This window comes from Oncorhynchus tshawytscha, linkage group LG13, assembly GCF_018296145.1.
Source record: "Oncorhynchus tshawytscha isolate Ot180627B linkage group LG13, Otsh_v2.0, whole genome shotgun sequence".
In the NCBI taxonomy this organism is placed as follows: domain Eukaryota; kingdom Metazoa; phylum Chordata; class Actinopteri; order Salmoniformes; family Salmonidae; genus Oncorhynchus; species Oncorhynchus tshawytscha.
In genome coordinates this window covers 73,322,123-73,386,674 of record NC_056441.1, presented here as the reverse complement: position 1 = coordinate 73,386,674, position 64,552 = coordinate 73,322,123, and the positions used below count along the sequence as shown (strand labels likewise).

General features: G+C 42.5%; 3 protein-coding genes and 1 pseudogene across 3 annotated transcripts; 2 read left to right on the top strand and 2 right to left on the bottom strand.

Moving 5' to 3' along the window:
- Positions 1-9,189: 9,189 nt before the first annotated feature.
- On the bottom strand, positions 9,190-10,787 carry LOC121839004 (E3 ubiquitin-protein ligase RNF186-like). Its single transcript, XM_042295001.1, has one exon. The coding sequence runs from the start codon at positions 10,435-10,437 to the stop codon at positions 9,691-9,693; it is 747 nt and encodes a 248-aa protein (XP_042150935.1). The 5' UTR covers positions 10,438-10,787; the 3' UTR covers positions 9,190-9,690.
- A 15,126-nt stretch (positions 10,788-25,913) lies between these two features.
- LOC112247395 lies at positions 25,914-29,672 on the top strand (annotated as a pseudogene).
- Positions 29,673-31,179: 1,507 nt separating this feature from the next.
- On the bottom strand, positions 31,180-46,432 carry LOC112247386 (phenylalanine--tRNA ligase beta subunit-like). Its single transcript, XM_042296332.1, is given in 17 exon segments — positions 31,180-31,831; positions 34,377-34,529; positions 34,744-34,861; positions 35,071-35,118; positions 35,120-35,164; positions 35,293-35,373; positions 35,482-35,689; positions 38,162-38,223; positions 39,298-39,349; positions 39,533-39,681; positions 39,787-39,894; positions 40,017-40,167; positions 40,623-40,738; positions 41,160-41,232; positions 41,368-41,525; positions 41,631-41,686; positions 46,326-46,432. Coding segments are annotated over 17 exon segments (1,788 nt in total). The 5' UTR covers positions 46,384-46,432; the 3' UTR covers positions 31,180-31,679.
- A 3,274-nt stretch (positions 46,433-49,706) lies between these two features.
- On the top strand, positions 49,707-54,017 carry LOC112247390 (2-acylglycerol O-acyltransferase 1-like). Its single transcript, XM_042296331.1, is given in 7 exon segments — positions 49,707-50,036; positions 50,178-50,356; positions 51,187-51,391; positions 51,707-51,824; positions 51,826-51,867; positions 52,461-52,660; positions 53,332-54,017. Coding segments are annotated over 7 exon segments (996 nt in total). The 5' UTR covers positions 49,707-49,939; the 3' UTR covers positions 53,487-54,017.
- Positions 54,018-64,552: the final 10,535 nt, after the last annotated feature.

The window sequence follows — 64,552 nt, the reverse complement described above, 5'->3', positions numbered from 1 at the left end:
TGACAGATGTGACATCAACTCAGGTCATAAGTTCGATTACATTTACAGATGCGTGTAGTTTTTAAATGTTGCAGTTTTGATTAGTCACTCAACATACAACAGTGTTTAATTGAAGGTATTTTTTCGTATGGCCCATGCATCCATTTGTTCTCACTCTATGGCCTGAAGATAACTCAAATGCTGCAAAAGTTAGTGCACCTCGAGGAATTTATTGTCGCTTTTAGATTGCGCACTACCAATAGGAGAGCCGCCTGACCGGGACTCGCGCCCCAGCAGGGTACGACGCCAGGAGAGCGGTAAAGAACGTCTGCTCTGCTGACAGACGTAACTATTGTGTTGTTGGGCATTTATTTTTAGTTGCCTTGCAAGTTTTAAAGACACTTAGTATTCCTATAGGCAATCTCACAAGGAAGGGCATTGCAGTCCCTCTCTTTCTCTCTCTTTCTTTCTTCCTCAATTCAATTCAAAGGGCTTTATTGGCATAGAAAACATATGTTTACATTGCCAAAACAAGTGAAATATAACAAACAAAAGTGAACTAAACAGTAAAAAATGTACAGTAAACATTACAATCACAAGAGCTTCAAAGGAATAGACATTTAATAAAATGTCATTATGTCTATGTCTAGCATTATAATGATATACAAATAGTACAAAAGGGAAAATAAATAAACATAAATATGGGGTGTATTTACAATGGTGTATACAGAGAGTTCTTCACTGGTTGCCCTTTTCTTGTGGTAACAGGTCACAACTCTTGCTGCTGTGATGGCCCACTGTGGTATTTCACCCAATAGATTTGGGAGTTTATTAAAATTGGATATGTTTTCAAATTCTTTGTGGGTCTGTGTAATCTGAGGGAAATATGTGTCTCTAATAAGGTCATACATTTGGCAGGAGGTTAGGAAGTGTAGCTGAGTTTTCACCTCATTTTGTGGGCAGTGTGCACATAGCCTGTTTTCTTTTGAATGTTTGGCTGCAGTGCAGGGCATCGTAGAAGAAGTGAAAGCAGCCATGCTCTTTAGAGCTTCCTTATCAATCAAAGGAGCAGAGGTTCATTCCCCACCTTTGAATTCAGACAAAACCCCACTTCCCTCCACTGTCCATTTAAAGGAGCTCATTTTTACATAGATTTGATTTATTTAGTCCCAACAGTATATAGAGTAATGATCCAATGACTTTTGAAGGGTAAAGGTATTTGGATGATTTTGTAGTAAACTGTTTTTTTTTTTTTGCCATATATTAATCCCATGGCCTTGTTTTATTTTTGGCTGATATTTTCAAATTCAATATGTAACATACACATACCATTTTAAACCCTGCATACACTACATGACCATAAGTATGTGGACACCTGTGCAAGCCAGTCAAGTTATTCCACACCAATTTCATGTTGAAACAGGAAAGGGCCTTCCTCAAACTGATGCCACAAAGTTGAAAACACAGAATTGTCTAGATTGTGATTGTATGCTGTAGCGTTAAGATTTCCCTTCACTGGAACTAAGGGGCCTAGCCTGAACCATGAAAAACAGCCCCAGACCATTATTCCTCCTCCACCAAACGATACAGTTGACACTATGCATTCAGGCAGGTAGCATTGTCCACCAAACCCAGATTCCTCCGTCGGATGACAGATGGTGAAGTGTGAATCATCGCTCTGGAGCAATTGAACGCATTTCTACTGCTTCAGAGTCCAATGGCGGCGAGCTTAACACCACTCCAGCCGACGCTTGGCATTGCGCATAGTGAACTTAGGCTTGTGTGTGGCTGCTCGGCCATGGAAACCTATTTCATTAAGCTTCCAACAAAATGCTTTTGTGCTGACGTTGCTTCCAGAGGCAGTTTTGAACTTTGTAGTGAGTGTTGCAGCTAAGGACAGACAATTTTTACACGTTAAGCGCTTCAGCACTCACCGGTTCCATTCTGTGAGCTTATGTGGTCTACCACTTTTGGGCTGAGCCGTTGTTGCTCCTAGACGTTTCCACTTCACAATAACAGCACTTACAGTTGCCCGGGGAGGTTCTAGCAGGGTAGAAATTTGACGAACTGACATGTCGGAAAGGTGGCATCCTATGACGGTGCCACGTTGAAAGTCACTGAGCTCTTCAGCAAGACCATTCCACTGCCAATGTCTTACTGTGGAGATTGCATGGCTGTGTGCTACATTTTATACACCTGTCAGCTATGGGTGTGGCTGACATAGCTGAATCCACTTATTTGAAGGGGTGTCCACATACTTTTCTATATATACAGAACAAAAATAGAAATGCAACATGGAACAAGATTTTACTGAGTTACAGTTCATATCAGGAAATCAGTGAATTGAAATAAATTAATTTGGCCCTAATCTATGGATTTTACATGACTTGGCAGGGGCGCAGCCACGAGTGGGCCTGGGGAGCCAGGCCCAGCCACTCAGAAGGAGTTTTTCCCCACAAAAGGGCTTTATTACAGTACTGCCACATTCTCTAAAACAACGTTGGAGGAAGCTTATGGTAGAGAAATGAACATTAAATTCTCTGGCAACAGCTCTGGTGGACATTCCTGCAGTCAGCATGGCAACTGCACACTCCCTCAAAACTTCTGTGGCATTGTGTTGTGACAAACTGCACATTTTAAAGTGGCCTTTATTGTCCCAGCACAAGGTGCACCTGTGTAATGACCAAGCTTCTTGATATGCCACACCTGTCAGGTGGATGGATTATCTTGGCAATGGAGGAATGCTCACTAATAGGGATATTATCAAATTTGTGCACTAAATTTGAGAGAAATAAGCTTTTGTGCATATGGAAAATTTCTGGGCTTTTTTTATTTCAGCTCATGAAACATGGGACTAACACTCTACATGTTGTGTTTATATTTTTGTTCAGTGTATATACTGTAAATACTCTCGTCATCGATTTGGTTAATAATGTAGGCCTATAATTGATTGTTTTGTAAGCATTTGATTTTCTTTGTGTGTCTTCCCAAATACCACGCATTTTCACCCCATTTGACATGTTATTCTCTCCATAAAGTGGTGCTTGCGCGTGGGGCGCATATGTCATGCACAGAAGCACAGAGGTCGTTACCCATCCAGGTGCCGAGGTGCACTATAACTGTATTATCTCGCCCATCGTGGCAACAGCTGAACTTCTGACGCGGGACCTGAGGGCATATGCACATGTACAGGCTAAATGGACTTTTATTAGGGCCTCCGTGATATCCTACATTACATAATACCAATAACACAGACATGCCTATGCTTTCTGCTAGCGCCAGTAGTCTTGCTAATAGCAACTACAGAATAGGTTTGACCAAATTGATGTTGAAGACATGCTACTCCCTCACCATTTCGTTTTTTCTAATGACAAAATGTTATTCTGAAATGTATGCCATTGTAATGGTATTTGAACGAATTCACACTCCACATTACGCACCTTAAGACAACAGCAACTAGTTGGAAGGATCAGACGCACCTGATGTTCGCAGTCTTTTGTCTTTACCTCCACCTCTCCAACCCCGTGAGGTCACCTACGAGAAAAGAGAGCACAGCAGAGAGATCGAACGTATCAGACTTCTCTTATTTACGCAGAAAATATGTATCCCACTGGCTTTAGATTTAGTCAATTAACATTAGCCTATTTTGTACCTTTGAAAATACAACTTAAATGTTGTCTTTCTGTTAGAACGCGCGTGGACAATAGTTGCGCGCGGTAGAGAAAATGCGTTGGGAAAACGAGGGTCTTTTCACGTGTTAAGGAGCAGATTATTGTCATTCGTTGAACCATTAGGAGGAAGCCAATTCAATAAAAGTAATGTTATTTTTGTCAATTCCCTTGACATTTAAATAGCCTATTTGAACACGGGAAATTGTGAAATAGTGTTGGAAAAAATATATATTTATAGTCATTGATGTACTGCTTTTATATTTCCCTAAAAAGCCTATTTATTTAATCTACCATTTTTACAGATTAATTCGATGGGATGAAAATGTATATTGCCACATGACAATATGACGTTTCTGGTGAGAACATACTTGTAAAGAATATAATTCTAACATTGATGATGATGTCGTTTATGGACGGCTTTGACGGGCTGCATAAAGTTATTTTATTATGACAATTTTCCTAAATCTAAATATTTTAGTTTAAGAACATCAAACGTCATATTACCATAACCCCAGACACTTACCTTTTAGTGAAAGGACACGATTTTTTACTTTACACCTAATAGTGTCATCCCTCTTGGATATTCTGGAAAAACATTCATCTTAAATTTACTAACGTGACGATTTCAGGGGTCATTGTACTTATTGAAACTGGATATTGTACCCTAAAAAAACGAATGGAACGAAGAAAAACAGAGAGCGATGATGCATACCTCCGCCTTCTTGAAAGCAACACAGAATCGCCGTGTCTAATCCATTACCGGGGATGAAATTCAGTCATTCAGTCAGAAATGTCGCTTGATGAGAAGTATATTAGTTGTAGATTAGTTACAGAGTTAGAGTCAAATCTATAAACACTTATTTGTCCAATATTTTTTTAAATGAATGCTATAGATCAATAATCGAATTAAGTAATGCATGTAGGCTAACTAGAAGACTAACCTCCGAGATGGCTATAAAACAAAGTTCTATAAAAATATGCCTAACTATGTCTCTAAATGTTTTAGTGTTTATCATGATATAAATGTTTAAATTAAATATAAAGTAACACCATATTATGAGTTATCACATAATTGGTTTGCAATGCTGCTAAATGTTGGAATTTGGGGATGTTGTAATTATGTTCAACCAAAGGCTATATTGATAGCTATTTATGGTTCTGTGTTCAACCATTGAACGCACAAGGATCATGTTCGAATGATTAAATGAGTGAAAACATGTTTGCCCTGACAAGTGGAGATATGGGAAAGCAAATTATGTTTAATCAAACAGAAAAATGTGAGCCATGAATGAATAGTTGGTTAGTAAGAGAGGGAGGGGGCTTTAGCAATGACACAACTTTTGAGATGTTATCACCGCATCCTGTAACACAGGGCTGTCAAACTTCTGGATCAGGGCCGCATACACTACCAGATTTTCATCCTTGCATAAAGGCCTAGACAATTCAATTGCCCTTAGAAAATTATGGAAAATATAACAATAATGGAAGGAAAACAAGGGAAGGGGAGAATGAATAAAGCTCAGTTAACTCCCTCCCTGATCCTCCAGGTCTCTCTCTCCTTAACCAGGAGGTGGTGGTAGAGGTGCCCTCCAGGTGAACCTATCCCTTCCTCCCCTTCCCCAGCCAGAGCTCACCATGGCTCCTCGGCCCACGAGACCTGCCTTAAGGCGAATCTCTCAGCAGTGCACCCAAACTCTCTCTCCCCCCTCCTTCCTTGGGGGAACAAGGGGTCATAGAATGGGGCTGGGCTCAGCCTCAGAACCAAAGCAACCCAATACCTGACTTGCTTATGTGGAAAGGCCTTTCTCATCTGTCTACCTACCATCCAACCCAAGCGGAATAGAAGGTTACTCAAACCACAGTTGTTACAAGCCATGTGGATTGCCTGTTGGTGGAAGATATGACATAATGTGTAATGAACCTGCAGCTGTATTTTTCTCATCCTGGGCAGAGAGGGGGTTGACCCTGATAACCCTAATCGTGACGTTTTTCCAACCGCAAAGGAAGTTTCTGTTTCAACAGGAACACAGATATGGCAAGTCGACTGATGTAAAAAGGGCTCTATAAATACATTTGATTGATTGAAGTCCTTATGCATTGTTCACATACAGATGACTTTAGAGTATACACCTGGGCCCGGAGAGGGGTGAAGAGAGGATTTTTTAGTGTTAATTTACTCTGCAGACAATTAAACTCAAGAAGACAGTAGTGTCAAAAACAGTAGTGTCAAAAAAAAGGTGCTATCTATAACCTACAAGATTTATTCGGCTGTCCCCATAGGAGAATCCTTTGAAGAACCCTTTTGGGTTCCATGTAGAACCATTTCCAAAGAGGGTTCTACATGAAACCAATGACTGCAACCCAATATGGTTCTAAATGGAAGCAAAAAGGGTTCTCCTATGAGTCCATCCGAAAAACCCTTTTGGAACCTTTTTTCTAGTCTAGTAGTCTACGTTGTATCTATCACCAGAAGGTGTCTGTTAGTCCAGACAGACAGGTTGCCTCTGACAATGTAACCAATGTTCCAGCATGCTGTTGCCCTAGGTCTGGGATTTCCGAGACTAGGCGTCTGTGGGCAGTGAGTTACTGCTCTCTTCTGCCAAGGACTATTCTATGGCTTGTTGCATCCTTGATAATTCAAACGTCAACAATTGACTGGCAGTTCTTAAAGGGATAGTTTTACTTTGCCACCATGGCCTTTTTGCCTTTACCTCCCTTCTCACCTCATTTGCTCACATTGTATATAGGCACTTGTTTATACTGTATTATTGACTGTATGTTTGTTTTACTCCATGTGTAACTCTGGATTTTGGCAATGAGGCCTGTTATCTATTTCCCCAGAGATGAACATGTGGATACCATTTTTAAAAATCCCAAAGTATCCCTTTAAGTATTGTCTACTGACATGCCCATCATCAATATATCTCATTTCAAAGTTTTAAGAGAAAGAATCATTGCACATAAACATTGTAATGTTTTCTTTATTGTAACTGTGTTAAACAGCACATACATAACATTTATCTGTGCAAATACATTTTAGTACCTTAACAACAATGAACAAACTCAAAAACATCACCTTTTTATTAATCATTAATGAATACAATAAGTCAAAATACAGTATATATATATTACTTGTGTCAAATAAGAGGGTGAAAGTGCTTCTTCTAACGGTTATACTGACAGTCTGACAGGGGAGTGACAGAGGAGTGACACGGGAGTGACAGGTTGATTGAAGCAGGCATGGCCATCTTTAGAGGCCAGGTCCATAATCATATTTGATTGTGAGGTAATGTTAAAGTAAATGTGTTAGGGCAGTAAGTGCTTATATATAACTCTCTGTATATCCCAGCCTTCTCAAATGTACATATTTTTATGTGAATCCTTAAAAGCGTGTCTGTAAGATGAGGACCCAAGAGGCAGGAGACAACAGAGTATGTTCCACACAGAGCACATACAGTATAAAGTAAATACAGATTTAAATAGCTTCAGGGCTGTATATATCTAAGCCTTGTGGTTTTAAGTAGTGCTGTTGGGATTATTTATCCGTCTATGGTAGTTATGTGATTGATTTATATCATTGATTGGACAGAGAGTCCACTCATCATGATGTGCTGGTCTGAATCGGTCAGTCCCTGGTTATAGCGGAACCAGTGCAGCACGGTATACTTCCAAGGCCCTGATTTCAATACCCCTGGTTTACTGACTAATATTGACAAATCCAATCCTTCTCATTTTAGTCTCTTAGTTCAATAGGCAAGGCAAAAACTGTGCCATACTCACGGCAACTCTCTCCATCTGCCCCCTGATGATCACCGACCATACAGGCAACAGACTAGAGAAATCCATTTGCTTTGGAAGCCTGTCAAGCACATGGCAATTCAAGACGCAGTCCAGAGCTTTACTATATTTTCAGCCAGTAGTTTTGAAGGTGGTGCTCAGTAGCCAAAACGGTTCCCCGTTTTTTGTGCAGCCTACTACGTTATCCAACTGTGTACTACCTCATCCATTTTGTGTGATTATGTTATGAATTTTGCAATTTGAATGATATCATACAAATTTTGCAATTCATGTGATATGTTACAAATCCAATTTGTGTAATGTTACGAATTTCAACGCCTCATTAGAAAACTGAGGAAATGCCTCCTCCCTTCTTCAAGAAGCTTATCAATGATCTGAAGTGATTGATAACAAGACTGAAAGAAATATGGTGGAAAGGAACCTTACTTTCACCTTTCCTGTCTGTCAAAATGGTGGTGATGATCAGTTGACAGGCAGATGATAATGATCCGATGACACAGGCAGCAGAAAGGCCAGAGAAATGTACACAAGTGTACAGTAGGCCTACAACCGGTGAACTTTTGAAATAGGAATTGAGCAGGTACCTGTTCTCCAGACCTACTCTTGGTAACCTAAACACCATGTCAGTTTAAATACCGGTAATGACACCTCTCCCTATCTTCACATCACCGTCAAATCACTGTATAGCAGATACTGTACTATTGACATATCTTACGTTAGTGATTTCTCAATTACATACACTATGTATACAAAAGTATGTGGACAAATGAGTGGATTTGGCTATTTCAGCCACACCCGTTGCTGACAGGTGTATAAAATCGAGCACACAGCCATGCAATCTCCATAGACAAACATTGGCAGTAGAATGGCCTTACTGAACAGCTCAGTGACTTTTAACATGGCACTGTCATAGGATGCCACCTTTCCAACAAGTCAGTTAGTCAAATTTCTACCCTGCTAGAGCTGCCCCGGTCAACTGTAAGTGCTGTTATTGTGACGTAGAAGCATCTAGAAACAACAACGACTCATCTGCGAAGTGGTAGGACACACAAGCTCACAGAACGGGACCAGCGAATGCTGAAGCACTTAGCGTGTAAAAATCGTCTGTCCTTGGTTGCAACACTCACAACCGAGTTCCTAACGGCCTCTGGAAGCAAAGTCAGCACAATAACTGTTTGTCGGGAGCTTCATGAAATGGGTTTCCATGGCCGGGCAGCCGCACACAAGTCTAAGATCACAATGAGCAATGCCAAGCGTTGGCTGGAGTGGTGTAAAACCCGCCACCATTGAACTCTGAAGCAGTCGAAATGCATTCCCTGGATGATGAATCACGCTTCACCATTTGGCAATCCGACAGACGAATCTGGGTTTGGCGGATGCAGCATACAATGACATTCTACACGATTCTGTGTTTCCAATGTTGTGGCAGCAGTTTGTGGAAGGCCCTTTCCTGTTTCAGCATGACAATGCACCTGTGCACAAAATGAGGTCCATAGAAAAAATGGTTTGTCGAGATTGGTGTGGAAAAACTTGACTGGCCTGCACAGAGCCCTGACCTCAACCCCATCGAACAGCTTTGGGATGACTTGGAACGCCGACTGTGAGCCAGGCCTAATCACCCAACATCAGTTCCGACCTCAGTAATGCTCTTGTGGCTGAATGGAAGCAAGTCCCCGCAGCAATGTTCCAACATCGAGAAAGCCTTCCCAGTAGAGTGGAGGCAGTAAAGGGGGACCAACTCCATATTAATGCCCATGGTTTTGAAATGAGATGTTTGATGGGCAGGTGTCCATTTTTTTTATCATGTAGTGTATATTAGTGACTACTCAAGGACAGGTTTTGATAGTGAGAGGCATAGTGGGTAGTGTATACTTTTCAGGAAACTGCTATCAAACCCTGGTCCTCAACTCTGTGCATTCAACCAGTCTAGTCTGGGAGCAACAGGAAGTTAATCTAGGTCTCAGGCAAGGTTACCCATCATCATATGAGCCTACCATAGTTAGGCATACAAGTGCATTTATGCATTTATCAAATGGTAGGCTACTTACTGTAGGCTTACTGCTCAGTGAGCAGGTGAAGGCCTTTATATGGTGTTTGCTATATCCTACTGTTAAAAGGCCATTCTGGACAATGTATATTTCTAAAAAAGTAAAGGAAGGGAGGGACATTATGCTAGTATATAGCAGTATATACATAAATCACACACATCACATTATCAACATGATCATCTTCATCTTCATCATCAGGCGTTCCGCCTATTCGTTCCAGATGAGCGTCCTGTCTCGTGATCGGGTCTATATTTTAACCAGCAGATCAGCCACGTGACGACCACCGAGAACATGGCTAGGATGCTGGCCACCGACAGGCAGATGGGTCCCGCGGGCGAGGGCGGGCTGCTGTGACTGTGCACGAAGATCAGGCCCATGAAGAGCAGAACCAGCATGGACAGAAAGGAGAAGATCACGCACACACAGCCCGTAGTAAGGGCAACCCGCTTGCAGCTCTGACAGCTTCCATAACGCACCGAGTCCTGGGAAAGAGTAGTGGCAGTGGACAAGGTAGTGGAGGGGGTAGCTTGGCTCGTGGACGCCCCCGATGCCTCCTCGCGCCTGAGGGCGACGAGTGCGGGGTGCAACCGGGGAGGGTAGAGGGGCAAAGCATCCTGAGGCAGAGGATCAGAGTCAATGTACAAGGGGAAATCCTCCGTTACCTTGGTATTATTGGGTAGGTTTTGTATCCGATAGTCCGGTACGGGTGTCCTGTGGCGACATATAGGGCAGCTGATGCGCCATGGACGCTCCTCGCGGAGATGGAGAGTGTTCAGGCACTCCTCGCAAAATGTGTGCAAGCATTCTAAAATCTTGGGCGCGCGACGGTCAAGGTCGAAATAATTGTAACATATTTTGCATTCATACTCCTCGTACGGGAATGCTGTCTCCAGGCTGCTCGGGTGTTCTGCTCCACTGGATGCTGAATCTACCTCTGCCATGTCATCTTTCGCCGATCACATTCTCTACGAACACAAAGGAGCCGACAGGCAGATATGCTGATGACGGTGTTCGTCTATCCCCCGTTCATAAAAACGCCATCATCTCTCTGATGAATTGTATAGCCGACGTTGAAATTGTTGATATATTTGTATAATCCCCACGACGTCAAAAAATGAAAATCCAATTGTATCCCCTCATCATCAGTGTTCATATCCGCTGGTTAAAAATACATGGGTCTCATTTTACGCTTCGGGTGTGGAATCGGTGATGTAATGCTCGTGACGATGCGAGGGTTGGTTAATCCGCCGGAGTGATCTGTGCTCAACCCGCATTGAGAGGAGACAGTGAGGCGGCTATTGACACACAGTTCATGGTTATCTTTCCAATCGGTTGGTGGAAACCGCCCGGGTTGAAAGGAGAGGCCAATAGACACCGTTTTCAGTCCTCTCTGGGAGTCAGACCGAGAGGAGATGTAGAGATAACAAGGTCCGTTGCCATCATGCCAGACAGAAGACATGTGCCATAATTAAATCAAAACATCTCATGAGTTTACACGATAGACTCTGTCAAAAAGTCAAAGTTTCATATTGGTCCCCCTGTGACATGAACTGTGTTCATACTGTTTTGTTTGATATCCTCCTGAGGCCCAGCAATTAATTGTTGTCCTCTCTAGTGTACATCAGTTCTTGGTCCGTATCTCTGAGGCCATACAAGACACTGTATTCAGTCCTGCTTTTCAGTGATATCAGGTGTGGGTGTGTGACCTTGACAACTTGATCTTCCTGGTTCTAAACAAAAATGTCTTCCATCAAAATGAGCACATTTGAAAATAAGTGTGTGTAGCCTAATTATTATTTATAATTTTTATGAGTTTTATATTCAAACTGTTTCTAGTAGACCTAAGTAAATATCTCAGGAATAGTTTAGTGAGTTGTCAGGACTGTGTAAAACATTTTCACAGAAATATATTCTGTAGTGGACACCCGGATGCAGCAACTACGTTTTTCACCTACTGTAGGCTACCCATTGACTGTAATCAAAGGCAGTACAGTATGAAGATAAACTGATCACACTTGTAGGCAATATCGTGACAACGTTGGCTCGCAAAGCTCTTGCGTAGAAACAATTCGGCTGCATTCCAAAGACTCTCCACTCAGCCCTCAAATTAAGTGGACACTTCTGATGACGTGTCATGACGTCTGTTTACACTTGCAGGACAAGGGTCGAGGGAGGAAGGAATTCATTTTAAATGGACCGCCCTTGCCCGGAAAATTGTCATTCGTTCATCCCGCGACAATTGTGTTTTCATCCACCGGCAGCTTGTGGGTGCTTTATATGCACTACCGTCAATTATGTTAACTACTTATATTAACTATATAATTATTAATATACGCGTACTGTATGATAGCTAGCAAATTAATTACCTAACTAAAGCTAGCCTGCCTAGCTACTTCTGAAGGAAAATATTTTATTTCTACAATTTCCAAAAGCTAACCAAACAAAAACATCATTACTTTTACGAGAAGTGTTTGTGCATTCGTAGCACAATTTCTAATTTATTTACATTCGTTTTTACTTACACTTGTATGTTGACTCAATATTGACATTAACGTTTTGGCGGACTTTTCTTTGCAGACGTACAATCATCGCGAATTGAATTATGGGGCGTTTCAGGCCCTGAAGTGAACATAGTTGTACACTCGCAAACTCCATTAAAAACGAGGGCTGAGGGGCCTACGTTGCAAACCTCCCTTGCTTGGCTAATCATTTGAACCGACGACAAATATGGCCGCGGATATTTCCCCAAGGGCATCAAGCGAGGGTGAGTGGACAAAGGTCTTTCATGAGTTTGAAAGGCAGCCTTCATCAGTTCTAACGGTCGTCTCGCGCCAAACTGCGCATGTTTAGGTCGTCAAATCAAAGGTACTCTAATATAAAGTTGTTTTTGATGAAAATGAAAACGTGTCAGTTTGTCACTTTAACGACGTTAAAGTTAAACTACTTAAAACATTGGCTCGAATCTACGTTGTGCCTTTAAAGTTTGAGAAAATGAACAACTAATGAATAATTGTTTGCTTCTCATTGATTCTCAAACCCTGGCCAAGTCTGTTTGGTCGTATTTCACCATCGTTCCCTGAAGTCTCGCGATGTTGCGCCTCTGGGTTATAGAAACTGATGTAAAAATATTTAGTGTCCTAATGAAAACTAAAGGGGACAATTTTGCACTTAAAATAAAATAGAACATTTTTTTGTTTCTTGGTAACATGTTTTTTTCTCTCACCCAAACACTTATGTTATGTAAAAAATAAATAACGAATCCAATACTTTTTTTTAGGGTCTCAAAAGGATATAATATTCGGTTGGCCTATAACCTAAACGGACAAAGGCAATTTGCACCTTGCAGCACATCCAGTTTTGGGAATATTGTAGACTAAGCCTATTTGTCTTATTATTCTGTATGTCTAAAGTAGATACAGTTGAAGTCAGGAGTTTACTTACACCTTAGCCAAATATATTTAAACTCAGTTTGTCACAATTCCTGACATTTAATCAGAGTAAAAATTCCCTGTCTTAGGTCAGTTAGGATCACCACTTTATTTTAAGAATGTGAAATGTCAGAATAATAGAGAGAATTATTTATTTCAGCACATTCCCAGTGGATCAGAAGTTTACATACACTCAATTACTATTTGGTAGCATTGCCTTTAAATTGTTTAACTTGGGTCAAATGTTTCAGGTAGCCTTCCACAAGCTTCCCACAATAAGTTGGGTGAATTTTGGCCCATTCCTCCTGACAGAGCTGGTGTAACTGAGTCAGGTTTGTAGGCCTCCTTGCTCACACACGCTTTTTCAGTTCTGCCCACAAATGTTCTATGGGATTGAGGTCAGGGCTATGTGATGGCCACTCCAATACCTTGATTTTGTTGTCCTTAAGCCATTTTGTCACAACTTTGGAAGCATGCTTGGGGTCAAGCTTTAACATCCTGACTGATGTCTTGAGATGTTGCTTCAATATATCCACATCATTTTCCTCCTCATGATGCCATCTATTTTGTTAAGTGCACCAGTCCCTCCTGCAGCAAAGCACCCCCACAACATGATGCTGCCACCCCCGTGCTTCACGGTTGGGATGGTGTTCTTTGGCTTGCAAGCCTCCCCCTTTTCCTTCAAACATAACGATGGTCATTATGGCCAAACAGTTCTATTTTTGTTTCATCAGACCTGACGACATTTCTCCAAAAAGTACAATCTTTGTCCCCATTTGCAGTTGCAAACCATAGTCTCCTTCCTGAGCAGTATGACTATTGTTTGTACAGATGAACGTGGTACCTTCAGGCATTTGGATATTTGTTCCCAAGGATGAACCAGAACTTGTGGAGGTCTACAATTCCTTTTCTGAGGTCTTGGCTGATTTCTTTTGATTTTCCCATGATGTCAAGCAAAGAGGCACTGAGTCAAGGTAGGCCTTGAAATACATCCACAGGTACACCTCCAATTGACTCAAATGATGTCAATTAGCCCATCAGAAGCTTCTAAAGCCATGACATAATTTTCTGGAATGTTCCAAGCTGTTTAAAGGCACAGTCAATTTAGTGTATGTAAACTTTTGACCCTCTGGAATTGTGATACAGTGAATTATAAGTGAAATAATCTGTCTGTAAACAATTGTTGGAAAAATGACTTGTGTCATGCACAAAGTAGATGTCCTAACCGACTTGCCAAAACTATAGTGTGTTAACAATACATTTGTGGAGTGGTTGAAAAACGAGTTTTAATGACTCCAACCTAAGTGTATGTAAACCTCCGACTTAATGGATCTAATAAAATATATAGTTTAAGTCTTCATGTTCAATATCATTTATTGAATAAAGGCATGTATGCATAGCCTTAACCCCATTTGGCCTCATTAGGCTATATGTTTTAAAAAAAAAATATTAAAAGACTAAAACAAGTTAAGATTCACACCCACCCTGCATATAAACCTAGACTACATTGTCATCTCAGTTATAGGCCGATTAGCATAAACTATTAGAATACGTTACCAATCTTTTAAAAAGTCAATATAAGGGTGTGATGGCCCCTCCCTACTCTGTCTACTGGGTTTTGCTGTGCTTCCTGCAGGAGATTAGTGGGTGGAGTATGAGAGGTGGGCACAGCTGGGAAGGTCGTCAGTGCTGATTGGGCACACCTGTGAAAGCTCTGCAGTGGCATAAAGGCACTGTTTCCCCGTTCAGCAAGAGATTCCTCTCTCCATGCATACCTTTGGTTGTTTCGTTGTGTCTTTGGCAGTTGAGACCTAATTTACTGTCCTTTGTTGAGTGTTTACTTTATTTATGGAATTAATTCATATTGTTATTCCTTTACTCAGTGTGTGGTTTCCCATTGTTTGTTATAATCTTGTGCCAGGTTGTAACAAGGGTTTTAAAAACAGTGGCTGATCGTATCACCTAGTCTAAAGGTCAGGAGACCCATGGGGCGGCGCAACACTGGCCCAGTGTCGTCCGGGTTAAGGGAGGATTTGGCCAGCAGGGATGTCCTTGTCCCATCGCGCACTAGCGACTCCTGTGGTGGGCCGGGTGCAGTGCACGCTGACACAATCGCCAGGTGTACTGTGTTTCCTCCGACACATTGGTGCGGCTGGCTTCCGGGTTAAGTGGGCATTGTGTCAAGAAGCATTATGGCTTGGTTAGGTTGTGTTTCGGAGGACGCATGGCTCTTGAACTTCGCCTTTTCCGAGTCCGTAAGGGAGTTTCAGCGATGAGACAAGACTGTAACTCCCAATTGGATACCACGAAATTGGGGAGAAAAGGGGTAAATAAATACATGAATACGTCTGGCTTTGACAGCTCGGTGCTCCTGGCTTATCCCGCACCTGCACACCTCTGTGGGATGCTCAGGGTCGCTAACATACTCTGTCGGAGTCTGTACCTGCCAGTCTATTCTCATACACCTCATAGGCTACTGTATGAGAATAGACTGGCAGGCACAAACAAACTACCTAAATATCTGGTCTGGAGCTTGTGGCCAAGTTCCAGAGGGCATGGGGTCTGTTCCCCATCGCCGCCGCCAATCAGAACGGAAACTGGGCGCACCCTCTGTGAAGAGACCCTGCTCTGGGATGCGGACGCACCTGACACTTGCTTAACTGCGGTGCAGTAATGGGCACACTATTACCAATGAACAGGACTGCAACTCAAATTACAAACACAAGGAAACTCAATACAATGTTGTTGTAAGTGTAAACTTTCCTATGAGATTTGAATGAGTTATTGAGTTGGAGAAACAGAAGAAAGTAAGCTCCCACTGGGTTAAAACTGGTTGAATCGACGTTGTTTCCAAGTCATTTCAACCAAAACAGTCAATGTGATGATGTTGAATCAACTTGGAAAAAAGTGGATTGGCATAAAGTCATCAATGTAAGGCAAATTATGTATTCAAATGGGACATTACATAGCCTATGACAACTCAACCAAATGTGAATTGATGTCTGTGCCCAGTGGGCTATAGGCTACCTTCCCAGGGCAGGCATTAGGGTGCCTGGGCAGCCCTCCTTTCCCAACCAAATCAAATATTTAAATATTGGTCATTTATTTGGCTGAGATGTTCACCGACAGAAAGACACATCAATCTCAGATAAAGCATCCGAGTGAGCAAAACATCTCCCTTCTGTCTCAGTATGTGTAGCCCATGTTTCTGATGCTGTCCTATCAAAAAAAGTATGGCAACTCATACTCTTTTCGGCCAAACCACATCAGATACATGGACTACGACAGAATTCATCCATGTTTCTCAAATTTCTAACTTGTTCCAAAGTGTTTAAGGTTAAGTTTAGTCATTATCTCCAAAATCTTAAGGGTAAGCATTAACTCCGAAGGGTTAAGGTTTGGGATAGGCTTTACACCAACATTTCAAAACATTGGACATGCAACCTTTGGCTGAAACCTACTTGAAGATAATATGGCTCACTGTTGCCCCTAGTGGCCGGTTTCCACGTCATCTCCTGACATGGATGGACGTCCAATACTGACTTGTATCACGGGTGACCTGGCTGGGGCTACATCATGTGAGACAGATGGGTGCCGTTTCACTCTCTTGGATGCTTTCTCCAGTGAGATAATTTCAGCCATGGGAATTGAAGGAAAGTTGGCAGGTACACAGTGTACTGTTCAGATGCTGGAAATATTTTGGCCGAACGTGCAAAGGTAGCCTACATTTTGAATAAAGTTTAAATAGGTTTAAAGTAAATTGAAATACAACATTATATATTTACACCTGTCTATAGAGAAATGAATTAAATCATAAATACTTCACCAGAGAGCATGACTTAACTACAGAGAATTATCAGCTTCTTTAAAAAAAAATATAAATCAAAAATGCATAGGCTATTCCAATTTGGGCAGGGCGCGTGGCAGTAGGCCTGGCTGATTATCAAGTTGCGGCTGTCAGTGAAAAGCATCAAAAATACGTGTGAAGATAATGTGTCTTGAGTATAACTTAAAATGTTGAGACAAGTAGAAGGGGAGGGGTGCGTGGTGAAGATATAGGCGTGTCTCTCCAGAATGCCTTACCTGTCTACCACCAATTCTTGTGCATTCATTGTTTCATTGCATGAATTGTTTGCACTTGGATTGTTTATTTTGTTATAAATTCCTCATTTACATACAGTACCAGTCAAACGTTTGGACACACCTACTCATTCAAGGGTTTTTCTTTATTTGTACTATTTTCTACATTGTAGAAAAATAGTGAAGACATCAAAACTATGAAATAACACATGGAATCATGTTGTAACCAAAGTGTTAAACAAATAAAAATGTTTTTTTTTTTATATTTGAGATTCTTCAAAGTAGCCACCCTTTGCCTTGATGACAGCTTTGCACACTCTTGGCATTCTCTCAACCAGCTTCATAAGGAATGCATTTCCAACAGTCTTGAAGGAGTTCCACATATGCTGTGCACTTGTTGTCTGCTGTTCCTTCACTCTGCGGTCCAACTCATTCCAAACCATCTCAACTGGGTTGAGGTCAGATGATGCAGCACTCTATCACCCTCCTTGGTCAAATAGCCCTTACACAGCCTGGAGGTGTGTTTTGGGTCATTGTCCTCTTGAAAACAAATGGTAGTCACACTAAGCGCAAACTAGATGGGATGGTGTATTGCTGCAGAATTGTGTGGCAGCCATGCTGGTTAAGTGTGCCATGAATTCTAAATAAATCACTGACAGTGTCACTAGCAAAGCATCCCCGCACCATCACACCTCTTCCTCCATGTTTCATGGTGGGAACCACACATGCGGAGATCATCCGTTCCCCTACTCTGTGTCTCACAAAGACACAGGGGTTGGATACAAAAATCTTAAATTTGGACTCATCATACCAAAGGACAAATTTCCACCTGTCCAATGTCCATTGCTCGTCTTTCTTGGCCCAAGCAAGTTTCTTATTCTTATTGGTGTCCTTTAGTAGTGGTGTCTCTGCAGAAATTCAACCATGAAGGCCTGATTCATGCAGTCTCTTCTAAACAGTTGATGTTGAGATGTGTATGTTACTTGAAATCTGTGAAGCATTTATTTGGGCTGCAATCTGAGGTGCAGTTAATTGCCGATTTCTGAGGTTGGTAACTCTAATGAACTTATCCTCTGCAGCAGAGGTAACTCTGTGTCTTTCTTTCCTGTGGCGGTCCTCATGAGAGCCAGTTTCATCATAGCGCTTGAAGAAACTTTCGAAGTTCCTGAAATTTTCTGGATTGACTGACCATGTCTTAAAGTAATGATATACTGTCATTTCTCTTTGTTTATTTGAGCTGTTCTTGGCATAATATGTATTTTACAAAATCGGGCTATCTTCTGTATTTCACCCCTACCTTGTCACAACACAACTGATTGGCTCACATGCATTAAGAAGGAAAGAAATTCCAAAAATGTACTTTTAACAAGGCACACCTGTTAATTGAGATGCATTCCAGTTGACAACCTCACGAAGCTGGTTGAGAGAATGCCAAGAGTATGTAAAGCGGTCATCAAGGCAAAGGGTGGCTACTTTGAAGAATTTTTATTTATTTTATTTCACGTTTATTTAACCAGGTAGGCAAGTTGAGAACAGGTTCTCATTTACATTTGCGACCTGGCCAAGATAAAGTAAAGCAATTAGACACATACAACAACACAGAGTTACACATGGAGTAAAAAACATAGTCAATAATACAGTAAAAAAAACAAGTCTATATACAATGTGAGCAAGTGAGGTGAGATAAGGGAGGTAAAGGCAAAAGAAGGCCATGTTGGTGAAGTAAATACAATATAGCAAGTAAAACACTGGAATGGTTGATTTGCAGTGGAAGAATGTGCAAAGGAGAGATAAATAATGGGGTGCAAAGGACCAAATAAATAAAGTAGGGAAAGAGGTAGTTGTTGGGCTAAATTATAGATGGGCTATGTACAGGTGCAATAATCTGTGAGCTGCTCTGACATCTGGTGCTTAAAGCTAGTGAGTGAGAAGTGTTTCCAGTTTCAGAGATTTTTGTAGTTCGTTCCAGTCATTGGCAGCAGAATGCCATAGAATCTCCAAAATCTCCTAAATAAACAACCCAACATCCGTGTTTGTTAGGGTATTCAAATGGAACATTACATAGCCTATAACCTGACTTGAGCAGTTAGCCTATTGTTTAGTTTAGGCTACTTTAAACGTAGATACAACAGACATTCAGTACCAGCAGCCGTTCCAGCCTGATGAGGACTGTTGGTCTTTTGGCTGGCGCAGATGAGGATCATGTCACAACCAGTGGTGGGAAAAGTACCCAATTTTCATACTTGAGTAAAAGTAAAGATACATTAATAAAAAATGACTCAAGTGAAAGTCACCCAGTAAAGTCCTACTTGAGTAAAAGTATTTGGTTTTAAATATACTTAAGTATGAAAAGTAAAGCTAAAAGTATGAATCATTTCAAATTCCTTATATTAAGCAAACCAGACCGCACAATGTTCATTCTTTAAAAACATTTTTTGTTTTTACAGATAGCCAGGGGAACACTCCAACACTCAGACATAATTTACAAACAAAGCATTTGTGTTTAGTGAGTCCTCCAGATCAGAGGCAGTAGGGATGACCAAGGATTCTCTCTTTTAAGTGTGTGAATTACACCATTTTCCTGTCCTGCTAAGAATTCAAAATGTAATGAGTACTTTTGGGTGTCAGGGAAACTGTATGGGAAACTTTCTTTAGGAATGTAGTGGAGTAAAAGTTGTCCAAAATATAAATAGTAAAGTACAGATACCGCCCCAAAATACTGAAGTTTTTACTTAAGTACTTTACAACACTTGTCACAACTGGATCTGCCGCACATGGTTCTGTTTCTCTTTTCCTACCATCACACATTGGATGTCCTGATGGGGACTACCAGAAATGGCAGTGCTTAAAACATGTTTGGTCAAATTATTTTCCAAAAGACAAAATATTTTTTCTAAATTAAAATCAGAAGTAATTGCGTTTCATATCCATGTGACTCATGAGATAAAGACTTTGCAACTGACAAAGCTGTCCAAAGGCTGGAACTGATAACAATACTCCGTGGTCTATTATTTTCTACACGAGTAGAAAAGACCATATACAAATACTGTAGTTGATCTCACTAAATGTTCATTTGAGGCTACAAGTAGTTCTCCTGGTCAGGATATGGTTACAGAAGAGTGAAAACTATAGGAATGACAATGACCTGCAATGAGCCTCCTTTTTGTTATTATACTGTAGGCTACTGTGCTTTTACACTGTGAATGAGTGGCAAAATGTTTACTGTAATCAGTAACGTTTCCCTTATCTTCTAGTATCAGATATCGCAGATCTTATATTGTGGGAGGCAACCTGTCTGTGTAGAGCAGGGTTTTCCAACTGGCAGTCAGCAGTTTGGCCCTCGGGGGGGTTTCTGAGCAAAACAAATCAACAATTCTAATATTTAATTCTTGGACATAAAATACTGTAAAAACACCAGGAAATCAGCTCCAAGTGATTTTAATTTTGGAAATGTGTTCCCAAGTATCCCCACACATAATATAGAGGTACGTGATCGTATAGAAATAATAATAATAATTGATTGGATTTATACAGCGTTTTTCTACCAACTGAGGTACTCAAGCGCTTTACATAGTAAGGGGGAAACTCAACTCATCCACCATCAATGTGTAGCACCCACCTGGGTAATGCACGGTGACCATTTTTGTGCCAGAACGCTCACCACACATCAGCTATCAGGTGGAGAGGTGAGGAGTGATATATGCCAATTAGGAAGGAAGGGGATGATTAGGTGGCAGGGATGGAATGTGGCCATGACACCGGGGTGAACACCCCTACTCTTACAATAAGTGTGATTTTGAATGACCACGAAGAGTCAAGACACTGTCCCCACATGTAATCAAGGTTTGAAATGATTGTTTTAGTCCAATATTATATCTGTCTCTATCCACACCATAAGAAATGCCCACACCATAACTGACAATGGTTCTGTTTCTCTTTTTCCTAATTTGATGGGAAGAAATGGCAGTAAAACATGTTTGGTCAGATTTTTCTATTAAAATCAGAAGTAATTGCGTTTCATAATGTGACTCATGATAAAGACTTTGCAACTGACAAAGCTGTCCAAACTGGAACTGATAACAATACTCCGTTCTATTATTTTCTACACGAGGAAATGTACTGTAGTTGATCTCACTAAATGTTCATTTATGAAATACCCACACCATAAGAAATGCCCACACCATAAGAAATACCCACACCATAAGAAATGCCCACACCATAAGAAATGCCCACACCATAAGAAATACCCACACCATAAGAAATACCCACACCATAAGAAATGCCCACACCATAAGAAATACTTCCACACCATAAGAAATGCCCACACCATAAGAAATACCCACACCATAAGAAATGCCCACACCATAAGAAATGCCCACACCATAAGAAATACCCACACCATAAGAAATACCCACACCATAAGAAATACCCACACCATAAGAAATGCCCATACCATAAGAAATACCCACACCATAAGAAATGCCCACACCATAAGAAATGCCCACACCATAAGAAATACCCACACCATAAGAAATACCCAAACCATAAGAAATACCCACACCATAAGAAATACCCACACCATAAGAAATACCCACACCATAAGAAATACCCACACCATAAGAAATGCCCACACCATAAGAAATGCCCACACCATAAGAAATGCCCACACCATAAGAAATACCCACACCATAAGAAATGCCCACACCATAAGAAATGCCCACACCATAAGAAATACCCACACCATAAGAAATACCCACACCATAAGAAATGCCCACACCATAAGAAATACCCACACCATAAGAAATGCCCACACCATAAGAAATGCCCACACCATAAGAAATGCCCACACCATAAGAAATGCCCACACCATAAGAAATGCCCACACCATAAGAAATGCCCACACCATAAGAAATGCCCACACCATAAGAAATACCCACACCATAAGAAATGCCCACACCATAAGAAATACCCACACCATAAGAAATGCCCACACCATAAGAAATGCCCACACCAAAAACCCACACCATAAGAAATACCCACACCATAAGAAATACCCACACCATAAGAAATGCCCACACCATAAGAAATGCCCACACCATAAGAAATGCCCACACCATAAGAAATGCCCACACCATAAGAAATGCCCACACCATAAGAAATGCCCACACCATAAGAAATGCCCACACCATAAGAAATACCCACACCATAAGAAATGCCCACACCATAAGAAATGCCCACACCATAAGAAATGCCCACACCATAAGAAATGCCCACACCATAAGAAATGCCCACACCATAAGAAATACCCACACCATAAGAAATGCCCACACCATAAGAAATGCCCACACCATAAGAAATGCCCACACCATAAGAAATGCCCACACCATAAGAAATACCCACACCATAAGAAATGCCCACACCATAAGAAATGCCCACACCATAAGAAATGCCCACACCATAAGAAATGCCCACACCATAAGAAATGCCCACACCATAAGAAATGCCCACACCATAAGAAATACCCACACCATAAGAAATGCCCACACCATAAGAAATGCCCACACCATAAGAAATACCCACACCATAAGAAATACCCACACCATAAGAAATGCCCACACCATAAGAAATACCCACACCATAAGAAATACCCACACCATAAGAAATGGCCACACCATAAGAAATGCCCACACCATAAGAAATGCCCACACCATAAAATGCCCACACCATAAGAAATACCCACACCATAAGAAATGCCCACACCATAAGAAATGCCCACACCATAAGAAATGCCCACACCATAAGAAATACCCACACCATAAGAAATGCCCACACCATAAGAAATACCCACACCATAAGAAATGCCCACACCATAAGAAATACCCACACCATAAGAAATGCCCACACCATAAGAAATGCCCACACCATAAGAAATGCCCACACCATAAGAAATGCCCACACCATAAGAAATGCCCACACCATAAGAAATACCCACACCATAAGAAATACCCACACCATAAGAAATGCCCACACCATAAGAAATACCCACACCATAAGAAATGCCCACACCATAAGAAATACCCACACCATAAGAAATACCCACACCATAAGTCAGATATGGTATGCCAGATCAGCGTGTGCCTTGGTGGTCACAGACTGATGCTTTGCTGGAATTGTTATTTAACCCATATTTTACCAGGTAAGTTGACTGAGAACACATTCTCATTTACAGCAACGACCTGGGGAATAGTTAAGGGGAATGGAGGGATGAATGAGCCAATTGTAAGCTGGGGATGATTGGCTGGCCATGATGATATGAAGACCAGATTGAACATCCCATACAATAGTATGTTTTATCGTATGTGAAAGAGAGAGAGAGCGTGCAACAATAATGCTCTTCTTCTCCTTCACCACCTCTGACCCCTTACCCCTCTCTGACCCCCCCTTACCTCTTTCTGACCTGGTCCTGACATCACAATGTCCCCAGGCCACAAGGACCACATGGGGCCAGGTTGACTGGTGCTACAGGGTAAAAGGACAGAACAAGAGGGTCTCTAAATTACTCACAATTTGGCAAGCACCTAATTAACAATCACACAATTTCAACCATTGTTTATAACTCAGTAATAAATAGTTGATACAATCTAATAATTAATAGTTTATACTCATAGATCATACACGTTCCTGCATCTAGTTATGCTTTGTCCATGAAGCTCAAACACACACACTCTAACAGTGAGTGACAGTAAGTTTGTTTCCTCTCCTCCAGCACAAGGTGTGTGCTCTTTGAGCAACCTGCCCATGTTCTGCCCCAGGGGAGGAATGGTTTGGGCAGTGAACTCTGAACACCTAGACACCTCGCACGTGCACACACAGTCACACACAGAGTTACTCTCTAGAGTGTAGTTAGACATTGCAACCTAAGTTGATCTCTAGTCTGGTCAGCCTGTTTTATTGACCTGGTCATTGCTTTGAGGTTCTCTCTCTATGGGAACCATTTGGTCTGACTGCCCTTAGGGCAAACAGCTCTGCGGTTGTAAAGCCCTCTCTTATTGTGAAGCTGGTGTTTTCTAGGGTTCACGCTGTCCCCTCACACATACACACACACTCCTCTCATTTAGCACAACACGCACCTTAATTACAGGGTAACATCGGTTGCCATGGTAACACATGGCTTTTCTTAATGATCATAACTAAAGTCACGGAATTAGAGACCGAGCCTCTCCACTCTGGTCCTCTTCCTAAAGCATGCTGTATTGACAGGACTTAAACCAGCATTTATTACTTAATCAGAAAACAAACCAACGATGTTGTTTTTTATTATTTTGTTTTAAGCCTTCAACAAACCGCAGCCCTAACCTTAACCACTCTTAATGAATGCCTAAAGTCTTAACCTTTGAGTTGTTTCTGTTTTAACCCTGTAACCACATGGAATTGCTACTGTAACCATGCAGAATGAATGCGTCCATAATATATCACATTTCGACGGGAAAATATGAGATCTTGTTGCAGGAACAGTCCATTCCTCCCCAACCCACCACCCTCCCATGTTGACAGATCAAAGTCCAGAGCGACACTCGGCCTGATCAATAGTCTCATTCATTCAGCTAACTCTGTGCTGCTACTATCTGTTTATGACCTGCACCATCTTTAACTCATGTCTTCATGTGATGGAGCCTGGTCAGTCCTTTGATGTGGCCCACACAAAGAGCCTAATGTGACGGCCCACTGTATAGCTTAATCTGAGGACAGTACCAGTGGGATTGATATGATTGGTTGGCTAGTAACGAGCAGGGTACGCTATGTCAGATTCAAAGTGTTTAATAGTCACATGTACAGGGTTGCAGTTGTGATTGCAGGGTACAGTGAAAATCTTAGGCTCTGAGCTTCAACATGCAGGACTAAGTGAAATAAAATACAAATGGTCATAAAAAACAACAATATAAATAGCACTATATATATCATAACTATAGCAGTGATGAATAAATACATGTTCATGTCTGTTCATGTCTTGGAGGCAGTAGCCTCCAGGGAACAAGTGGCTGATTGCTAGAGATAGTGACTGTCTTTCCTACCTCCCTCCACTTTTCACTTTCAGTCTATAAACTCTGGTTGCTATGCTAACCATGAGGATAAGAAGCCTATAGGCAGTTCTCTCTCTCATGGACCATGGTTACTCAAACACTCAATGACTATAGTCTCCCCATCTTGTCAGTAGGAAGAATCATGGTTACCACCTCTATCTTTCTTTCTGTAGCTTGCACACTCTTTCCTCCCCCATCTCTCTCTCTCTAAATATAACAGGCAGAGCTAAATACAACTCTAGCCTGGGTGGAGGGTCAGCCCCCGTGTCGCACTAGCGCCGTCTCCTAAGGATGTGTAGTAGACAGTCAGTGTGTACTGATTGGCGCACATCCCTGGCCTGGCATTGCCTGCACACTGCCTCTGGCCACATCCACACTAAGGTTTTGCTACTGATGTACAATGCATTTGTGATACATTGTTTTTCTGCACAAACTCTCTGCTGTATCACTAAAATATCAGTTGTTTCACAACCATTGTGTCAGAACCTGAGTTCTGTGGAGCGTGTCTGTGTTACTGTAGGGGTACACAGTCAGCATCAACTGAAGACACTGTGTCAGCAGCTCATGGATGTATTTGATTCTTACAGTAGATTGCGTTACTGAGCAACTGCAGACTGTGCTCCTTTTATAGAAGTGTGCCTTGCATCTTCTTGCAAACTGGTTACTACAAACTGAATGATTACTTATTTATAGCATACTGTGTGGCCATTCTTAATGGAGCATTGAACAATCCGGTTAGCTTCATACATTAGAATGTTTTTCATTTATTCTTTGCACAGTAAAAGTGTACCGAGTTCCAACCAATCAAATGTATTAGTAAAGCCCTTTATGAAAGACTTACCCTTCTCTTCTCTGCCTCTCCTATTTTCCTTATCTTCTCCAGATGGTGATGTACATCAGCTAGGCGTAGATCGCCCTCTATCGCCCCCGGTGGTTTAGCTCGAGAAGCGTGTGGACACTGTGTATGGCCTTCCCACCACCCACGCCATGGCCGCCACCACCATCTTCACCATCTTCCTCAGTGTGGCTTACAGGGTTCAGGTGAGGCCCATGCAGCGTCTTGAGCCCCTTGGGTCCCCTGCCAAGCTTCTGCTACTCAGTCTTGGGGGAGACTCATCGCTTGCACCCTTCCCTGGGACAAGGCCTGTACAGAACCATAGAAGTAAACATGGAGTTTCGTACCACATAGTTATATATACTGAACAAAAATATAAATGCAACATGCAACAATTTCAAAGATAGTTACAGTTAGTTACAGTTCATGTAAGGAAATCAGTTTATTAGGCCCTAATCTATGGATTTCACATGACTGGGCAGGGGTGCTGGGGAGCCAGCAGGGGAGGTCAATAAAAAGATGACTTTAAGACAGTCCATATGTCAAAGTGGCCAATCAGAAGGAGTTTTTCCCCACAAAAGGGCTTTATTACAGACAGAAATAGCCCTCAGTACCCCCACACCCCTCCTCAGATGATCCTGCAGGTGAAGAAGCTGGATGTGGCGGTCCTGAGCTGGCGTGGTTACATGTGGTCTGCGGTTGTGAGGCCGGTTGGACGTAATGCCAAATTCTGTAAAAGGACTTTGGAGGTGGCTTATGTTAGAGAAATGTACATTCAATTCTCTGGTAACAGCTCTGATTGACATTCTTGCAGTCAGCATGCCAATTGCACTCACCCTCAAAACTTGAGACATCTTTAGCATTGTGTTGTGTGACAGAACTGCACATTTTAAAAGTGACCTTTTATTGTCCCGTCTTCAAGGTGCACCTGTGTAAGGATCATGCTGTATAATCAGCTTCTTGATATGCCACACCTGACAGGTGGATGGATTATCTTGGCAAAGGAGAAATGCTCACTAAAAGGGAGGTAAACACATTTCTGGACAAAATTTGAGAGAAATAAGCTTTTTGTGCATATGGAAAATTTCTGTGATGGCCAGTCACCATCAGTCACCTTCAGACACACCCACACAGCTGCTGTTTGTTCCTCTGATTGACTATAGAGTAAATGACTGTCAATCTCTCTCACACACACACAACAATCAATCAGCTACTCAAACACCAGCCTCAGATAGTGGTTGTGTGCACCAGCCTCAGATATAGTGGTAGTGTGCTTCAGTGGTGACATTGTTTCTGAGAGAGCATGCATATCTATGCATGTGGTGACATTGTTTCTGAGAATCAAAGAAAGCACATAGCTACAGTGGTCTGGTGCAGCGGCGACTTAGTTTATGTTTCTGAGAGGGCACATAGCTATAGATGTGTAGTGGTCTGGTGCAGTGGTCTGAATGGCCTGAGGCAATCTCTTAGGTCGAGGGGTGAAAGGTCAGGACAGTCAATCACAGTGGCCCCTCCATCCCAGCATCCTTTGTGTCCATTCAGAGTCCTCTCTTCATTAACTTCTTTTGAAAGGCCCCCCTAGCTACAAGGGGAAGGAACAGACACGGAAAGAGATGAGGAGGAGGGAGGGAGGGAAAAGGAGGTCAATGAATATACATGACATGGGCTTGCTTGCTTGTCATTGAAATGGAGAGAAACAAAAAGACATAGGTAAATTATATTAAAGGAGGGAGATGGACAGACATGACTAAAAAGATGACTAAGACAGTCCATATGTCAAAGTGGCAGAATAGATGGATGACAGATTGTCTTAGGGGGACTGACTAATGGAGGACAAATATCAACAAGAGAAAAAGGAGACAGAGAGGAAAAGAGAAAAGGTGAGCACAAAGTGGAAGATAAGAGCATGGCCCTGCCCAGAAACAACCCCCACCCCTAGAGCCATGTAGATCTGGAGGAATTGGATAGGTGTATAAACAATATTTTCATTTCCATCCTATTGGCTAGCTGGATTAAGCAAGTTCCGACTCTGTACGGAACTATGTTGAGAATTTCTTGGTTACACCGTCAGTCTGACAGTCCCAAACGGAGGTTTCCAGATTGTATCCCTTATTTATCAAAGTATCAGAGAACGTCTCATCAGATAGTTGTGTATTTTGTCGTAGTGTGTGTAGCCACGTCTGAGTGTGATTTGTGTGTGTACCTATATATTCTGTTCACAGTTCCAGTTTGAAGTGGGTCTGCTTGTGGCGGTGGTGTCGTCTGTGTAGGTGTGTCTGAGGCATCTGTACACAGGCATGTATTCTGATCTGGTGAGTCTCTTTCTCTGCTCTGCCCCGACAGTACTATATAAAGTACTGTATAAAACATTCAGACCCAATGCAGTATTTATTATTCATACTGTATGTCTGGCTGGCACTGTTAGCTAGGGGGACCTGCCTTTCACTTTGACATTCATCATGCCATTACATAAGAATATGTAGTTCATTATGACCTGTAAAATTGAGATAGAGGTTCCAGAGCAACACTCAGACCAGAGGAGGCTGGTGGGAGGGGCTATAGGAGGACAGGCTCATTGTAATGGCTGGAATGAAATAATTGGAACGGTATCAAACATTTGGAAACCAAATGTATGACTCTGTTCCATTAATTCCATTCCAGCCATTCCAGCCATTACAATGAACCTGTCTCCTATAGCTCCTCACACCAGCCTCCTCTGTCTCAGACTAGCACTTCATCACCATAAAGACCACATCACCCTTCAAACTACTATGAATGTCTGTCTAAGCAGTGACAAAAATGTATCAAATACATGTACATAATATACACTACCCCTCCCTGCTGGTTTCAGGATGTGATCTGTGGTGCTTTAATCTCAGCCACATTGATAGTGGTCACCTATCCATACTGGGAAACATTTGACCAGCTCCAGCTCACCTCCCCACTCAGGGCATTGGTACTGGCCTTCTTCGTGAGCTACACCTAACCCGAGCTGGACCATTACACCACCATCCTGGGGGTGAGTGCAGGCTGTTCTGTGGGCTACTGGGTGAATGAGAGGCTGGGGGTGACGTTTGAGCCCCAGGGGATGCTACCCGTACCCCTGCCAGCACTGACACTGGGTGGCTTAGCCCTGGGCAGCGCCGCTTTGTGGTGGGTGTTGTGGCTTTGGTGGCGACTCGACAGATGGTGAAGACAGCCAGTCTGTGGGTGCTGTGCTCCTGCTATGGACTGTCAGTCAAAGACAGACGCCAGGAGAAGGAAGGAGATTGAGGTGCTGTATAAATTCACCACCTATACATTCATAGGCCTGGTCCACTCTATTCTGGTCAATACACTGTTCATAGTACTGGGACCGCTATGACCCAATGCTGTTACTATATAACATGAATGATGACAGGATCCTAACAAGTAAATGTTTCTTGTATATTTGACATTTGTACATTTTATACATTGATTCTGTATTTCACACATTGTGTAACTTTGAAAGACGAGACACATTTTAAAATTCTGAATCACAACAATTTTATTTGCAACATGTTATTTGCCCGTTTTATCCTTCCACTTTTGTAAGTTCTTGATACCTCCTTCCTCTCACTACCACAACCATACCTGAGCAACACCTGCATAATTACAGTACTGCATGTTAGAGTTTGTCCTGTTGTATCTTCCATTAAGTAGATGAAGCTCCGCCCAAGAGCATTCGCCCACCTAACAAGACCATGTAAGTCAAAAATAAACAATGAAACCTGTTGAACCACAGCTGTGGCTTCCTGTTATTTACACTCACAGTGCAATAGGCTTATATGCTGTATAAGACAAACCTTTAATGTAAATGACAGGAATTGAAATGATTGCTCAGAGCAATGTCTTTTAAATGGTACAGTCTATGGGTTAAAAGCTCAAGTGAAACAGGACTGCAGTGAATTCAGAAATACACCGCTGCAGTGAATTCACAGGCTGATGTCTCATGTACATTTTAATTACCATGGAGATAAAAATACAGCCACACTATGTACAGTGCCTTCTGAAAATATTCAGACCTCTTTCCTTTCCCACATTTTGTTACATTACAGCCTTATTCTAAAATGTTTGTTTTTTAAAATCCCCTCAATCTACACACAATACCCCATAATGACAAAGCGAAAACAGGTTTTTAGAAAATGTATACTAAAAAAAACTGAAATAACTTCAGACCTTTTGCTACGAGACTCGAAATTGAGCTCCGGAGCATCCTGTTTCGATTGATCATCCTTGATGTTTCTACAACTTGATTGGTGTCCACCTGTGGTAAATCCAATTGATTGGACATGATTTGGAAAGGCACAAACCTGTCTATATAAAATCCCACATTTGACAGTGCATGTCAGAGCAAAAACCAAGCCATGAGGTCGAAGGAATTGTCCGTAGAGCTCCGAGTCAGGATTGTATCGAGGCACAGATCTGGGAAAAAAATGTCTGCAGCATTGAAGGTCTAAGAACACAGTGGCCTACATCATTCTAAAATAGAAGACGTTTGGAACCACCAAGAAGGTGCTCTTCCTAGAGCTGGCCACCTTGCCAAATTGAGCAATCGGGAATGAAGGGCCTTGGTCAAGGAGGTGACCAAGAACCCAATGGCCAATCTGACAAAGCTCCTCTGGGGAGATGGGAGAACCTTCCAGAAGGACAACCATCTCTGCAGCACTCCACCAATCAGGCCTTTATGGTAGAGTGGCCAGACGGAAGCCACTCCTCAGTAAAAGGCACATGACAGCCCACTTGGAGTTTGCCTAAAGGCACTTAAAGACCCTCAGAAACAAGATTCTCTGGGTTGATTGAACTCTTTGGCCTGCATGCCAAGCATCACATCTGAAGGAAACCTGGCACTATCCCTACGGTGAAGCATGGTGGTGGCAGCATCATGCTGTGGGGATGTATTTCAGCAGCAGGGACTGGGAGACTAGTCTTTTGAGGGAAAGATGAACAGAGCAAAGTACAGAGAGATCCTTGATGATAACCTGCTCCAGAGCGCTCAGGACCTCAGACAGGGGCGAACACTCCTAAGCACACAGCCAAGACAACGCAGGAGTGGCTTCAGGACAAGTCTTTGAATGTCCTTGAGTGTCCCAGCCAGAGCCCGGACTGAAACTCAATCGAACATCTCTGGAGAGACCTGAAAATAGCTGTGCAGTGACGCTCCCCAGCCAACCTGACAGAGCTTGAGAGGATCTGCAGAGAATAACTAGAGAAACTCCCCAAATACAGGTGTGCCAAGCTTGTAGCATCATACCCAAGAAGACTTGAGGCTGTAATCGCTGACAAAAGTGCTTCAACAAAGTACTGAGTAAAGGGTCTGAATACTTATCACATTTACATATTTCCTTAAAAAAACTATGGAATCCATTTAAGAAAAAGTCTGTAACGTAACAAAATGTGGACAAGGTCAAGAGGTCAATACTTTCCAAATGCACTGTACCAGCCAAAAGTTTCTATGGTTACTTCATACACTGATGTACATTTGTCCAACAGAAATACCATGCATGATATCAACTGAACAATTAATTTGGGTCCGAATCCTAACTTTTGCACTCATATCTCAAGCTTTCAGTGTGATGTCAATGGGAGATTTGCGTGAAAACGTGAGTTCCAATGGAGAGGGTTGGTCCGTACTCTGCTGGAAACACCTGTGTTGGGATGGACTGAGCATGAGTAAATTAACCTGTGTTGGTTGATGAGTTTGGTGGTCTTACAAGTTCGGTGTGTGTCTGGGTGTGACATCACAGGATGGGCTCGATGTCGATGTCCAGGGCGGAGCATGGCATGGTGAGCTCAAAGTGGTTGATGACACTAGGGTGAAGGACCCCGAGGCGTCCTATGCTCTTCCCGCATGCAAAGATCTCAGCACAGCGACCAGGGAAGAAAGTGGAATCTGAAAGTGGGGAAACCGAAGAGGGGGGTGGGAAGGAAGGACAGGTGATGAGGCTTCTCAGTGGTCCAGTGAGAATAAATGTTTCCACACAGACGAGAGAGACTCAAGAGATAATGAGGCATAACTATTCTCAGATATGTGGAATAGTTAGTCACTTTAATAACTCTACCTACTTGTACATATTACCTCGACACCGGTGCCCCCGTACATTGACTCTGTACTGGTACCCCCTGTACATATAGCCTCCGCATTGACACTGTAGCGGTACCCCCTGTATATAGCCTCCACATTGACACTGTAGCGGTACCCCCTGTATATAGCCTCCACATTGACACTGTACCGGTACCCCCTGTATATAGCCTCCGCATTGACACTGTAGCGGTACCCCTGTATATAGCCTCCGCATTGACACTGTAGCGGTACCCCTGTATATAGCCTCCACATTGACACTGTAGCGGTACCCCCTGTATATAGCCTCCACATTGACACTGTAGCGGTACCCCCTGTATATAGCCTCCACATTGACACTGTACCGGTACCCCCTGTATATAGCCTCCACATTGACACTGTACCGGTACCCCCTGTATATAGCCTCCACATTGACACTGTACCGGTACCCCTGTATATAGCCTCCACATTGACACTGTACCGGTACCCCCTGTATATAGCCTCCACATTGACACTGTAGCGGTACCCCCTGTATATAGCCTCCACATTAACACTGTAGCGGTACCCCCTGTATATAGCCTCCACATTGACACTGTAGAGGTACCCCCTGTATATAGCCTCCACATTGACACTGCAGCGGTACCCCCTGTATATAGCCTCCACATTGACACTGTAGCGGTACCCCCTGTATATAGCCTCCACATTGACACTGTACCGGTACCCCCTGTATATAGCCTCCACATTGACACTGTACCGGTACCCCCTGTATATAGCCTCCACATTGACACTGTAGCGGTACCCCCATGTATATAGCCTCCACATCGACACTGTAGCGGTACCCCCTGTATATAGCCTCCACATTGACACTGTAGCGGTACCCCCTGTATATAGCCTCCACATTGACACTGTAGCAGTACCCCCTGTATATAGCCTCCACATTGACACTGTAGCGGTACCCCCTGTATATAGCCTCCACATTGACACTGTAGCGGTACCCCCTGTATATAGCCTCCACATTGACACTGTACGGTACCCCCTGTATATAGCCTCCACATTGACACTGTACCGGTACCCCTGTATATAGCCTCCACATTGACACTGTACCGGTACCCCCTGTATATAGCTTCCACATTGACACTGTAGCGGTACCCCCTGTATATAGCCTCCACATTGACTATGTACCGGTACCCCCTGTATATAGCCCCACTATTGTTATTTACTGCTGCTCTTTAATCCTTTGTTATTCTTCTCTTACTTTTTTAAAATGTATTTTCTTAACTGCATTGTTTGTTAAGAGCTTGTAAGTAAGCATTTCACTATAAGGTTGTATTTGGCACATGTGACAAATAACATTTGATTTGATGTGTGAGAGAGCTTACTGACAAGGTTTTTTAAAACAATGACTGCTTCTTAGAGCCTGTTCAAGGAGCCCATCTAGGCTCAGGGTTGCTATGACTCCACTTCCACAGAGATGTTCTGTTCCTATGCTGTTCTATTCTCTTCTCCATGGTGCTTCACTTCTTCCCACGTTGCTTTGCTTCTAAAAGCTAATGTACTCCTTAGCTCACCGTTCAGATGCTAACTCCTAACTAGCAACAGAAAGCGCTCTACATTGTGTGTCTCTTCGAAAGCAGGGCAGCACCATGACAACCAGTCTTTAAAAATGGTACACTAATAGCTAAGTTCAAGCCAGCCAGCCTGACAAGTGACAACCTATTCCACCAACCCTGAAAACCCTCTCAGATTCATTCTCTCTGAGCCAAGGTCAACACCAACCAGACAGTCAAGCATGCCTTTAACAGTTAAGTGAAACATGGGCATCTGCTCCCTAAGAGTCCCTCCCTCCCCCCATAGGATAACATTGCGGGAGGTCCTGCAGAAGATCATGACCCTGTGATGGGGTTAAGGTCACACAGACATGAGGAGCACATCTTTTTTTGCATGCGTGTTGTATGTCTGGTCTGCATAATAGTTTGCTAGTCGTGTAAATGTAACAGTTGAAGTGTTTTTTTTGTAGCTGTGTAAGTGTGTTTGTTTCAGGCAGTCTAAATGCCCATGGATGTGCCAGTCTATCTCCCTGTAAACTCAGACAGGGGAACTGCAGCAGCAGACGTGACTCACATGCAGTCTGACTCCCCCTGCTGAAACTACATGCTCTCTCTATCCCCAAGTCTCTCTCTGTCCTCCGCACCCCTGCTCTCCCTCTTTGCAACCTCCTCATCCCTCTCTCTCTGTGGTACTTGAGGCCATCGATTTCCCCCATGTCTGATTGTGCAGGAGACACGCACATCGGTCGGGTCGGGGGGTGGGGGGTGAATGAGTGAGTCAGAGAGAGAGTCCAGTTTAAACTAGTGAGATGGCTCCGTGGTTGTCTTACCGTCGGCAGCCTGGATGTGGTAGCCATTGCCCTGGCCTGGTTTGATCTCCAGCAGCTGCATGACCCTGTCCATCAGGCCGTGGATTACCTCAAACCCAGGACTCTTGTTGTAGTAGACAGCACACAGACGACGGTTGTTCCTGGCCCCCACGTCTGATTGGGAGAGCAGAGGACAACTTGGCCATTGGGATGTCTTTAAAAACTGATAATGACAGTGTCTTCTTGAGTATGAGGGAATCAGTATGTACATTCATGTTTGTCCTAATAAAGAAATTAGAAAGGCAGACATACAATGACATTATTTCTACACATATCCGTGAATACACTACATGATGAATACTTGGGTCACACCCACACACAAACACACCTTTGGTTTCATCCTTGAGCACCACGTCTGAAATCTCAAACAGCCTCAGAGGCAGAGGCGTCTTCCTGTTGGCAGCCACAGTCTTCAGCAGGCCTGACAGCAGGGTGGTGCGCGCCACCTGGTGGAAAAGACGAGCACTGCTGTTAATACCACCACCAGCCGCTGACCAACCCACCTAGTCACACAGCACTCTCTTTTGTAGTAAACACTCACATCAACAGGGGGTGATATAAAGTAAAACAGTTGAATGGATTCTAAGAGACTAAAGGGGGGCAGTTTATAATGTTATCATAGAGACATCATTAATCCACAGTAATGGTGGTCCACCTGGAACTCTGCTGTTTTGGGGTTGGAGATGTGACATGCTCTGGTCTCTGGAGATGTTCTTCAACAGCTTGTCAGCTATGTCCTCCTGAGAACACTGCACAGGAAGACAGATACAACACATGAAAATGTGTGTGCATGTTTATTATTTGGATCTCTATTAGCTTTTTCAGAAGCTATTCTTCCTGGAGTCCACAAAAGGTAGAGAGAGTGAGGTGTCAGTACCAGGGTGAAGGTGAGTGCCTCTGTGAATCCAGCAGCAGCCAGGTCCTGTCTCAGCAGCTCTGACAGCTTATTCAGTGGGAGCTAAAAACACAATAGTCATGAGATAGAAAACAATACCACCCAACCAGCAGCTCCAGTCAACAACCAATCAACTTCACTCCTGAATAACCTGCTGAAGAATACCCTCACCTGACTGGCTACGGTATAGGTGCGGGGCGTGGTGCGGGGAATATTGTTGAAACCGTACGCCATGGCGGCGTCCTCCATGATGTCACAGGCGTGGTTGACGTCAGAGCGCGCGGGCGGGATCTCCACCTCGATCTGTTTGCCGTCGCTTGTGACCTCTGAGTGCAAGCACATCTTGGTTAACAGCTGGGCGATGTGCTCAGTTGACTCACTGGAGACAAACAAACCATTACAAACAAACAGCGGCAGGTATCCTAGCGGTTAAGAGCATTGGGTCAGTATCTGAAAGGTTGCTGGTTCGAATCCCTGAACAGACTAGGTAAAAAAAATATCATTGAGCAAGGCACTTAACCATAATTCTCATGCAAGTCGCTCTGGATAAGAGTGTCTGCTAAATATGTACAATGTAAACCATTTATAAGCATCTGCAGAAATGTTGCAGTGGAGGCTCCTCAGAGGAGGAAGGGGAGGACCATCCTCCTCAGTGAAATTTAAAAAATAATAACTTTTTAAATGTTTCACAATTATCCTTTTTAGATAAAACTACCCTAAATATATTCATATGGCACCAAATAATTGATTAAATTACACTGTTTTGCAATGAAGGTCTACAGTAACTTCAACAGCACTGTCTGGGCTAGCACCATGGTGTAGCCGGAGGACAGTTCGCTTCCGTCCTCCTCTGGCTACATTGACTTCAATACAAAACCTAGGGGGCGTGTAGGACTCACCCGCTTTCATAGACATACATGGTAATTATGACCACTTCCGGAGGACGTCTTCCAACCAATGAAAGCTTTTGCAGTATGAACTGACATGTTGTCCATCCAATCATAGAATTGTTCATTCAGAGAATGAACCTACTGTGTTGTGTTGGGATTGTGACACAGAACATTATGGGGGTTCTGTGTGTTGAGAGGCTTGGTGACATTGTTGGATAGAGATTAAGAGTGAAGAGTTATAGTTGAGCATTTTGGGGATATTACTAAATTCAAGTTTTTTCAAGTCACAGGAGATGGAGGTACATTATAAATAGTTTTCTTGGTTTTAGAACATTATTTGTGTGTCCAGTTAGTGCAATTTATTTACATTTGCCTTGCTAACTTCAGTAGCTACCTAGCTACCAGCATGAGTGTGCTGTTTTCTCCACCAGAATGGTAGAATGGCCATTCTTGTTGTGGCCTTTTTGTTGAAGAACCCCTTTCATTCTCTGGGGTACATGGAAAAGGTGGGGGAGGGTCGACCTCTGCATTCAATACAAACTGGTATCAAAAGTATAACATTAGCTGGTTAACAGGGAGCCTTTCATCAGGCCATCTGTATTGCTGGCCTTCCCTGCTTTTTGGAAAGTCTGAGCCTTGGTCGAAAGGTGGGTATAGTGACATGAAGAACATCAATCGTTCAGCTAAATTAAAAAACAAAACCAGGGCATGCAAGAATGTGCTTTTAGAGGACACGACCAGAGGGAAAGTTCGGTTAACAGGGGCAACTTACAAGGAGCTTGCAGAGGTAATTGCACAATACAATGCTTTACTTGCTGAACATATCAAACTTTCGGCTGTCTTTTCTGGGATGTCGAAACAATTCCGAATGATTTGATAGCTTCCAAATGTTAGATTAATGAGATAGTTGATGCAACACATTTTTTTCACATGCACTCAGGGAGGCTTTCCACTTACCTCCATTACTTATTTAACAAAGATGATAACACAATCACTCCGGACAGACAAGCAAAAACTCCTGGCATAAATGTTGCAGCAGCCTAGGCTACACCTAAACATTAGAAATCTGACATGCTGTATCAGATGAAAACAAGACATTGTTTCAGTCTAATCAACTGTTAAAAATTGCCCCAAGGCTCTGGGACCTATTGTGCCACCAGTCTGCTTGCAGTTGTCAGTTATCGTCAGGTATGCGGATGATCAGGGCTTTATTCAGGAACGTGTTTTGGGCTTCTTTGATGTGTCAAGTGGGAGAGATGCGCAGTCTGTTTGACTTTATGCATTTTGAGATGTCCGAGTTTAAGTTCATAGAGAAACTCGTTGTCCAAACCTACGATGGCACAGCTGTAATGGAATGTATCTGCTATTTGTATTTACAGCCAAGTCCCCTCATGTTCCTTGAATAAGAGGTGACGACCACTCCACTCCACTGTCAACTTTCTCCTGACATGAACTGAAGCCACGACTTCTCATGTGCCCACTCACTCAATTTCCTCACATTACTGTATGTAGAGTCAATCACATACACAATCACATTATTACTCTTTGCTTAGACTAAATCATTCTTAGCTCTTTTGTCTAACTGTGTAGTGTGTTGTTTGTCTTCCCAGTAAAATCCTGTCGAGCACTGGTCAAGCCTCTGAACATCTCAACTCATGCCTCATAACCTCATTCAATCACTGCTGTGATCCCTTTCCAACACTGTAAGTAGCCCTCATTCCTATTTTTTATTTATTTAACTAGGCAAGTCAGTTAAGAACAAATTCTTATTTTCAATGACGGCCTAGGAACAGTGGGATAACTGCCTTGTTCAGGGGCAGAACAAGATTTTTTAACTTGTCACCTCAGGCATTTGATCTTGCAACCTTTCAGTTACTAGTCCAACGCTCTAACCACTAGGCTACCTGCCACCCCAGATCTCCAGAAACAGGTTTGGATATTATTTCAAGTCACTTAGTTACCTGATGCCAACTTTGCAGTTGATGAAGTCTGCTGACAGAGTCTCCTTCCTGTAAGCCAGCTCCTGAGAGGTCACATGGTATAGCAGGAAGGTAGAGGGTTAGGAAAATAATAGAATGGGGATAGTCCGAATTTAAATATTGACGAGCAGGTTCTAATATATACTGCACAAAAATATAAACGCAACATGCAACAATTTCAACGATTTTACTTAGTTATAGTTCATAAAAGGAAATCAGTTTATTAGGCCCTAATCTATTGATTTCACATGGCCAATCAGAATTTGTTTTTTTCCCACAAAAGGGCTTTATTAAGGACAGAAATACTCCTCAGTTTCATCAGCTGTCCGGGTGACTGGCCTCAGACGATCCCGCAGGTGAGGAAGAAGGATGTGGAGGTTCTGGGCTGGCATGGTTACAAGTGGTCTGCGGTTGTGAGGTCGGTTGGACGTACTGCCAAATTCTCTAAAACGATGTTGGAGGCGGCTTATGGTAGAGAAATTCGTATTAAATTCTATGGCAACAGCTCTGGTAGACATTCTTACAGTCAACATGCCATGACAATTGCACACTCCCTCAAAAATGGAGACATCTGTGGCAATGTGTTGTTTGACAACACTGCACATTTTAGAGTGGCCTTTTATTGTCCCCAGCACAAGGTGCACCTGTGTAATGATCATGCCTTTTAATCAGCTTCTTGGGGCGGCAGGGTAGCCTAGTGGGAGCGTTGGACTAGTAACCAAAAGGTTGCAAGTTCATATGCCTGAGCTGAAAATGTACAAATCTGTCGTTCTGCCCCTGAACAGGCAGTTAACCGCTGTTCCTAGGCCTTCATTGAAAATAAGAATTTGTTCTTAACTGACTTGCCTAGTTAAATAAATAAATAAAGGTAACATATGCCATACCTGTCAGTAGGACAAATTATCTCGGCAAAGGAGAAACGCTTACTAACAGGGATGTTAACAAATTTGTGGACAAAAGTTGGGATAAATAATAATTTGTGCGTATGGAAAATGTATATTATTTCAGCTCATGAAACATGGGACCAACACTTAACATGTTGCGTTTCTATTTTTGTTGAGTATATTTTCCCCAAAAAAGGAAACAGACTGCAGAGTGATGGTAAGTGGACACAGTACCGGGTACAGGCAGGTCCTGCCATCTGGGTACACCACCTCAACCACCTCTACCCTGAGAGAGAACAGGACATGGATCAAGAGGAGTATTTTAAAGTGGGGCCGGGCAAAGGAAATTCTTATCACTATCATTTCCACTAATTCATGGTCTTATTTTACACACAAAAATACATTAGGTTCAGCTATTAGTTATTTCATTTCAGTGATAGAAATCTAAACAGCTGTTGCCTGGACTCACGTGAAAGGCTCCTCACAATACTCGCAGAACATTGTCACCATCATGTCCAACACGATTTTTGCCTTGGTAAGATCAGTGGCTGTGCACTCGATAAAAACATTCTTCGTATTCAAGGAGATTTTGGAATGGTCCCCTAAAAAAACAACAGACTGTTAGAACAGCATCTACAGCATACGATGGGTTAATCAATATTGGAAGTCCACTAGGTTTATAGTTTGGCATGTAACCTGTGGTTATATGTGTGTGTCCTCAACATTGATGATTGGAGGCATAGACAGTACAATGTTGTTGCTGTCATAGATGACAGGATATACAGGCTTGTCTTCAATAATGTGCAGATAGTGTCGCAAGTGGCTGTCTGTCTGAGAGGGAGAAATACAAAGAAATCGAAACATAGGATGACAGAAATAAAAGATCTCTAGCCATAGCCAATCACAACACATTTTACAGAGGCTCATAATATTTGTTGCCAATCCCTGCTCACCTTGTAGAGGCTCATGAGTTCCTGTGCGGTGTACTCCTTTGCCTGGTTGAGAGGTTTGAAGCGTATGTCACCAGGTGGTTTGGCTGTGTAGGTGAAGGGGCCTGAAATGGTGTCCAGATCATGGGTGCCGATGGCAATCAGAGTCCTTTTCCTACAGAGCACAGATTAGTCACAACTTCCCCTGAGACAACACATCTCAGAGACTCCCAGAGAAGAACACACTGAAAGCCATCACTGAAGTATGAGACATGGTATTGAAAAAAGTTATCTGACCAAAACGTTGACAATAAATATGCAGAGGTAAAATGGTGTGCGTAAGTAAGCTTTGTCCAGCCAGAAAGGCTCCTGGCCCTATGAGCCGATCTCCTATTTCTGTAGCATACGGCAGTTTTATATACATGTACACCTGCTGGACATCTCCTTAATGCTGAATGCCAAATATAGAGGCATCAAAGCCTATGGTAAGATTCGACTGAGGACAGAACCACCAACTTTCCAATCTCAGGGAGGACACTAACCTAAAGGCCACTGAGTTGGTCAAACTGATGTGTGGGAATTATATATATTTTTCTGTGAAGGTAGAGATGTGTTAGGTGTCTGACTAACCTACAGACATTCTGATGGAGTTTCTCCTGTAGTTCGATAAAGCTGTCGTAGCGTTCCAGTGTGAAGGTGATGTTCCTCAGGACTGCAGCCACAGCGTGGGGTCGCACAGCAGCCGTCTGCGTCAGGCACACCCACACTGAGTCAGGATTCTCTCATTCATCTCTAAAATTCCACTCCCTTACTTCCAACACTTGGCCCAAAGCCTCCTTGCACAGCCTCTACAAATGTAGAGGCATTCATCAACAGTTCAATACCTTAATTAATCTCGTCACAAAAGGACTACAGTGGTGGTTCATTCATTATAAGATGTATGAACCAACCCTAACACTCTGCCCAGAACCCAGGCCATTAAACTAAAAGTCCATGTTTTCCACCCCCACCCTCCTCTGTGATGACCAAACTAAACAACCCTAACACTCTGCCCAGAACCCAGGCCATTAAACTGAGGGTGTGGTCCGTGATTTCCACACACCTCCTCTGAACACCAAACACTCTGCCTATCATTAAACAGAGAACCTGTCCGTGTTATCCACCCACCTCCTCTGTGATGACCAGCCTCTGAGGCTCTCCGTTGGCTGGACTCACACGCCTGTAGCAAGGTGCTTCCATCCTGGAGCGCAAACACACATGGAGAAGTCAATACACGGCTGAAGACAACACACACGATAAAGCAGCACAAGCTGAAGTAATTTGGCAATGTAAGAGTAATGTTTAAGCACACAATTTTCCATATAGATGTGTTTACATACTTTGCTTGAAGACCTGCAGGCCCCTGACCAGTCCTTCCAGACACAGCAGATCATAGCGGTTAGCTGGGACATCAATCTTATACAGAATCACATCAGATGCCCCCTCTGCCTTAGTGTTCCCCTGCTCACGACGGATGATGTCCTTCTCTGAGGTCTGAAGGACAGGGTTAGAAGGAGGATGGTTAGCCCGAAAATACTAAATTGGTTATCACACAAACAAGTGGATATGGTTGAGGTTCATCCTCAGTCTTCTACTCACGATCTCATCAAGCTCCAGCCCAAACTCAAAACACAACTCATCAAATTCTTCATCAGCTGAAAGAAAGGAAAAGAGAATAACATTTGAATATCTGTTGGAACAATGCATGTATTTGTCACACCTCCATTCTCAATTTAGTTATATTTTACTAGTTAAATGGACGTAGCTATGTGGTGGTCAGTCAGTAGCAGGTCTGGACTGGGAAATGATGCAATCGTCATGAAATAACAAGCATCAGTTCTGTCAACACTTTCTTTACAACTAGAATTAGAACAGCTTTACACGGTTCTGGCAAAGGGTGCCTTTGTAAGGTCAAGAGCAAAATGGATTGAAGAGGGGGGATGAAACACTAGTTAGTTACTTTTTTGCACTTGAAAAGAGAAACTACAAAATAAAATCTGTAACTGCACTCAAAATTAACAATGTTTTATGCAAAGATCCCATTACAATATCATCATTTGTCAATTATTTTTATGAAAACCTTTACAGCTCTCAATTTCAGGAAGATGGTTGTGAAAACAACGTTTGCCATATTCAGAATTGTGTCTCTGTAATTGAGGATGATTTCCACTCACTTTGCTATTCACCTGTGTCAATTGAAGGAATTAGAGAGGCTCTGAATTCAATGAAAAAAGGGAAATCACCTGGTCCTGATGGCTTGTCAGTTGAATTCTATAGGCAGTTTTGGGAGTTACTAGAAGAAGATTGCATTAAAACTTCTTAGGGCTGCAACCCCGTTAACGGTATAGATATGACAACAGCCAGTGAAAGTGCAGGGCGCCAAATTCAAAACAACAGAAATCCCATAATTAAAATTCCTCAAACATACATGTATCTTATACCATTTTAAAGGTAATCTTGTTGTTAATCCCACCACAGTGTCCGATTTCAAATAGGCTTTACAGCGAAAGCACCACGAACGATTATGTTAGGTCACCACCAACTCACAGAATAATTCAGCCATTTTTCCAGCCAAAGAGAGGAGTCACAAAAAGCACAAAGAGACAAAATTAATCACTAACCTTTGATGATCTTCATCAGATGACACTCATGGGACTTCATGTTACACAATATATGTATGTTTTGTTTGATAAAGTTCATATTTATATCAAAAAAATCTCAGTATATAAATGTCAATAAATACAATTGTTAGACATGAAATATAGATATACCTCTCCTTAATGCAACCGCTGTGTCAAATTTCAAAAAAACTTTACAGAAAAAGCAAACCATGCAATAATCTGAGACGCTCAGAAAATAAATACAATTATCCGCCATGTTGGAGTCAACAGAAATCAGAAATAACATGATAAATATTCCATACCTTTGACGATCTTCATCAGAATGCATTCCCAGGAATCCTAGTTCCACAATAAATGCTTGATTTGTTCGATAATGTCCATTATTTATGTCCAAGTAGCTACTTTTGTTAGCGCATTTAGTACACAAATCCAAACGCTTGTGCAGGTCCATCCGAACGTCAGACAAAAAATTCAAAGAGTTATATTACAGGTAGAAGAAACTTGTCAAACTAAGTATATAATCAATCTTTAGGATGTTGTTATCATAAATCTTCAATAAAGTTCCAACCGGAGAATTCCTTTGTCTGTAGAGAAGCCATGAAACGCAGGTCGCTATCATGTGAAATGCGTGAGACCAGGACCTGGCTCTCTGCCAGACCACTGACTCAAAGAGCTCCCATCCGGCTCCACAACACAGTAGAAGCCTCATTCAAGTTTCTAAAGACGGTTGACATCTATTGGAAGCCCTAGGAAGTGCAACTTTATCCATATCCCACTGTGTGTTCAATAGGGGCTGGGTTGAAAATCGACCAACCTCAGATTTTCCACTTCCTGTTTGGATTTATTCTCAGGTTTTTGCCTGCCATATGAGTTATGTTATACTCACAGACATAATTCAAACAGTTTTAGAAACTTCAGAGTGTTTTCTATCCAATACTATTAATAATATGCATATATTAGCATCTGGGACTGAGGAGCAGGCCGTTGACTCTGGGCACCTTTCATCCAAGCTACTCAATAGTGCCCCTGCATCCATAAGAAGTTAAACGTGGGGAAATAGTCTCCACTATGAAACAGGGCCTTATTTCATTGATTCCAAAGCCCGATAAAGACCCTTCTCTCACGACTGACCAATTACTTTATTAAATATTGATTACAAATGGATTGCTCTGGTTTATCCCAAAAGATTAAAGAAATGAATAGATACCATTATAAATGAGACTCAAACAGGATTTATGAAGGGCCGTCACATAAGCTCTAACATTCGTTTAGTCTTGGACCTTGAAGATTATTCATATACAATTGACTCCGATGTGGTTGTCTTATTTTTGGACTTCTGTAAAGCCTTTGACATAATTGAACATTAATTTCTCTTTAGGATCACATACATTTTGGATTTGGTGAAACTTTTATCTAAGTAATTTGCATGTTTTACAAAGATATAAATAGTTCTGTGTTACTAAACCTTAATACTTCCAAAAGATTCAGTATCAACAGAAGTGTACGTCAGGGATGCCCAATTTTGCCATTTTTATTAATTTTGGTTGTGGAACTTCTATCTCTAGATATTCTGAATAATGCAAATTTGTATGGCTTAATCATTTTTAACAAAGAAATCAAAATTTCCCAACTGGCTGATGATACTACTCTTTTCTTAAGAGACAAAGACACGGTCACCCATGCCCTTAATACTATAACTGCATTTTCTATTGCATCAGGATTAATGCTGAATGTTTCTAAATGTGAAATCTTATGTTTATTTGACTCTGATGATAAAGAAATAGAAAATATTCCTGTAAAGGACTGTGTTAAATATTTAGGAATACATCTGTCAAAAAAACACTTAGACAACATTTTAATTTCTCTCCTAAAATTAAGAGAACCAAAAATATATTTAATAATTGGCTACAAAGATATCTTTCTATAATTGGGAGAGTACTTCTGTCCAAGGCAGAGGGACTGTCTCATTGTGTGTACCCCTCATTATCGTTATATGTAAATCCTGATCTCTAAATCCTGTAAAGAGATCAATAAGACCTTTCTTGACTTATTTTTCCAGATAAGTCTCAAACTAAAAAAGTCAGTCCTTTCTAACAAAAAAGCTGAAGGCGGTCTAGAAGTGTTGGATTTTGTTGATATAAATAACCCTTACAAGATAAACTGGTTGAAAAGATGCTTGATCAATAATGAATCAATATGGTATTTCATTCCAAATAATGTGTTTAATAAGTTGGGAGGTCTTCAATTTTTACTGAAATGCAATTATATTCCTGAAAGATTACCTGCTAAATTGGCAAGGTTTCACCAACCAGCTTTAATGGCCTGGAAAATGTTTCCTGCACAATTTTTCTCCTCATAAAGCTCTTTTGTGGAATAATTCAGACATAACTGTAAGGAATAAGTCATTGTTCTACCCCAGCTGACATGAGAGGAATATTGACTTTGTCCTTGATGTTTTTGACAACAAGGATATTATTCTCACATATGAACAATTTATAATATTGAAAGAATTTCCAATACCTTTCCGAGAGTTTATTTCTGTGATCAAAGACGTTCCCAGTGGTCTAACTACACTAATGAAAACTCATCTTAGTTTTGATAATGATCACAAAGTTTATCCAGAACTCAGATTGGAAGGCGTGGGCTTACTTGAGAGATCTTGTTGTAATAAATAGACAGATTCTTCATTCACAAAACCAACTTACACTGAGAGGAAAGTTTTTCTGGAACATGCTTATTCCTGACATTGTCTGGAAAAATGCATGGTTAAGACCTTACAAATATTGTATACCAAACAAAGTTAAGGAAGTGCACTTCAACATTTTACAATAGATATATCCATCTATGATGTCCAAATTTGTGGCTATTGATATGCGTTTTCTGTCAAAATAAGAAGGTGAGAATCTGTCTCACTTGTTCTTTGAATGTAAATGTGTGTCCGAATTTTGGGAAAACCTTGCAAAATACTAATTTACCATTATGAACACCGCCTATGTTTTTGACATGAAAGATATGTTACTATTGCAATAACAAAACCACTGAAATTATTGTATTTTTTTATTTTATTCTGGTTGCCAAATACTTCATTCACAAACAAAAATTCAAAAGTTCTACACCAAATTACACATTTGATTGAATTTAACTATTTTATTAAAACATTAACCCTAGTGAACAATAACAAGAATAATATTTTCTTAAAGCATTACAATAAGATTTTTTCAGAGTGATTACAATTGCATTAGAATTGTTTATTTTTTAAATATTTTGTTTGTTCCAGTATTTTCTCATTAATACCTGCGTTCTGTTTTGATGTAATGTTGACGTAAGAATGTAAATAGTTTCTGTATTTTGATTTAAAAAATAAGTTCTGTCAACACTATCAAATCCTGTTGTCAATCACGATTCAGTAGAAACTGAGTAAATGCCGTTGTGTATGAAATATGTGATATGTTGATAAACAACACACAAAATGATCGAAACGCTGTTATTGCCACGGCATCAGTTACTGTTAGCTGAAGCTAGCTAATTATCCCATCCATTCAAACATGCAGCCGCTAACTAGCTAGCTATAGCAACATTCCTTCGGTCTGAAAACACAACACAGAAACATACTAGTTTAATTGTCAAGTTTACTGAATATCTATTACTTGATATGGTAAGTAACATTTCTTACTGTATGTTCTGCCCAAGGCATGGAACACAAGATCCCTTTTTATACTGACAATCGGCATGTTGAACACGGCTAAACGCTAGCTGCAAATCCTTCCTCCAAGACTGAAGGACCCCTCGAAACCGGCTGTAGCTGTCCGGGATAATGCCAGTCTGAATTATTGGTAAAGCACTACTCTTACCAAAAGGGGCATTTTGTATCGAATAACATAAACGGCCATTTCAAATAATTTATTCACAGTCACACTGGACTATCGAATACCAAGTGTAACGGGGGAGAACTGTTGTATTGTGAACGCACAATAATTGGTCTACCAGTCCCAGGTGGGAAGGGAAAGACGATACCTATGGTGCTTTCAAGACAACCGTGAACACTTTTTCTTTTTTACTCAGAACTCAGAAGAATAGAGGTCAGTGACATTCAGGTCGGAAAGTTGGAGCTAAAGAAAGAGGCCCTAATTCCCAAATTGAAATTCAGAGTTGGATGACTGTTCAAAACCATTTTCCCAGTCTGCACTTGTTTATTTCTGAGATCCCAAATAGTCAAATCAAATCACACTTTTATTAATAGTTTATAACCCCCCTAATTAAAAAATATATATATACACTGCTCAAAAAAATAAAGGGAACACTAAAATAACACATCCTATATCTGAATGAATGAAACTTTTTTCTTTACATAGTTGAATGTGCTGACAACAAAATCACACAAAAATTATCAATGGAAATCAAATTTATCAACCCATGGAGGTCTGGATTTGGAGTCACACTCAAAATTAAAGTGGAAAACCACACTACAGGCTGATCCAACTTTGATGTAATGTCATTAAAACAAGTCAAAATGAGGCTCAGTAGTGTGTGTGGCCTCCACGTGCCTGTATGACTTCCCTACAAGCCTGGGCATGCTCCTGATGAGGTGGCGGATGGTCTCCTGAGGGATCTCCTCCCAGACCTGGACTAAAGCATCCGCCAACTCCTGGACAGTCTGTGGTGCAACGTGGCGTTGGTGGATGGAGCGAGACATGATGTCCCAGATGTGCTCAATTGGATTCAGGTCTGGGGAACGGGCAGGCCAGTCCATAGCATCAATGCCTTCCTCTTGCAGGAACTGCTGACACACTCCAGCCACATGAGGTCTAGCATTGTCTTGCATTAGGAGCAACCCAGGGCCAACCGCACCAGCATATTGTCTCACAAGGGGTCTGAGGATCTCATCTGGGTACCTAATGGCAGTCAGGCTAACTCTGGCGAGCACATGGAGGGCTGTGCGGTCCCCCAAAGAAATGCCACCCCACACCATGACTGACCCACCGCGAAACCGGTCATGCTGGAGGATGTTGCAGGCAGCAGAACGTTCTCCACGGCGTCTCCAGACTCTGTCACATCTGTCACATGTGCTCAGTGTGAACCTGCTTTCATCTGTGAAGAGCACAGGGCGCCAGTGCCGAATTTGCCAATCTTGGTGTTCTCTGGCAAATGCCAAACGTCCTGCACGGTGTTGGGATGTAAGCACAACCCCCACCTGTGGACGTCGGGCCCTCATACCATCCTCATGGAGTCTATTTCTGACCGTTTGAGCAGACACATGCACATTTGTGGCCTGCTGGAGGTCATTTTGCAGGGCTCTGGCAGTGCTCCTCCTGCTCCTCCTTGCACAAAGGTGAAGGTAGCAGTCCTGTTGGTCCTTTGGTGGTGGGTGATTCTGTAACGACCGTTGTTGGTGGAAGAAGAGGAGGACCAATGCGCAGCGATGTAAGTGTCCATATCATTTATTACCACTAAGCGGGCAGGCTGGCTAACAGCTTGCTGCCTGGCCTGCACCCCGTCTCATTGTGAAGCTAGGAGCGTTAGAGCCATGTCTACGTTGATAGATGAGAGCCCCCCTCAAGCTTGGATGGAATCCATCACTCCTCACAGGCAAGGCTTAGTCCTCCACTATCTTTTGGGAGGTTCAGAAAACATTTTTAAACCAGCGATTGAGTCTGCTGTAGAGCTCATCACTCCCCTTAACTGGGAGGGGGCCAGAGACAATTACTCGATGCCAACACATCTTTCTAGCTAAGTTACATGCTGAAGCTATGTTGCTGATGGTTTAATCCAAACATCGTTGGTGACGATGTGAATAACAATATCCCGATACAGTCAACACTCGCCAGTTTAAGCCACAGCCAGCACCATCTTCAGATGAACCTTTATGTCGGTAGCCCCGCCCCCTGGAACATACAATGTATGATCACTGGCTGATTCTTTTTAAGTATAATACTGCGGGTAATGGTGTCGTCAATGACTAGGGTTTTCAATTTGTCAGAGCTAATGGTGGGAGTCACCGGGCTCAGACACTTCCTAACCTCAAGCCAAATGTATGACCATATTAGAGACAAATATTTCCCTCAAATTACACAGACCCACAAAGAATTAGAAAACAAATCCAATTTTGGTGAACTGCCATATCTATTGGGTGAAATACCACAGTGTGCCATCACAGCAGCAATATGTGTGACCTGTTGCCACAAGAAAAGGGCAACAACTGAAGCACAAACACCATTGTAAATACAACCCATATTTAGGTTTATTTATTTTCCCTTTTTGTACTTCAACTATTTGCACATTGTTACAACACTGTATATAGACATAATATGACATTGGAAATGTCCCTACTCTTTTGAAACTTTTGTGAGTGTAATGTTTACAGTTCATTTCTGATTGTTAATTTCACTTTTGTTTATCTATTTCACTTGCTTTGGCAATGTAAATATGTGTCCCATATGTGTCCCTCATCTTTGTATCTGTGCCATTATAGCATCTGTGACATTATGGGCAGCACTATTGATGCTATATCCATTTTAAAGTAGTCCATTTTCTTCTTCTTCATTGGCTGATGGCGCTCAACTCATAGGAATCCCCACCCAATTGACTCCTTTAAAACGGTGGAAGCCCTCAAGGGCAATGTCCATGCTAAAATATCCATGATGAGTCCTCCAACTATCTATATGACAACCGGCACAACCCCAATGTAAAGTCATTTTGGGTAAGTTGCCAAAATGCCATGCATATCAGTGCATTCGTAACAACCTAACCATTACAAAACTTCTATTTGATCAAATATGCCTCATGTATCAAATGGGCAATTACATTTTTGTAGACCAAATTCAACTCGCTCATTGACCGCCATACAAAAATTCCTCACTTCGTGATTTATTTTTGTGGACAGTTTGGGTAAGGTAAAAAATCTCTCTTCTCCTCTTCTTCTCTGGGTGTACTCAATTTCTCCTTGGTTATAATTTACGTTTTCCACAAGATGGTGCTAGAACAAAGAAACAAGAGTAGGCAAAAGCCTGATATCGCAATCATATAGCAGCCCATTTAGACCAGTGTTTTGGAAGTTGATAAAGTCAAGTGTATGGTAAGAGACCAGGCACACAAAAATGAGTATAGCCTATCATTTGTATTTTTCTTGAATAGTCCTGCGCATGAAGTCTCGCCAAAATGCCACGAACTTGGATGACCGCCTTGTTAAAGCTGCTGAGTATAAAAAGATTTTGACAAGGACAGGGGCTTCCCCTGCTCTGTGCCCAAGACTGCGGAACCTTTTAGAAGCCGGGAGTGGGAACCGCAGACATGGTCAAGATAGAGCTTGCACCGTTGAATATCCCATTCAACCGACATTTACAGACAGCTGCAGTTCTTCAATGGGTCTTCTGCTTTCTCTTTGGAGGTAACTGGTAGGCTTCTGCACACTTCCTCATCTTCAGCAAATCATAACCATGGTGGCCCAGGGTTGGGGTCAATTAAAATCAGTGCTTACTCATGTGATGCCCATATTTCTCTTCACTTCCATCTTGTCCTGTCTGTCTAGCGCAGTGTTGTTTTTGTGTGTACGTTGTGATCGTGTTGAATGGATACTGGCACGTGGCTGCACTGTATGCCCTGTGGCTCTACCTGGACTGGGACACACCTCAGGCTGGGGGCCGCAGGTCTGACTGGGTACGCCACTGGACCGTGTGGAAACACTTTGGAGACTATTTCCCCATCCATGTAAGTAGGCTTATGACGTGTTCTGGTTGTGTAGCCTATGCATTTAATGATGCATGGAGGCCAACTAATATCAAGCCTCATTATTATCAACAGTATTAGGTTATTGCACCATTCTTTGCATAATTTAGACTTCAGCCTGTGTGTAATGACACTCAGAATTACTGATTGAATTCCATGTTGAATTAATAATATCACAATTTGTATGCGAACACCTATTAACTGAATGATAAATGTAATTGAGGACGTTTGTCTCAAACATCTCATGACTGCCTACATGACAGTCTAATGACTGCCTACATGACAGTCTCATGACTGCCTACATGACAGTCTCATGACTGCCTACATGACAGTCTCATGACTGCCTACATGACAGTCTCATGACTGCCTACATGACAGTCTCATGACAGTCTCATGACTGCCTACATGACAGTCTCATGACTGCCTACCCACTCTTTATCCACTGCCCTTTGGTGTATTAATAGCTCAAATAGGTCAAAGCCATTGTAAAGTGGTCATCGGCCAATACATCATGGTGATCCCATGGCTAAAGGCCCAGCCCCTGTCACATCCACCCATTCTGAGGTTGAGTTCCTGCCCGACTACATTGCAGATGTATGCCAGATCTTACAAGGCCTGGATAGGTATTTAACATATCAGCTAACCACATCATATGACATAACCATCAGATGCCTGACTGCACAGTCGATGACGTAGCACACGACCATTGGTTGACGCAATGCAACATCTGCGCATCTAGTCAGGCAGGAACTCAACCTATGTCTTATCCATTGTCCTCTCACTGTTCATGTCTTGTCTGTGTCTGTGGTCAGCTGATTAAGACATGTGACCTAGACCCAGAAAGGAACTACCTGATGGGGTTCCATCCTCACGGAATCCTGGTAGCCGGAGCGTTTGGCAATTTCTGTACAGAATACACAGGTTTCCAAGAGCTCTATCCAGGAATGACTCCTTATCTGCATACCCTCAGCATCTGGTTCGGCTTCCCATTCTTCCGGGAGTACCTTATGTTCTCAGGTGAACTTTGTTAGGGATGTATTTATGAACCATAGCCATCAGATGCATTCCACCACAATGCTTCTGGTTTTTCTCATTTAAACACTATCAGTGAGCTTTCAAGGTTAGGTAAATACTGGAGTGCATTTTGAAGGACCCGAACATTACATTTCAAGGTCCAAACATTGTGTCGCACACTGTAGTGCAGTATTAGTTTGTCAACAATTCTTTCTTCATATTGTGGATATTGTAAGTCTTTTCAAATAAACTATGCCCTGTGAAAGTTTTTTCCTGGCCACATTTGTTCTAAGTATACTGTGCTGTACCTCCCCTAAGGGGTTGTTTCTTGTTCCAAGAAGAGTCTTACCCATGTGTTGAGCCAGAAGGGAGGGGGCAACGTGTCAATCATAGTGATTGGCGGGACGGCAGAGTCCCTGGAGGCCAGGCCTGGAGGCCCTCAACAGGAAGGGCTTTGTCAAGATTGCTCTCAGGTGTGGGTGAGTCTCTGTCTGGGTTCGCTTGTACACTTAAAAATGCATCCTTCCTGCCTTATTTCCTGTCAATCTACTCATCATCTATAACCATCTCGTTTTAAATAAAGTATTATAAATGTTCATGTTGACTGAAATCTCCCCCATAAGGGCCATTACTGAATGTACTGTAGGCCATGAAGTGACCTATGAATCTTAACCCCAGGGCTTTTAATGACCCATGTGTTGAGATGAAAGGAAAAGCACTGTAATATTACAGTACACACACACCTGCATGATTAACTGATTTATGTCCTCCGCTCAGAGATTTGAAAGAATCACTCATTTGACTGGGCATTTAGTTGTTAAAAACAGAATTAGGATACACTCAGGTCAGAAGGATTATGGGTAGCCGCTCTACATTCCACTTTAGATAGATTGGTGTGAGAGCAATAATGACATAGATTTCTTTTGCAAAAAAAAAAAAAAAAAGATCACATTGAAACACATTGATTTTGCAAACAACCACAAACATCAAATTATGAGGTTGCGGTCAAGCGTGGAATTATGCATCTGGTAAAAAAATTCTGACTTGTTCTCTCACCTTTTCCTGTGTGCAGGGCTCATCTGGTGCCAGTGTTCTCCTTTGGGGAGAATGATCTGTTTAATCAGCTGAAGAACCCAAAGGGCTCCCTGGTCCGTACCATCCAGGAGGGCATGAGGAAGACCCTGGGCTTCAGCCTGCCTCTGTTCCACGCCCGGGGGGTCTTCCAGTACAGCTTGGGCTTCATGCCCTTCAGACAACCCATCTACACCATTGGTGAGTGGGGGATGGGGGACAATATGGGTGGAAAGTCATAGGAAGAGAGAGGTGACAAGGAAAAAGAGACTAAAATATGATCCATTTGTGTCTATGGGGAAACATATTCCTTAAACTATTTACAAACAACATTCAGAAACAATGTGCAGTCACAGTGCTCTGATTGAAGGAAATCTTCTAGTTAGCTAGTCATCACCCAGATGGCAAAATAAAAGCTCACTGGGGGAGAGGGAGAACAGCCGACATATATGGGAAACTGGTAAACTGGTTCATAGCTAACTGTGTTAAGGGTAACTGTAACCATGGCCGCAGCTGAGGTCAGCCAAGACATCGTGACCAGCTGGAACAGAGCCGTCCACAGTGAAGGGTCACTGGGCTACAGCCAATCAAATCACCTTAGAGCTGTAAACTCATGTGTCCTCAGTCTTGCCCTTTGTTCCACTTCCTTTATCTCTCCCCTCCCTTTCTCTCCTGTTCCTCCTTTGAGTGACTACATTTGAACATTCTGTAATTCCTCTGCCTTTCATTTTCTGCTCTCACTGAACCCCATCTGTATTTTTACTCTCTCTTTCTCAACTGCCTCTCTCTCTCTCTCTCTCTCTCTCTCCCCATCTACCCTTGGCCCATCTTTCCCTCCTTCCCTTCCCTTCCTCTCTCCATCTCTTTCTCAGTGGGAGAGCCCATAGTGGTGGAGAGGAACGTGAGCCCCTCATCAGCTGAGGTAGACAGGCTGCATGGCTGTTACCTGGAGGCGCTGGCTAAGCTGTTTGAGCAGCACAAGGCTGAGTACAGGATCCTAGAGCACCAGCACCTCATCTTCACCTGACCAGACCAAATTAAGTCAGATAGCACTGCACTGTAGGATTGGACCATTCAACCAGCTCCTGACCAATACACACTGATACAGACTTTCAAACAAACATAGTGCAAACATACACAAAAGCACACATGGGAAATGGACACGTGCATGCTTACACACATGTACAGTGAACACCCATATACACAATCAAACGGCCATCGCTCTCTTATGCAGTCACCATAGGCCCAAAATAGGTTAGCTGAGTTGAGCGTTGGAAATCCCGCTCATTGCGCACCGCTCTGGTGCTCCATCTCCTTTCCACCCGCTCTCTAAAAACCCTTTCACGTTCATTAAAATCACAATTTAACCAACACCCATCTATTTTTCTGACTACCTAGACCTACCATTTGGTTTTGAAGTATTGAAACCAAACCACATGACTTGAATGAAAAGTATTTGAATGAAAAGGTGAATATAATAATCATTTCAAATAGGCTACATGTCATGTTAAACAACATATAAACACTCTAAATACAGTGCCTTGCGAAAGTATTCGGCCCCCTTGAACTTTGCAACCTTTTGCCACATTTCAGGCTTCAAACATAAAGATATAAAACTGTATTTTTTTGTGAAGAATCAACAACAAGTGGGACACAATCATGAAGTGGAACGACATTTATTGGATATTTCAAACTTTTTTAACAAATCTACAACTGAAAAATTGGGCGTGCAAAATTATTCAGCCCCCTTAAGTTAATACTTTGTAGCGCCACCTTTTGCTGCGATTACAGCTGTAAGTCGCTTGGGGTATGTCTCTATCAGTTTTGCACATCGAGAGACTGAATTTTTTTCCCATTCCTCCTTGCAAAACAGCTCGAGCTCAGTGAGGTTGGATGGAGAGCATTTGTGAACAGCAGTTTTCAGTTCTTTCCACAGATTCTCGATTGGATTCAGGTCTGGACTTTGACTTGGCCATTCTAACACCTGGATATGTTTATTTTTGAACCATTCCATTGTAGATTTTGCTTTATGTTTTGGATCATTGTCTTGTTGGAAGACAAATCTCCGTCCCAGTCTCAGGTCTTTTGCAGACTCCATCAGGTTTTCTTCCAGAATGGTCCTGTATTTGGCTCCATCCATCTTCCCATCAATTTTAACCATCTTCCCTGTCCCTGCTGAAGAAAAGCAGGCCCAAACCATGATGCTGCCACCACCATGTTTGACAGTGGGGATGGTGTGTTCAGGTGATGAGCTGTGTTGCTTTTACGCCAAACATAACGTTTTGCATTGTTGCCAAAAAGTTCAATTTTGGTTTCATCTGACCAGGCCACCTTCTTCCACATGTTTGGTGTGTCTCCCAGGTGGCTTGTGGCAAACTTTAAACACACTTTTTATGGATATCTTTAAGAAATGGCTTTCTTCTTGCCACTCTTCCATAAAGGCCAGATTTGTGCAATGTACGACTGATTGTTGTCCTATGGACAGAGTCTCCCACCTCAGCTGTAGATCTCTGCAGTTCATCCAGAGTGATCATGGGCCTCTTGGCTGCATCTCTGATCAGTCTTCTCCTTGTATGAGCTGAAAGTTTAGAGGGACGGCCAGGTCTTGATAGATTTGCAGTGGTCTGATACTCCTTCCATTTCAATATTATCGCTTGCACAGTGCTCCTTGGGATGTTTAAAGCTTGGGAAAGCTTTTGGTATCCAAATCTGGCTTTAAACTTCTTCACAACAGTATCTCGGACCTGCCTGGTGTGTTCCTTGTTCTTCATGATGCTCTCTGCGCTTTTAACGGACCTCTGAGACTATCACAGTGCAGGTGCATTTATACGGAGACTTGATTACACACAGGTGGATTGTATTTATCATCATTAGTCATTTAGGTCAACATTGGATCATTCAGAGATCCTCACTGAACTTCTGGAGAGAGTTTGCTGCACTGAAAGTAAAGGGGCTGAATAATTTTGCACGCCCAATTTTTCAGTTTTTGATTTCTTATTTATTTCAATTATTTCAAGGCTATAGGGTACAAAGAAATACATTGTGAAGCATTTGCGAGTGCAACACACAAGGCTGGGAGGGAGTCAGGGACATTACCAAGTGCTCAGCATTTAAAAAACATTTTGTTTTATTAAATCATTATAGTCTATAAATTGGGCATAACTGATTTTACAGCATCGACAAGAACCAAATGAAAACAATATGCATGCCAGTGCACATAAAATGCAAATCTTGCACTGTTTTTAATCCATGCAGACACACCAGATTGCTTTCCGCTCATGACAGATGCACCATCATAGCTTTGCCTGCCCCACAAGATTATTTCTGTAGTCCAGACCATGTTTTTCAAGGCAATCAATGATAATTTTTGTGAGACCTTCTGCATATAAGCTTTCAGCTGACTGAAAGTGTAACAAGCTTTCGTGGATGGCCCCATTGTAACCTCACAACTGAAGACATTTGTTATCTTTTCTTTAAATATTTTGTTTAATCTGCAATTACACTAAAAACTTCACTTTCTTTTACTTCTCTTATTATTTGACTTTGTACCTGTCACACCCTGACCTTAGAGAGCCATTTTATTTCTCTATTTGGTTAGGTCAGGGTGTGATTTTGGGTGGGCATTCTATGTTATCTATTTCTTTGTTTTTGGCCGAGTATGGTTCCCAATCAGAGGCAGCTGTCTATCGTTGTCTCTGATTGGGAATCATACTTAGGCAGCCCTTTTCCCACCTGTGTTCGTGGGTAGTTATTTTCTGTTTAGTCTCTGTTACATGACAGAACTGTTCACTTTCGTTTTGTTACTTTGTTCGAGTGTTTTTTGATTAAAAAAAAAATCATGAACACTTTTCACACTGCGCTTTGGTCCACTCCTTCCGACGACAGGAGTTACAGAACCATCTCAGCTAAGCCCTCAAGAACTTTATTCTGGGTTTGGTGGCTTGTGTACTTAGCATTGCCACATGCATTCATCCTTTTCTTTATGAGAGGGTCATGCTTTGCTATTTCTTCTAAGATTGTCAAAAAATTACCCTTGTTGTGAGAGTCATAAGACTCTCAATGACCTGTCTGCGCTATACTTTGAGTGATAGTTAATAGGAGCACATCTGCAATTGTTTTAATATCAGTACAGTTTTCCTCCACTTTCTTTTTCCGGTCCTCATTTATGACATCTAACATTGATGAGTTGCTGTCAATAGCCCTTTTATGCTGATTCCAAGCATACATAGCATTGATATGATGCTCTGCCTTCGAATGGAGCTTGAACCCAGAATCTTTAGACGGTGCCTTTTTCCAGTTACAAAAACCTGACTGTGATGTGAAGGCAGATTCAGGTGTATTGGGCAGAGAATAATGCCTACGGGTAAAACTAAGTCAAATCTTGACTTACTTAATATTCAAGCCATGAATTGTCCTTATACCAGGAGCTGTTGAAAACCCCTTTCCTAGTACCATGCTGAGTTCTGGGAAATGATTTCAAACACGTCTGTACAGGACCCTCTTCTCTGGATCTTGAAATGTCTGAAAACACGTTAAATAATGTGTCATATCTCTATGGAAATGTATAGTTATGGGATCCACAAGATTAGATACTAACAGCTGCTAACTAAAATGTGTAGTTTAAGGTATAGGCCTGTCCTACCATTGGTTCCTTTTGGAACAGCATACCTGGTGCTTGATGCAGTTGGGAGGGGCTTGATGACCTCTCCTGGCAGCTCTGGCTCACTGTCTTACTCAGAGTCAGAGGTCTCTGTGTCATCCCTTGATACATCTATTACATTAAAATAAGATAAGAACCATAAGTGTATAATCACAATAAAAATGCCACAGCCATCAAAACAAGAACACACATGAATTAACAACCAACATTTTAAAGTGAGGCTTAATCTGAGAAAATCATCTAGATGCTCTGACCTGGTGGTGGTAGACTTGGTCCTTGTGAAATCAAATCAAATCAAATGTATTTATATAGCCCTTCGCACATCAGCTGATATCTCAAAGTGCTGTACAGAAACCCAGCCTAAAACCCCAAACAGCAAGCAATGCAGGTGTAGGAGTACGGTGGCTAGGAAAAACTCCCTAGAAAGGCCAAAACCTAGGAAGAAACCTAGAGAGGAACCAGGCTATGGGGGGTGGCCAGTCCTCTTCTGGCTGTGCCGGGTGGAGATTATAACAGAACATGGCCAAGATGTTCAAATGTTCATAAATGACCAGCATGGTCAAATAATAATAAGGCAGAACAGTTGAAACTGGAGCAGCAGCACGGCCAGGTGGACTGGGGACAGCAAGGTCATCATGTCAGGTAGTCCTGAGGCATGGTCCTAGGGCTCAGGTCCTCCGAGAGAGAGAAAGAAAGAGAGAAAGAGAGAATTAGAGAGGGCACACTTAAATTCACACAGGACACCGAATAGGACAGGAGAAGTACTCCAGATATAACAAACTGACCCTAGCCACCCGACACATAAACTACTGCAGCATAAATACTGGAGGCTGAGACAGGAGGGGTCAGGAGACACTGTGGCCCCATCCGAGGACACCCCCGGACAGGGCCAAACAGGAAGGATATAACCCCACCCACTTTGCCAAAGCACATCACCCACACCACTAGAGGGATATCTTCAACCACCAACTTACCATCCTGAGACAAGGCCGAGTATAGCCCACAAAGATCTCCGCCACGGCACAACCCAAGGGGGGGCGCCAACCCAGACAGGAAGATCACATCAGTGACTCAACCCACTCAAGTGACGCACCCCTCCTAGGGACGGTATGAAAGAGCCCCAGTAAGCCAGTGACTCAGCCCCTGTAATAGGGTTAGAGGCAGAGAATCCCAGTGGAAAGAGGGGAACCGGCCAGGCAGAGACAGCAAGGGCGGTTCGTTGCTCCAGAGCCTTTCCGTTCACCTTCCCACTCCTGGGCCAGACTACACTCAATCATATGACCCACTGAAGAGATGAGTCTTCAGTAAAAACTTAAAGTTTGAGACCGAGTTTGCGTCTCTTACATGGGTAGGCAGACCATTCCATAAAAATGGAGCTCTATAGGAGAAAGCCCTGCTTCCAGCTGTTTGCTTAGAAATTCTAGGGACAATTAGGAGGCCTGCGTCTTGTGCCCGTAGTGTACGTGTAGATATGTACGGCAGGACCAAATCAGAAAGATAGGTAGGAGCAAGCCCATGTAATGCTTTGTAGGTTAGCAGTACAACCTTGAAATCAGCCCTTGCCTTAACAGGATGCCAGTGTAGGGAGGCTAGCAATGGAGTAATATGATCTAATTTTTTGGTTCTAGTCAGGATTCTAGCAGCCGTATTTAGCACTAACTGAAGTTTATTTAGTGCTTTTTCCGGGTAGCCGGAAAGTAGAGCATTGCAGTAATCTAACCTAGAAGTGACAAAAGCATGGAATAATTTTTCTGCATCATTTTTGGACAGAAAGTTCCTGATTTTTGCAATGTTACGTAGATGGAAAAAAGCTGTCCTTGAAATGGTCTCGATATGTTCTTCAAAAGAGAGATCAGGGTCCAGAGTAACGCCGAGGTCCTTCACAGTTTTATTTGAGACGACTGTACAACCATTAAGATTAATTGTCAGATTCAACAGAAGATCTCTTTGTTTCTTGGGACCTAGAACAAGCATCTCTGTTTTGTCCGAGTTTAAAAGTAGAAAGCCATCCACTTCCTTATGTCTGAAACACATGCTTCTAGCGAGGGCAATTTTGGGGCTTCACCATGTTTCATTGAAATGTACAGCTATGTGTCATCCACATAGCAGTGAAAGTTAACATTATGTTTTCGAATGACATCCCCAAGAGGTAAAGTATATAGTGAAAACAATAGTGGTCCTAAAATGGAACCTTGAGGAACACCGAAATTTACAGTTGATTTGTCAGAGGACAAACCATTCACAGAGACAAACTGATATCTTTCCGACAGATAAGATCTAAACCAGGCCAGAACTTGTCCGTGTAGACCAATTTGGGTTTCCAATCTCTCCAAAAGAATGTGGTGATCGATGGTATCAAAAGCAGCACTAAGGTCTAGGAGCACGAGGACAGATGCAGAGCCTCGGTCTGATGCCATTAAAAGGTCATTTACCACCTTCACAAGTGCAGTCTCAGTGCTATGATGGGGTCTAAAACCAGACAAGCATTTCGTATACATTGTTTGTCTTCAGGAAGGCAGTGAGTTGCTGCGCAACAGCCTTTTCTAAACATTTTTGAGAGGAATGGAAGATTCGATAAAGGCCGATAGTTTTTAAATTTTCTGAAGTCTGACCACACTGACTCTGACTAGCCTCAGGTAGGGAACTGCTCTGGGGTCCGGTGATGATGCAAATGAGATGTCAATCAGCATTAACTGCCAGTAGCGAATGGTATTTTGGGGTGGCACCCGGGGTGGCCAATCAGATGTCAGGGGTGTTCAGTGCCACCCCAGACACTCCTCTGGCTCCATCCCTGTTTGTAAGTCACCATGATTTTGCACCTGTGTGTTTTATCCGTGTCTTTATGAAAACATTTAGCGACCTCCATGACAGTAGCTAAAGCAAGGGGCTATAGCAGCACACAAGTAGACTACAAATACATGCTGGGCCAGGCATGTCCTGAGCTCATGAAGTGAGCGCTACTTTGGAGTGCTATTGGAGCAGGCGAGAAGGCCAACGCGCCAGCCTTTCGGAACCTTGCTCTGAGCTCCAGACAAATTGGGCACGCTCCGCTCACATACTCTGGCATAGGCATATAGTGCAGGGAAATATTGTACAGTTGTTTGAAAATCATTTGATATCAGGCTCTATTCATGACCAGCTCTTTCCTCCTGCCAACCTTATGGGACCCACAAATGGGGCATGTTGTGTTTGGTGCACCAAGAGAACACTTGTAGGGCTGCATGGGTGATGTTTGCGTGCTAGTCTCTCTGTGGTCGTGGGGAGTGTCAGGTTTCTCTCTACTCCTAATCTTTCTTTCTCTCTGCCTGTGAGTAGCAGGCAGCAATGCTAAAATAGACATTCATGTCACATGACATTAGGGTTAAATTTAGACCACACCGGCTGAGCTACTGCACAGAGAGGATGCTGCTAAAATGAACCCCTGCTATGCCATTGACATAAACCTGTATAATAAATAGACAATACTACATACAGGTTGTAAGATCGAAGGCAATGCGTTGTGAGATTTTGTTAATGGCATTAAATAGGGATTGGAAATGGGATCAGATCAGCATTGCATTGCATTGTAAGAGATTGAACATTTAGAAACATGGAGGGGGTTTCACTCTTTGACCCAGTGGATCATGACATGGCCATGCAGATTCCTGTGGAAAGTGTAGACGTCATAGGTTACTCTCACAAAGATATTACTAAATTCCCAAGAAATGGGAATTGATTGAGTAAGCTAATATATGTATACATGTGAGAATAAACTAATGTAGGCTATAGGCCTGATATGTGCATAACTGTGTTTTAAAGTCTAAATGTTATTTATTTTGTGTAAATACATAGCTATTTTTGTCTGATTGCGAGTTGTCCTCTTGTAATGTATTTATTCATAACATATTTTCTTTACTTTCACCTTTAAAGGCCCAGTGCAGTCACAATTCTGTTTTTCCTGTGTTTTGTATCATATTGTACAACAGCTGATTAAACTAACACTGTATAAGTGTGATTTAAAAAAACATGTTATTTAGTTGCTGATAGTTGCTGGTTGAAAATACACTCTACACCGGACCTTCTAATCAGCAGGTTTGCATAGGCTGGAGTTTAGACTTTCCATGGTGACATCACCATGTAGTAAATTGGTTAATAGACCAATAACAAGAGTTCCAAACGTCCAATAAGTTTTCAGTTTCCCCTCCACTTGGACCCCAGACAGTCCTAGCAAAATCCTTGCTTCAGAAATAGTTTTGCTCTGAAGCAATTCTTTCCCATTTTAATGGACATTTATTACAGTAAGGTACTTAATATCCAGAAATGATTTGATATTAATATACAAATGGCTGCATTGGGCCTTTAACATCTCTTCGATGCATTAATTGATTCAACACATCATTGACGATGGGACATCACCAGGACCATGCTTCGGGGCTTTAGCACAGAATGATTTTGGGTCAGCTCTAAATCTTTTGTGCTGCTGCAATGGTGTAAAAAAAATGTATACTCAACTGAACGCACCGCTAGTTAGTTCATAGAGACGTGGTTAGGCCTATGTGAAACTCCGAAAGTCAACCAACCGTTATAAAAAAAATGTTACGCAATTGTTGCGTGTTGTCAACTAGGTGATCATTTTAGCACCCTTTTGATTGGGACAGTGACATCGCGTTGCTTTGAGACAAGCAGGGGACATGTCTTGGTAAATCAATCAATGTCCGATTTTTTTCCCAATGAATCTCCCTTTGGATATTTGGTTACAATTAGGCTGGGAAATGCTAGCTAAGTTAAGGTGAGTGCTCCCCAATGGGCACAGTTCAATGTTTAGTTTTGATTTACATTTGGTTGAATTGTCAACTAATGTGAAATCAACAAAAAGTGTCATCCTGTCATTGGATTTAGGTTATAAGTTGGGTGCAAATTTGCAAATTAAATCAGTTGTTCATGTTGATTCAAAGTCACATTTACGTTTTTGGTTGAAATGACATGGAATTTGCTTTTGATTCAACCAGTTTTTGCCCAGTGGGTCATTAGTCGAGTTTGCTCATCTATTAGCAGGACTGTCAGAGCATTTTGCTAGCATGTTATTGCCGGGTTCAAAACAACTGGAAACTCGCAACTCAGAAATCTCTGTCTTCAAACTTCAGAGCACCATATGTAGGCTACAGTATAGCCTAGTAGATTATTTTGCTCTTCACTCATGTAGTAGCCATGACACCATTTCTGAAAGGTAAGACTCTCATGAACACTTAGGCCTGCGTGTTTTCTGTTTCCCTCTACAATTCTCACCAGGCGCGTAGGAGACGTTAGAAGGCTAAAATGGCCTCGAACTCCTACAAAACATTGCAGGTTTCTACTTTTGAAAATGTTCTTACCCAATTTGTTTTGTGCATTACTTCATACACCCGAGTAGAACTATTGGAATATGAATCGCTGGGTACTCACCTTCCACCCGACCTTCCCGAATTCCCGGTGATGGCAGAACAACACGGGCTAGCTTCTTCAGTAAGGTGCCTGGTTGCCTGGGAGTCAAGCCGACACCAAAACTCCACAATGACTCAATTTTGCTCCTACCCGTCTACAAACAGACTGAAGACGGAAGTTCCGGTGGTCAGGTCTGTACAAAGCTGGTCTGACCAATCAGAATTCATGTTCAAAGATTTTGATTACGTGGACTGGAATACGTTCCGAGTCGCCTCTGGGGATAACTTCAATGAATACCCCGACAAAGTCATCGAATTCATAAAAAATGCATGGATGATGTGATGCCGGTAGTGTCTTTCAAAACTTATCAGAATCAAAAACTGTGGATTAATGGGAGCCTTGTCAGGAAACTGAAGGAGAGAGATGCTGCTTATAAACATGGCAAGGTGACCAAGGACAATTTTATGGTCGAACAGTACAAATACGACCTATGCAGATGGATCAAGATGGCAAGACTCAAGTATAGGGACCACGTGGAGGAGCAATTCAGCGGGTTGGCAGGGGCTTTTAACAATTAACAATTGCAAAAAGAAAGCCAGTCACTTCACGGACACCAACACCGCCTTACCGGATGAACTGCATACCTTTTTCTCACACTTGAAGCAAAAAACTCTGAGCTGCCGAGGAGAGCCCCTGATGACGAGGGCTACGTGCTTACGGTGTCCATGGAATACAAATGTAAGTAATTCAAACGTGTTAACTCTCGCAAGGCTGCCATCCCAGGCGGCATCCCTAGCCACGCCCTCAGAGTGCAGACCAGCTAGCTGTTATGTTTCTGACATTTTCAAGCTTTCTCTAGCTCAGGCCGTTATCCCCACCTGCTTCAAGATGTCCACTATCATCCCCCTGCCCAAGAAAGGAAAAGTAACTGAACTGAATGACTACCGACCCGTAACACTCACCCCCGTCATCATGAAGTGCTTTGAGAGGCTAGTCAAAGACCACATCACCTCCTCCCTCCCCAACACACATGACCCTCTCCAATTCACCTACAGCTCGAATGATCCACAGAGGACACAATTGCCATTGAGCTACACACTATCCTTACCCACCTGGACAAGAGAAATGCCACCATAAAAATCACAGCCCTGGGACTGAACTATTCCCTATGCAACTGGGTTCTGGACTTCCTGACGGGCCACCACCAGGTGGTGAAGGTAGGCAACATTACATGCTCCACACTGATCCGCAACACGGGGGCCTCACAAGGGTGTGTCCTCAGTCCCCTCCTGTACTCCCTGTATACCCACGACTGCGTGGCCTCACACAGTTCCAACTCCATCATCAAGGTTGCTGACTACACAACAGTATTAGGCCTGACTACTAACAATGACAAGATGGCCTACACAGAGGAGGTAGGCACTCTGACAGTGTGGTACCAGGTAAACAACCTCTCCCTCAACATTGGCAAACCAAACAGCTGATTGTGGACTTCGGGAGGAACCAGGCTGAGCATGCCCCCATTCTCATCAACGGGGTCACCATGGAGACAGTTGAAAATGTAAAGTTCCTCTGCGTACACATCTCAGAGGAGCTGAAATGGTCAAACCACACGGACACGTGGTGAAGAAGGCACGACAGTGACAGCGAAATTTGGCCTGTCCCCGAGGGCACTCGCAGTGTTCTACAGGAGGACCATCAAGAGCATACTTTCGGGCTGCATCACAGCCTGGTACAGCAGCTCCACCGCCGCTGACTGCAAGGCACTACAGAGGGTGGTACACTCAGCCGAACGCACCATTGGGTGCACACTGCCTGCTTTCCAGGACACTTACAAAAACCAGGTGTCGCAGGAAGGCCAAGAAGTTCATCAGCCAACCAAAACTCGGCCTGTTCTCGCTCTTCCTTCACTCAGATGCGGGCAGTACAGGCGCATCATTGCTAAAACTTACAGACTGGCAAATAGCTTCTACCCCCAGACAATAAGTCTGCTGAATAGCCACCACTAGTGAGCTATCTGTTCTACTCTGCCC

Coding starts and splice junctions, on each gene's coding strand:
- LOC121839004 (XM_042295001.1), bottom strand. CDS start 10,437: ATGGCAGAGGTAGATTCAGCATCCAGTGGAGCAGAACACCCGAGCAGC.